We start from the raw sequence: 69,386 nt of genomic DNA, 5'->3' as shown, positions 1-69,386 counted from the left end.
GCAGAGTGCTTGGACTACAGTGTGAATGCCAAAGGGCCACTCCTATCGACTACCTGCATGTTTATACTGTGTATTTCCCCTTTACTCATATTCTTAAAGTGTTACTATTTTTTAACGTAACTGTTCTCAAAGCGCTTTCCAAACGCACTTTGTCCTTCTGAAATCTGCAGATGTGCAGCTCTGTGTGAGCACCTAGTGGGCTGTCAGGGTCATCAAAGGCAAGTGTCCCGCCGCCTCTGTCTGTAGCTACCATGAGGGATTTCCGAGAGGCCCTGCGGTCTCTCAGCGAATGGCATCATGGCAAACACTGGCTGGTCCCCCATGTTTTCTCTGCTGTGCTCTCAGTGACAGAACTCTGATTTGTCACTGGACATGAGGCCTTTTCTGCAGCCATGCACAACCGAGTAAGCTCTGGCCACGGACACCTGGATGAGGACACAGAGAAGCAGCAGGCTCTCCTTTGGCAGGGAAGACGTGGATGGCCTCAACCTGACCCCATGCTCAGTTAGGGCTGCAGGACCTGCCACGGGGAAAACAGAAGCCCAGAAACACAAATCCACACTAACCCACAACACAGAAACGCACTGCACAAGCTGAGAGTGGAGGAGTCTGCAGTGATTCATGCCTGCAACACAAACGTACAGTGGAGAAACCACCCTGAAGGTGGAAGACAGCACACCCCTCCCCACCTGGCCCTGCAGGCCACCAGCCGGTGGGCCTCCCCAGGTCAGCTGGAAGGCACCGCAACCTGCCTGTCCACGGAGCCAAAGTACCCACAGTTTGGGCTCAGACTGGGGTCCACAGGGAAGGCCCCGCCTAAGGCCCTGGGGACTACGCCTGGGCACTTCTCCCTCTACTGTGCATGCTAAGAAGGGCAACCACACAGTGCCAGGCACAGACAAGCAGTGCCGAGGGCAGGTTTCGCCAATGCCAGAGGCCTAACCATCTCCTGGGGTGTAGTTCCCTGAACCTCATGCAGAGGCCTCTGGTTCCAGCATCGATCAAAGGCCGAGTCCGCAATGCCCTTCTCAGCGTGGCCAAGCTACCTGACGGGACAAGGCCAGCCTGGGCTTCAGGGGGAGCGGAGAGAACTGGGAAGAGAGGTGATGAGGACTCTGATCTCCACGGCGAAGCCAATCTCTGAACTCAGTTCTGTCAGTTCACTTCCTGGATGTGCCGCTGCCAGGTGCTGTTCTGGGTACACAGCTCTGTCCACAGGGGGGCAGGGTTGGGGACACAGTGCCCAGAGGCCCCTTTCTGAAGGGGCCCCACTGGAAGGAAAAGGGAAACGGAAGCGGCCAGCCAGTGGTGCTGTCGTCAAGGGAACTCCTGGAGCAGTCACTCCTCAGGCTGCTCTGGGGTGGGACCCGTGGCCTCCCCGAGCCAGAGTAAAGAAAATCACTACCACGGTGGTGAGCGACTGGGCCAATCTCCAAAACTTGATTTTTGCCTTCAGGGAACTTTCATTTTGAAAATAAAATTTAAAAACTACACAGCCCCGCCTCTTTCTCTGAGCAGTGAAGACTCTTTTCCTGAGGAAACAGGAAAGCCAAGGGCAGCAGCAGAGGCAGAGCCAGCACCAGGCTCCCTCCAGCTCCTACCCGAACCCACTCCAGCGAGAGAGGCAGGCGGACAGGGACATCCCCCCAGGCCTTGGGAGGCCAGAGTCCTCCTTGGAGCCCCTAGTCTCTGGCAGGCAGCCCTGGGGCCAGAGAAGTCCCAGAAACACACATGCTGGTGCCACCCTAGCCTCCCCGCCTATGGTCAGGTGACAGACGCCCAGCCTCTGCTCTCCAGGTGATGTTTTTATTCACAGCCAGACCCCTCCTCCCAACTATCTCTCCAGTGTGACTCAGAGCAGCTCCCTGAGACACCTCCGCCTTGCTGTCCCCTGGCCCAGGCACCCCACCCCCAGTGTGTTCTCTGCACACCAGTAGGGCCACCTAACGCTCTGCTCAGAACTGTCCCACAGCTCCTGCCACCCGAGATGGTCCGCCGCAGCCCACGACATGCTGCCCACGACTCGCTTTAAATGGCCACCTCCAACATTCCAAAAGGCAGCTAAAGACAACAAGCCTGGCGTGTGTGTGCACGGGGACACACACACACATGAACGCAAAGAACCTCACTGCTCTGCCAACCCTGGCACAATGGGGAAGTAAGGGAGAGCAGCTTCAGACAGAACGCGTGCTCTCCCGCTGGGCACAACCACGCTAGAGGACCCAGGGAGGCAGCAGAGCCACCCCTGGGCTGCCAGAGCACATGTGCGGGCACCTCCAGCCTCAAGGGCACACTGTGCCCACGAAAGAACTATGGTAGCACTTTTCCTTCTGGAAACAGAGAACAGCTCTCAACAGGTCTGAGAAGAACAAAACACAATCACCCTTGATTTACAAGGTTGTTGCTTTCCTCGACAATTCAGACCATCTGTTAAAATTACGCAAAGGCAAGTTTTGCCTCTGTGGGTGCAACAGGCCAGGTTCAGGACGTCACAGCCCACCTCCCACCACGTGAAAGTCAGGCAGGATGCGTTCCCTCTGCTGCCATGGGGTGCCCGCGCTGCCTCTAAACCTGAGAGCCAAGAAAACAAAAAAAAGCTTCCACAAATTCCCAGTACCCCTGCCAGGCGACTGCCACACCAGCAGGCTGCCCACCCAGCGCACCCTCCTCAGGGACGCCGTCCCATCTCTGCGGGAGCACCAGCTGTCAGGCCCCCGCCGCACACGGCCTCCCACTCAGGAGTGGGGCTTCCTCCGCCCGGGACAGGCCTTCCTCCCCACCCTCCCACCACCTTCCGCTGGGCCCTCCACAGTGACTCACCAGCAAGGAGAGGAGGAAACGATGGCAAAAGCGCCCTTGTCAGGGCTCACACAGATCAACCACACGAGCTTTCCCGAAAAATTAGTCTGCCAGCAAAAACCTATGGAGCCAACAATGAATTTTATGCGGTTTAAAAACTGTGCTTAAGTGTGGCCCAGTTGGAATCTTTTGATTATAAAGATGTGGAAACCCTGGGGCACCGACACCGTTACTTACTGAAGGCTACAGTGTGGCATCTCAGTGCCATCAGCCACCACAGAAGGGAGGGGTGTGTGCACAAAATCTGCCTTCTAACCCTGCCCCCGGGTACCTCCGACTGGTAAGAATACATTTCATTTAATCTCCCCAGTAACTTTCAGAATCTTGGATCACTTCATTTGGACAGTTAAAAGCTATAAATATTTTAAGCAAAGTTTCACCACCCAAAGTGCCCAAAGCTGTAGAATTTTACATATAAATAAATTCTACCAGTTAGCAACTGCATTCCCATCTACAGAAGATAGGAAGCGCAGGCATATCTAATTGCCTTCGTGCCCACTGCCCAAGCTGAGTCTAGATAAAATGCAGAAATTGTTTCCTTGGTCACCTGCACCTAAATCAAACCAATAAGATACTTTAAAAACCTCCTGTTAAAAATCTTCAGTGGATGCTTACAGAACCAGAACCACTAGTTTCCTGTGCAGTGTATATGGTATTACAGAAATAAACTGACGTATGACACAAACGGGAAGATCTTAACTATCTTACATCTTGTCACGCTACCACTCAGAAGCCTTCTAGCTTGCTAGTATCCCTTTAAGGAATAAAACTTACTTTAACAGATTTTGATTAGAAGGTTTTCAAAATATAGTATTCTATCAATGTAGGAAAGACCAAACTCAGCTTCTCCCACTATACTTTTCACAACACAGATCACTTCTGACACCAGAAGTTGGGGGGCTTCTCCCACCCACCAAGAAAGCAGTCGGTTCTGCAGTGGACACCAGCTGGGTGTTCTCCGGTTTAACTCAGATGCTATCTACCTGAGATGTCAGATGCCACAGGGTGAGGGCTCAGTCCCCAGACTGCCCCCCATTTCCAATGCCAATCAAAAGCCCCAGGCTGTGCTTCTGGTGGGGTTCGCATGACCTCCTGCTTGGGTTCGATTAATTTGGTAGAGCAGCTCACAGAACTCAGGGAAACTCGTCCACCGGTTTGTTGTAAAGGATATCACAAAGCACGCGGACGAAGAGATGAAGAAGTGTGTAGGGTGCGGTATGGGCACGGGGCACACAGATCTTCCGCGCCCTTTCCAGCACACCACCCTCCGGGAACCCCCATGTTCAGCTATCCAGACGCTCTCCAAACCCTGTCCTTTGAGTTTTTATGGAGGCCTCATTACATAAGCACGATTAATTAAACCGCTGGTGATCAACTCAACCTTCAGCCCCTCTGCCATCCCTAGAAGGTGGGGTGGGGCTGAAAGTCCCAACCCTCTAATCCTGCTCTGGTCCTGACAGTGATTAGCCCCATCCAGAAGCGACCTTGGGGCTCATAGCCACCAGACAACTCACTGATGTACAAAAAGACATCGCTGTGGAAATTCCCAGTGTTTGAGGAGTTGTATGCCAGTTGTATGGGAGGAAGACCAGACACGTATTTCCCAGTCTCACTATATACTTCTAACTTCCCGAAACGCGCGTGGATTGCATCCAGTCCGCTGTTCTCTCCATGCTGTAGTGATCCCTGGGCCTCAGGTGTGGAGAATGTTTGCCTCCTGGTGAAACAGCAGCTAAAGATCAAGCCTACGAACTCTTTCTCTTTCTCCCTGCTCGCTCTCTGCTGACAGGCACCCGGACTCCTTCCGCTTTCACAACATCAAAAAGGAGCCCAGCAGAAAAAAAGAGAATGTAACTCTTTCTCTTGACATTCACCAGAAACTGCTTTTTAGAATTTGTTTTATACCCTCAAGGTGTTCCTGAGGAGCTCCTGGACAGACAGCAGGGGCGCAAACTCCAGGCCTCAGTTTCCTGCCCCAAACCCTATCTTGGGTGAGATCACGCCCCTTGCTATAAGCCTGACTACGTTTCAGAGATAACCAGGTCTCCAGGAGCAGATGATACCAGAGGACAACCTAACGTCTGGACATTCTGCAGCTGCCTCCTGCTAATTATCCTGCAGCGCTCTGCTACCCTTTTGCTGCTGAAGACAGAGAAGCAGGAGGCAGGCAGCAGTTTCACAGTTCCCTCTGCATTCAGCTACAGCCATAAATCATCTTCACCCCTTCACCCCCTTTACAATCCCTAAAGAAAAAGCCCGAATACCTGGGTCTCTCTTCCAACATTATCTCCCTTTCACCGTGTGCTGGTCCTTTTCTGCCTGGGAAAAGTAAAATAAACTTCTTCAAAAGAAATCTTTCTCAAACCGGAGTGCACTAGCTCTCCACCCTCACACCCACTGCAGCCCTCACACCATCCCCCACTTCCTAGCAGGAAGGGGCCAAGCCCTCTCCAAAGACTTCAGACACAGCGGGCAGGACACCGCAACAACCGTCCACACCAATGGGCGAATACGGCACAGAAGGGACAAGTTCTCATCTAACTTAAGATCCCAACTGAAAGGAATTTCACATCCCCCTCCCTGTCACCTCCGACAGAGGTGCACTTTCTGTCCTTCCACCTGCCTGCATTTGCGGAGGCGGTGGACTGTCGCGGGGAGAGAGCCTGTGAGAGGCAGGAAGCAAAGAGGCAGCTGCGCATGGGGCGGTTGGGGCCGACCGTGTGCCCAGTAGAACACCCAGCACCGGTCACCGCTCTCAGGAAGGTGTGTGCTGAAACGCTTGGAAAGCCTGGCCTGTGAGTAAGAGCTGACTTACATCCATACATCAAGGCCACATTTAATTTGAAGAATCTGAAAAAAATGGATTCAACTCTCTCAAACCAGTCATATACTGTTCAGCAAACTTGCACAACAGGTTTTTCCCTCTTGGTTAGGTCTACTTACTTCTAAGATCACCTCAGCAGCTGACAATCCATATTAAATTTTACTGAAGTAAAAAAGAAAGGCCAGATGTACCTTCCTAAAGTTTCAAGTCTGGTCTCGGGCAGAGGCAGATTAGCAGGTGAAGATGTCTGAAATGTCCTCTCCAGGTTGTGCAAGAGGCACAGCGTATGGCTAGACCACATGATCTAAAAAACCAGAACTGCAAGGAGCACACAACCAGTTTCTGCTTTCTACTAATTTTCTTTCAACGATGAGTAGACAGCCATTGTGTGAGTCAGCTGTTGTCCAAACCAACTGTTTTAAATCTTTTCAACTAGCAAATCTGAGTATCTGCCTCACTGGCAAAAGCATATTCCTACTGCTGCAGTGATATGGGTTTATTTTCACAAAACATACTTGAAGACAAGGGACATATTTTTCTGCCCACCAACACGTGAAAACCTGAGACAAAACACCTCTAACCGTATGGCCGACCAGATTTGTTTGTGACTGACATTTACACCACTCCATTCCTCTCGATTTTGGACCCAGCTAACACCACCACCGTCCATTTCAGGATCTTACAGCTCTGGATACTCGTGGCAGTGCTGCCGAAAATTCAAATTCAGTGAGGACACCATACGTGCAGTCACACGTGTTAGACACTGGCTAAAGCCACGCAGAGGGCCACGGGGGTGGGCACGCAACCGCACCGTGGCATCTCACACTCCTCCCAACACACTGCGGAAAACGCCAGAACCACCAGCCATGCGAACAGCCAGCAGGGAAAACTGCTGACCACTAGTTCTGAAACAAGAACTGCAACTACCCACTCCAATATCGGTAGTGGCACCAACTATGCGACGACTTAAGGGACCACCCAAAGCCTCCAACCCCCCTCCCTTTCTTGCCCGTGTTGTGCAATTCTGCTCGATTCCTGCAAAGCAGCACCTGCTGTCTGGACGGAAGGGGAGACAGTGCCACCTCGCCGGGGGCTGCCGTGGGATTCAGTTATCTAATTAACTCCAGGCACAGCACAACCGTCCAGCTACAGTCTCACATGCCATAACCACCCGGACTGTGCAACGAGAAAGCGTCGGGTCCGGCCTCTGCGGCCGAGGCTGCCCAGCGTCTGCGACAGGGTGGTTTCGCCGGCAGGTTAAACATTCACCAGCTCGGACGAGGCGTTCTTATCTACCCCCGGACGACGGTCAAAGAAACCACCCAGGGGTTGAAGCAAGGATCGACCGCCCCAGCGGAGGCCACCGGGGCCCTGAGTGCCAATTCCAAATCACGTCTCATGGCGAGGGTGGGGGAGGGAAGGGGGTTACTCTGGGTTCCCCCTGAGGTCCGCGGAGGTGCTCTCGTTGGAGCCGGTGCAGGAGCCGGTGCAGCAGCCCGGGCCGAGCGCGGGGTCCCGGCCCACCTGTCCGCTCGCCCCTCCCCCCAGCTCGCGAGCCCAGCGCAAACAGAAACTGGAGTCCGGAGGCCGAGGTGCCGGCCCTCACCACCTGCGTGACCTTGACTGCGTCTCAGGGGCGCCCCAGCCTCAGTTTCCCGGTCCCGGAGACCAGAGGCGCGCCCGGAAACTACTCGCTCGCCCACTCTCGGGGCAAGGGAGACTCGGCGCCACCCCGGGCCGCGGCGGCCCACTGCCCTGCCCCTTCCTCCCGGGGGTGGACTGGGGAGAGCGGGGCAGGGGCGAGGAAAGCAGGAAGCTGGGGCTTGCTGGGGTACAGCTGGCGTCCCGGGCGGACTTCCGGGCGGCGGCGGACGGGGGCAGAGGCGCGCGGAGGCGGGGAGGGAGGCCAGGGGCAACGCCGGGGGCCGCGAGGAGCCCCCCGGCCCTCCGCGCCGGGCTCGGCTCGCCCCCGCCGTCCAGACGCGATCCAGGCCCGGCCTCGCCCGCCCCGGGCCCGGCCCCGCCGCCGCGGCACTCAAAGGGCGCCCCGCCAGCCCCGGCCGCCCCTCGGCGCCCCGGCCTCGCCCGGGTCCCTGGCCCGCGCCCGCACCCTCACCTCAGCGGCGGCTGCTCCGAGCCAGGCGTTGGTTTCGCTCCCACAAGATGGCGGCTCTGACGGCGGCCACGTCAGCGCCAGCGGCCGCGGGGCGCGCCGGGAAGGGGCCGTGCTCGCTGGGGCCCCGCCCACCGCACGCCCGGGCGCACGCGCGCTGGTTGTCGGCCGGCTGCAGTGGGCGGGGCCTGGAAGCGCGACCTCCGTGCGCACGCGCCCAGGGGCAGAGCGCGCTCCCCCGTCCCCCCCACCGTCTGCGCCTGCGCGTCCTCCGCGAGGGCGCCTATTTTGCAGATGCGGAGACTGAGGCCGGGCGCTGCTCCTCCGCCTGCAGCCTCGATGGGGCCAGGATGCTGGCCCACCTCGACCCCGGCTAGGCAGTGTCCGCAAGTGCTTGGAGGCCCGTGTGAAGACCCGAGGGCGCCGTGGACACCTGTGCCACTGACAGGCACCACCCGCGGTGTCCCCGCGCTGGCCTCACTGTTCCGGCGGCCTCAGTGACCAGGGAGCTGACACCGAGGAGTAGGCCATTCGTGAAACAAAGGGCCCAAGGATGGCCCTGCTGGGATGGTGGTCAGTGAGGGCCTGCAGGGAACTGACCTGGCCTGGGGACTGGGCTGCCCGGAGGGTGGTCAGGGTGGACTCTGATAGGGTGGATTTTTAGCTGAGCTCCAGGTGAGGTGAGGGAGCTCGGTCTGCCAGGAAGCCCTCCTGGATTGGTCAGAAGGGAAGAGGGGACCGTTGCGGCCCCTCTCCACGTTCTGTAGGCACTAGGCGCGGCTCTGGCCACCACCCCAACCCTTGTCCTGCTGGGAGGGGTTGGTGAAATTGCTCCCCAGAGGAAGGGAAAATGTCTTTCTAGCCTAGTGCCCTAGGTGTTGGGAAGGGTGGGAATCATCCCATTTTGTCCAGGCCAAGGCCTCCTGTTCCCCTCTCTGTTATCCAACGAGACCCCTGGGCAAGGCATACTTCACCAGGCTCTGGTGTCTGGGACCTCCCGTGCTCCCCTGCTGGGGTCCCTGAATGCCATCTCTTCCTTTACCTGGGGCTCTGGCTGTTTGGGCTGGGGTGGGGGGCTTGTCTGTTTGGGTCGGAGGCAGGTCTCTGTCCCACCGTAAACACACGGCCAGTGCTCGTGCAAAGCCGCGCGGAGGGGCGCAGAGACCCCCTGTGGAACCCGGTAGTGCTGGCTCTGCCACCCAGACATCCACAGGGGCTGGGCCCCAGGGTCACCCAGTGGGAACAGAATGGACACCAGAGCCCACCTCCCCTTCCTTTAAAAAATTTTTTCTTAAATTGTGAAAAAATACAGACAGGATGAAGTGTATGTAAGATGCACAGTTTAAAAAAATAATAAAACAGATTCCTGTGTACCCACTCCTGGGGTTAAGAAACGTACCTTCCTCCTGATTCTGTGCTCCTGATTTGGCCGCGCGACCAGGACAAATGGGGTGTCCTCAGGCCAGACAGGAGCAGGGGGAGCCCCCCGTAGTCATGTCCAGGGATTAATTCCTGCCCCTGGAAAGAGACTCACTGTGAAGCTAGGAAGTGTTAGGCAGTTACCTGGGGAAACTGAGGCCCAGGTGCTCCCGGAGCTGCCTCTGAAGTCCCCCTGATCAGACCATTGAGAGGCAAGGTGAGCTGGCTTGGAGGGGCAGCCAGACCAGCTGGAGCAAAGGGGTAGGGGTGCCTGTGTGGCAAGACCCAGCGTGCAGCTGGTGCGGCCAAGTGATTGGAGAGTGAAAGCTGTTCACGCCCCCGAGCGCCCCAGCCTGCCCCCGGGCTGCGTCCTCTGTGTGCGAGGCCATGAGGTGTGCAGCATTCCAGCCAGGCTACAGGTGCTCAGAGAGCTTGGACGTGTACACAGCGCCACGCAGCTAGGATCCAGCCCTTCCGGATCCTGACAGGCCCCCATGCACCCCCAGTCTGCTTGCTCCCTGGCAACTTTGGTCTTTCCCTGGCCTCTGGGGAGACGGGCACTTTGGTGCCCTCTGCAGGCTGCAATGTTATCTTGGGTTCCACTAGTGACAGGGAGCTCACTAGCGCACTAGGCACCCCAGCCTGTTGGGTTGGGTGTCCACCAAATTGGACAGGCTGGAGTCCACCTCTCTGGGGGTTCCTGCCCCACTGTACCTCCACTGAAACCCCTCTGCTCACTCTCCCCAACAGGACAGGAGCCTCCGAGCCTCTGGTATTTCATCCTTTATTCAGTGCTCAGCCAACGCACTTGACATCCCAACACCCGGTCGCAGGGAGAACTTCACACCCTCAAGGACTTTCCAGGAGGGTGGGGTGTGGAGAGGACGGTGCCCTTCCCTCTGCCGGGCCTGTTCCCTTCTCCTCCCCCAGACCTATCCCCAAAGCCCCCCTCCAGCTGGTCACTCCTAGAGCCCGCCGCAGGAGTGACCACGGCTGTTCTGACTGCAGGGCAGCCCTGCCTCGAGCCCTAGGCCCGGCCGGGGTCCAGGGCCAGCCCGCCCTTGACGCGTGCTGCTCAGGGTGTTTGGGAAGCCTCGGCCAGCAGGGGGTGGGCTTGCCCGTACTACAAGCAGCCCTGAGTCTCAGGGTACAGCTCCAGGAACTCGAGGGTCCTCTCCCACCTCTGGTCCCTTTAGAACGTAACTTGTTTCCCCTTATGCTTGCTCCAGCCTCAGTTTCCCCATCTCACACCAGCCCCTCCTCTCTGATGAACGCCCAGAGCCGTGCCTGTCCCCTTCCCCGACCCGGCTCTCAGGGACTTCGTTTCTCTGGGCAGGCCGGCTCCTCGGTGCAAGGACTGCTTTCTGTCTGCCCCTGGGCTCACCTGACACCTGGGCGGGCGGGCGGGGCGCCTGCGAGGTGAGCCCGTGGCCAGGGTGCCCGGAGCATTCCTTCGGCTTCTGCCACCCTCTGACTAGCACTCAGCATTTCCTCCCTTCTGAACGCAGCAGTGTTGGCAGGGCCTGCGCTTTTTGTGGCCAATAGAAACCTCAGACCTTTTCGTCTCAGTCACAGCTGTCGCAGGAAATCTGGAAATGCCGCTCACGCGCCCCTGCTCACCTGAGATTACGAGGGGACCCGATCTTTTCACTTCAGGTGCTAAGAACAAAAGAAGTTCCAACGTCCATGTCCACGTACCGATCTGCTTCGCCAATAATAAAATACCCGTCTCCCCCAAAGTGATGTGCCTGCCACACGTCTTAAAGCGTTTGATAACGGTCTCTGTTTCTTCTGTCGCGTTGTGTCACTTATCATAGGCATTAGCGAAACCTCACCGGTTGGCTAAGGCGGTCCCCACCGAGCGCACATGAGCCTCCTCCTCAGCCGTGGGCCTGCCCGGTTCCAGACACCCCCTCCTGCCCAGGGAACCTTGGCAAGTTGTCCACCTGCCGGCTGCCCCTCTGGACCCCACGGTGGTGGTTAGTTGGGGTCTCTGGGGAGGGGACAACTGGCCCCAGCCCCTGCTCCAGCCCGCCACAGATGCAGCTGCTGGATTGATCCAGCCCTGCTGGTAGGAAGGGGCTGAATCTGCAGCCAGCAGGATTTAGATCTGCCAGATAAAAGAATGTTTCCCTGAGCCACCGGGAAACGGGGAGGCGGGGCAGAGGCTGGAGCTCTGATGGTGTGGGCCAGTGCGGTGGGAGGATTCTGACCTCCATGCTGTGTGTGGGCAAGTGGGTCCCAAACCGAGGTGTGGCTGAGCCACTGGAGGTTGCTGAACCTCTAGGCCCCTCTCCTGGAGTTTCCCATTTAGTGGGTCTGGGCGGGGCATGGAATCTGCATTTCTTTTTATGTTTTTTAGAGACAGGATCTTGCTCTGTCGCCCAGGCTGGATGGAGCACAGTGGTGCAATCACAGCTCACTGCAGTCTCCAGCTCCTGGGCTCAAGGGATCCTCCTGCCTCAGCCTCCCAAGTGGCTGGGACTACAGGTGTGTACCACCACACCTGGCTAATTTTTAAATTTTTGTAGAGATGGGGGTCTTACTATGTTGCCCAGGCTGGTCTGGAACTCCTGGCCTCAAGTGATCGTCCTACCTTGGCCTCCCAAAGCACTGGGATCACAGGCATGAGCCACTGTGTCCATCTGAAAGCTACATTTCTAACATGTTCTCATGACGATGTAGACGCCATCGGCCCAGGGTGGTGACTGACCAGCCCCTTCCAGCCTGGCGGCTCTAGGATTCTAGGGCCACACTGGCTGGCAAGAGGGGATGCAGGCGTGGGCACTGCCTCTGACAGGCCCACAGAGAGTGGGCTGGTCACTGCCCTCTGTCCCAGGCCTTGGGGACCCATCTGCTGGGCACCCAGCCGCACTGCTCTGAGAGCCCAGGTCCTAGGAGAGACCATCGTAACTCCCGTTCTGTTGGGGACATTCACCCTGTCCTAGAGTCCTAGGGCCATCCACTCCTCTCCAAGCCTTGGCAGAAGAGAAAACTGAGGCTGCCCAGGTGACCAGCAGGAGGCCCTGGGACCAGATGTGGTTCTTGAGCTGTCGCACAGGGGTTTTCCTTTTACGTATGGAAGCGTAATTTGCATACAATGGCATGCATCTGTACATGCACATATTATCATATATCAAGTGTAGGATCCAATGAGCTTTGGAAAGTGTATATATCTGTGTAACCCACACCCCAAAGATTCAGAACACCTCCATCACCTGCCACCCCTATTTTCAAGCTTCCATGTGGCGCGCACAGACCCTTGGCCCCGCCATCCGCAGGGGGACACTTCTTCCTGTCCTTAATTACTTCGTGAGGGGCGGACCGTTCCTGCCCTCTGCCCTCTGTCCTGCAGTAGAGCGCATTCCCATTCTGGGTGGACCAGGGTGGGCCAGCACAGAGGCCTGAGCCCTTGGGGTCCTGCGGGCAGAGGGGAGGGAGGCCTCCCAGTCTCTTTCTAGGCTGAGTGTCAGGACCCGGGTTTCTGCAAAGAAACCAACTGGAGCCGCAGCTCAGGGCCTGTCTGGGAGTACCTCAGCCATCTGCAGGGCCTGCATCTGAGGTCAGAGCCCCTGGGAACCAGCCATGCACTGCCCCAGGGCCTTTGAGAAGACACAGTTGAGGGTGGGAAGCTGCTTTGTCCTAGGGCCTGCTCAGGTGGTAGCTGGGGGCACAGCCAGGCCAGTGGCAGGGGCCAACATAGAACAGATCGTAGCTCCGTATGTGGAGACACCTACCATCACTGTGAGCATGCAAGAGGCTACGCAGACTTTCAACAGAAGGCTATGTTAGTCAGGGGATGTTGGCATCAGGTATGGCTTGCTCAAGGCATGTCTATCACTGAGAGTCCCTCATTTCTTGTGTGGCAGGGAGTCAGAAATAGAAGAGATATGTTGATGAGGACAGCTGGAGTTGGGGGGCTTTCTTTTGTCCTTAGAGAAGGCCTGGATGTGCCCTGTTTGGGGAGGGGGCCTTGTAGGCAAAGCGACAGGCGTCTCGTCTGGACGAAACCCACAGGAGTGGGGGAGAGGGCCAACTGCAAGGGGTGCTGTGCTGGGCTCCCCCTGAATGAAGCTGTTCTCTTTGGACCCCCCTGAAGGTTTGAGGGGAGGCTCGTGTCTGTGCCCCTCTCTCAGGCCCTTCTCCACCTTCCAAGCCCCCAATCAGAGGACAGTGGGAGGGAGGGGCCACACCTCTTGGGCTGGAGACCAGGTCCCTGAGTTGCCTATGGACTCACTCTGTGTGTGACCTCCCCAGACCCAGGGTCCTCCCCAAACCTGGGGGCGTCACGGACCAGTAACATCTCAATATAGCTTTTGACCACACCATAGAAGGACATTTAAAATAGAAAAAAAATTTTGTAAGCTTGGGTGTGGTGGCTCACATCTGTGATCCCAGTGCTCTGGGAGGCCAAGGCAGGAGGATCACTTGAGGTCAGGAGTTCCAGATCAGCCTGGGCAACATAGCAAGATCCCGTCTCTACAAAAAATAAAAAAATTAGCCAAGTGTCCTGGTGCACGCCTGTAGTCCCAGCTACTTGGGAGGCTGAGGCAGGAGGATCGCTTGAGCCCTGGAGTTAGAAGCTGCAATAAGCTATGATCATGCCACTGACTTCAGCTTGGGCAACAGAATGAGACCCCTGTCTCTAAAAAAAAATGTCGAGATCATTCTGGATTAGGGTGGGCCCTGAATCAATGACAAGCGTTCCTTTAGAGGGGAGATTGGAAGACGGAAGCAGAGGCCAGAGTGATGAGGCCACATGCCCTGAAATGCCTGGAGCCTCTTGAGCTGGAAGAGGTCGTGCAGGGTCCTCCTCCAGAGCCTTCGCCGGGGGGCACGGTCTTGGACACCTTGATTTTGAACTTCCGGCCTCCAGACGTGGGAGGGAACAGCTCCCTGTTGTTTTAAGCCCCTGGTTAGTGGGAACATGTTTCAGCTGCCAGTGCAGCCTTCTTCATTCCCATGTCTGGTGCCAGGGCCTGGGACCCCCCACCCCCGCCGTGTCTGGGAGACAAAAGGGTGGGAACCCCTTGGACGCTCTGCTCTGGGCCTCTCCACATGGTGTCTGCACCCCACAGCGGCCACAGGGTCACCAGATCTCCTGCAGGTGGCCGCCTGGCCTGCCCAGCTGGGCAGTTTGGGCAGCTGGTCCGGTGTGAGGCTCAGGACTGCTCCCCTCTGGAACATGCCTGTTGCCATGGTGACTCAGCTCTTGGGATCAGATTTGTCCCCTCCTGGGCACACCCTACCTGAAGCCCCCAACGGAACCAAGGGAGCCCCTGGCATGAGGCTTCTGGGGGTGGGGGAGTCCTTGGGCGCTCAGGTTTGGGGCAGAGTCAGGGCCGGGCAGGGAGACGGGCTCTCTTGGGCAGGCAGGGAGGGCGCGTGCTGGCCTGGAGGAGAGCCCCCCTCCTGCGATCATCTCGCCCCAAAGCCAGGCAGCGCGTGTCTGGAGGAAGCTGGGCAAGGAGAATGTTGGCCCTACAGTGGTGGTTCTCGCAAAGCTGCCCTGAGTAAAGCCAGTGGCCGTGGGCAGGACGCACGTGCCCGCGGTGGCCCCCCCCCCGCCACCCGCCACTGCCTTCGGTCGCAGGCATGGGTCAGGACGCTGGACTCTCTTGTTCAGGGACCCGTGAATGTCTGGCCCGAAGTCCTGGGACACATCCCACCACACAAGACCAGGAGGTCTCATGGGGGCCCGGGTCCCTGGCAGACGTCCCCGCTCAGATGCCCCATGCAGACCCCTGTTCGTCCAAGTGAGGCTGGAAATACCAGTGCCCACGGCCCTCTGCTGTCTGGGCTCTCCTCTAATTCTTTTTTTTTTTTTTCTTTTCTCATTTAAAAAAATCGTGGGAAAATACCCATAACATAAAATTTACCATTGTAACCATTTCTCAGTGTCCGGTTTCAGCGGCAACCTGAAACTCTGTCCCCGTTAAACACTAACTCCAGCTGGGCGCGGAGGCTCACGCCTGTAATCCTAGCACTCTGGGAGGCCACGGTGGGAGGATCACTTGAGGTCAGGAGTTTGAGGCCAGTGTGGACAACATAGCAAGACCCCGTCTCTACAAAAAATAGAAAAATTATCCAGGCATGGTGATGCACGCCTGTAGTCCCAGCTACTTGGGAGGCTGAGGTAGGAGGATCGCTTGAGCCCAGGACTTTGAGGCTGCAGTGAGCTATGATGATGCCACTGCACTCCAGCCCAGGTGACAGAGTGAGACCCTGTCTCAAAACAAACAAGGAAACAAACAGAAACACTAATTCCTCAATCCCTCCACCCCAGCCCCTGGAACCCACCCTTCTACGTTCTGTATGAATCTGACAACAGTAGGTACCTCCTGTACATGGAATCCTCCAGGATTTGTCCCTTTGTGACTGGCTTATTTCACTGAGCATAGTAATATCCTCGAGGTTCATCCGTGGTGCGGCATGTGGCAGAATTTCCTTCGTTTTTAGGACTGAATAGTGTTCCATCGCATGGATAGACCACATTGCGTCTGTTCATCCGGCAGCGGGCAGCTGGGTGGTCTGAGATCTTGGCTATTGTGAATACCGCTGTTGTGAACGTGTGTGTGCAAATATCTCTTCAATTTCCCCTTGGATATCTACACACAAGTGGAATTGCTAGATCACGTGGTAACTGTATTTTTAATTTTTGGAGGAACCTCTATGCTATTTTTCATGGTGGCTGCACCATTTTACATTCCCAATGTGCACGGGTTCCAATTTCTCCACATCCTCACGAGCACTTGTGATTTTCTGTTTTTTTTAAATGAATCTATTCACTAGTATTTTATTTCTTGATTTTTTTTTGATACAGGGTCTCACTATGTTGGCCAGGCTGGCCTCAAAACTCCTGGCCTTGAGTGATCCTCCTGCCTTGGCCTCCTGAGTAGTTGGGGCTACAGGTAGGTGCACCACTGCACCTAGCAACATTTTTTTTCTGTTTGTTTGTTTCCATAACATACATAATAATGGGTATGAGCTGGTATTTCTGTGGTCCCTAGTGACTGAAGACGTTGAGAACCTTTTCATGTGCTTGTTGGCCATGTATGTGTCTTCTTCGGAGAAATGTCTATCTTCCTTCTCATTTTTACTTGCTGGTTTCAGCCCCACTAGACCCGTCAGCTCCTCCGCTGGGCCCAGGCTCCTGCCCCAGGGCCTTTGCACTGGCCGTCCCCACTCCAGGTAAGCTCCCTCCCTCCCTCCTGCAATGGCTAGAGCAGCTGTCTCTGCTGCTTTCTTCCCCTCAGTCCACTTTCTTCCAACAAACATGCATGTTTGATGGATGTATTTGCTCCGTGGTTTTGTCTACCTTTGCAGTAGACATACCATAGACGCTCAGCACACGCTTGTTGATGTAGCAGGTAGACGGGATTATTCCAGGGCAGGGGCCGGAGGGGACAGAGGCTCAGAGAGGGGCTGCCTGGTCTAGGGCCACACAGACAGGGAGGACGAGAGAAGCCTCTGCCCCGCCGGGCCCAGCAGAGGGCCAGCAGGCCAGCAGGCCAGAGCTCGCTGTCACCCGCCCTGCTGAGGCACGTGACCGCCATGTGGCGCAAGCTCTAGGGAGGAGGCAGCCGGGTGGGGGCGCTCCTGCCCAGGCCACCGTGCTTTAATTAAAACCCGCCCCTCTGCTTGACCCCACTCTGCAATCGCATTCTTCACTTAATTGGGGCCCTTCGGAGCGGCCGCGGAGGTTAATTAAAAAGCCCAGCTGAAGGCCTCGCTGTCTCCCCTGCACCTGCCGCCAGCACCTGCCAGCCTTCTCCCCAGCCCCGCCTCTACGTCCAAGGTCTAGGCAGGGGACGTGGGCAAAACTGTGTCCCAGCGGCTGCCCCCAACTGCCCAGCCTGCCTGTCACTGCAGCCTGGAGCCAGCCTCGGCGGGGGGCCAGCTCTCTGCTGGGTGTCCCTAGGTGAGCTGCCGCCTCTGGTCTTAATAAGCCGGTGAACCTCCAGGTACCCTGAAATTCTGATGCACCTCAATGTCCCCACCATGGAAGGGCAGGACTGGCTCCCGGGACATCAGAAGGCTCTGGAAGGGGCCAGCCTGCCTGTGCCAGGTCCTGACTCCCACCCTGGGCGTCTGGGTGGTGCCTACAGCTCCCCAGCCCTCCACCCTCAGGGCCAGCGGGGCAGCCACACCGGAGCCCGTCTCAGGAGGGCGTCTTCAACCAGTTAGGGCTGTCAGGGAGGGAGTGGCCGGGGGTGCCCGGGCTGGGGAGCAGGCAGGCTGTGGAAGGCCCAGGTGGGAGGGTGGCGGCAAGAGGAGGGGAAGCCAGGGCTGTCAGGCTCTGCAAGCCTGGGGGCCTCACGTCTCCGGGCTTGGAGCAGTGAGGAAGACAGTGTTTGGAGGAGGAGGGGGCACAGGAGACACTCCAGAAGGAGGCTCAGGGGTCTTGTTCCGCGGCCAGCTGGAGGAGACCACACAGCACCACGTCTCGGCCCGAGGGACGGCCGCCCGCACAGAGCCTGGGCTCCCGTTTGGGCATCTCGGGCTGCAGGCCAGGCCCGGAGGAGAGCGCGGGCCAGGCTGCGGGAGGCCCAGCAAAGCGGGCGGTGGTCCCGGGAGCTTCTCATCCTGAAGAGACAGGAATGCCGGCCAACAGGTGACGAAAACCTAAAACACCCACTGCCAGCGGCTGAGAACAGAGACCCAGGGAGCAGAAAACCGCCTCCCTGAGCCTGCACCTGACAGTGCAGGCGTGAAGTCACGTGCGCAGGGGTCTGTCCTGCGTCTCGAGTCAGTGCTGGGTCAGGGAGGCCCAGGTCAGGCTTAGCCAGGGTTAGTGCAGCGTGGGGGCAGCCAGAGCTGTGCCATGAGAAAACGCCCCCGTTCCTGGAGTCCAGCCAGACATGCGACAGGCAAGGAAGATGACCAAGACCTGTGTCTGCAGTGTCCCCACAAGGGTAAGCCATGCGGAGAGGCTCACCTGTGCAGTGACAACCTCAAATGTCCCCACATGCAGAGTCCCCTGCACTGTCCCACATGCACTGTCCCCCACATGCACTGTCCCCCTGCACTGTCCCCACATGCACTGTCCCCCTGCACTGTCCCCCACATGCACTGTCCCCCATGCACTGTCCCCCACATGCACTGTCCCCCTGCACTGTCCCCCACATGCACTGTCCCCCACATGCACTGTCCCCCTGCACTGTCGCCCACATGCACTGTCCCCCCTGCACTGTCCCACATGCACTGTCCCCCCTGCACTGTCCCCCACATGCACTGTCCCCCTGCACTGTCCCCCCTGCACTGTCCCCCACATGCACTGTCCCCCTGCACTGTCCCCCACATGCACTGTCCCCCTGCACTGTCCCCACCTGGCTTGCTGTGGGGAGCATTGGCAGGTGCCCTCAGCTACACCTCCTTCCCCTGTCGGGGGCGCCCTGTGCCGGGCCCTGGGTGCTGACTGAGCTCGGGGAAGCCTGCCCGCGGCTGGGGGTGGGAAGCGAACCGCTGGCAGCTGGGAGTGGTGGCAGAGACCTCGGGGGGCCTGCCAGGCAGAGCTCCAAAGCTCACTCTGGCCAACAGCCCCTGGGGACGGCCAGGGTTGGGGGACGCATAGTCAGAGCCCCCTGTGGTGCCATGCACAGGTCCAGTCGGTGCGTGTGGGGGACGTGCCGGGCAGCAGTCAGTGGGCTGGGCCAGCTGTGGAGCTGGAGTCAGTCTTGGGGTCAGTGGGAGCCACTGACATTCCTAGAGCAGGTGCGGGAGAAACGGGGTCAGAGCATGCAGCCTGCTGTTGGCGGTGCTGAGAAGGCCAGTGCAGAGTGGTGGCGGGGTTCTGAGGCTGAGGGGCCAAGGCAAGGGTCCACTGCAGAGGGTCAGGTTTTTGCTCCAAGATCGGAGGTTCCCTGCAGACCAGAGTGACACCAGATTGTGGGCGACACCAGCTGTGACACTCAGACTCCATCCCACGAGCCCTGGGAACCATGGAAGGTTCTTGAGCAAAGGAGGGGCGGGCTCAGGGCTGTGCCACAGGCAAGGCTGCCTGGCCCACGTCCTCTGCAGAGCCCTGACCCAGGCCTGGGCGGCGAAGCTCACATCTGGGGAGGAAGCACATGTCACCTCCAGGGCTCATTCCCATCTCCAGACACCCGGTCGCTTCCTGAGTCCCGGCCTTGCCGCTGCGGGCTGGCGGGGCCACCCTGGCATCCAGGCGGGGCGGGCAAGGTGGTTGTCAGCCGGGGAAGCCCCCTTCTCCCAGCAAGACCTCCCCGCACTGTCTGCCCAGCCTGGAAGTCCGCCAGTCACGCTCCTGTCTGTAATACTGCGCTGGCCACCAGGCTGGGGGCGGTGCTGGTGCCGTCGTCGTTGGAGGGAAATCGAGGCCTGGAGAGGGCAGCCAGCTGAGCCCGGATCCCAGCTGGGGCTGGAACGCAGAGCACCCCCGGTCCACCTGGGGCGAGCCTTAGCAGCTTCTCTGCAGGGGTCTTCCCTGACACAGAAGCCTCACCTCTTCCTAGAAGCCCACCTGGATTAACCACAATCCCCGGCTGTCACACCAGGCTGGGCTCCTCTGCTAGACAGAAGGACAGACTCACCCGGAGCTGGGCCTTGACGGGGCACCCCATCCCTGCCTGCCCAGCCAGCACCTCCCTCCCTCCCAGCCAGCCTGTGTTTGGGTCGTCCTTGCACCATAAACACCAATTTGCAGGGCCCTGAGAGCCAAATGACTGTTTACTGTGTGCTCTAGAGGCTCAAATATAAAAAAGAGAAAGAGGGAGAGAGAGAGAGAAAGAGAGCAAGGAGCCGGCTTGAGCTAAACAGCAATTAGCACCTTCTGAGGAGCTCCGAGCTCCTGTCCTGGCAGGGCAGGGGGGTGGTCCCTCCCTGGGCTTCCCCTGCCCCCACGGGCACCCCACCTTATATCCCCCTGCCCCCACGCCCCTCGTTATGCCATTCAATCAGCAGGGATGGAATCTCAGCATTGCGGGAGCCCTCATGCTCACCTCCTCCTGGAAGCCCTCCCAGGGGATTCGGCAGACAGCTAAAGGGCCAACCTGACCCAGTCCCCCGAACCTTGGGTGCCGCCCCAGGAGGTCATGCCCCTTAGGACTTTGGACCCAGGATGGGGCCATACCCCCCAGACCCCAGCATGGGGCCGTGTCCCCCCAGACCAGTCCCAGCTGAGGCTCGGCCCTTGTCAGACACTGGCCCTTGTCCCAGGGCTCTCCGGGGCTTGCTGGCAGCTCCTCCTCTCCAACTGTGGACACATGGCCCAGGAAGGGCCGGCACCAGGGACAGAGCCTGGCAGAGGCAAGGGCGGAGGTCAAGGCCATCCTCCCCCTGGCTCTCTCTGGGCTGTCCCGGGTGCATCCACTCTCGTGGCGTCTCAGCTGCAGGCTTTGGCCCGGGGTGGACAGTCCACTGGCCAAGCCCCGCCCTGGCACTCTGGGAGCCCTGGGTCCCCCACCCCGTGCCTGGAGTCCCCCGCTCTGACAATGCCTGGCTGAGCCCTGGGACCGCCACTTGGGGAGACAAATGCTATTCCTGGCAAGATTCTATCTGCAGGGTCAGGGCCAGAGGGACCTGGCCAGAACTCGGGCGGCCTGGCCGGCTGGAGGATGGCTCCAGGCGCACTCTCTCGGTGGATCCTTGTGGGCAGGCCAGCCTTGCCAAGACTCGGGGGTGGGTCTGACAACTTTTCGGACACTGGACCCCACATGCAGAGGGGCAAACCGGAGCCCAGACGGCAAGCTGGGTCCAGCATCGTCTCTGCAACACCTTGTCCTTGGAGGGGGCGTCTGGGAGGGAGGGGGTCCCCCAAGTCCCAGCTTCTCTCTCTCCTCAGGGGCGCCCCCAGGCCTCCCACGCCCCCCAGCAATAACCTTCTAGAAGGTTACCTCCCCAGGAAGGAACAGCCCTGAGTTCCCTCCTGTCTGCTCCTTCCATCTCCGTGGGTCCCTGGAGGCTGTGACAGCGCCCCCAAGCCTTGGACCTTGCTCAGATTTTGGGCCAAGTCTTCTCACTGCAGCTGAGCCCCGGGAGCCAACGGGCCAGAGCCGGGTCAGGGGGCTCCGCCGGCCTCTCAGCCCCGCTCTGACCACTGCGTCCTCTCCCTGTCCCACGGCTGCGCAGGGGTGAGGGCCAGTGCTGGCGGGGCGTGCGGGCGCGCCCAGCCCAGGCTCCGCTGTGCGGGGACCTGAGCCGGCTCCGCACCTGCCGCCATTGGTCCCAGCACAGGAGGGCCCCAGGCATCCTGGGGGGGGGCCCGGATGACAGCAGCCTCGGAGGCTTCCTCCCTGGGGGGAGGACCCAGAAAGTGGGGGTCCAGGGGAGGGGGTGTCACAGAGAGGGAGGGCTGCTGGGGGGGCCCAAGGTGGGGCCGGTCACACCGCCTCCAGGACTTCAAAGCCAGAGGGTGAGATTTGCAGGGGCCGGGCCGTGGGGAGCCCTGGCGGGGTGGGGCCCCGCAGCCTCCGGGCCTTTCATATGGTTATTCCCTGTCCTGTCTCAACTACCTGCGAACAGGCCCCCAGGCCATTTCCTCCGCTGTAAACTCCGCTTCTGAGGGCCCCACCTGGGGGATGGGGGTGGGGCCGGGCTGGGGAGGTGCTGCTGCCCAAATCTCGGCAGGTGAGGGGGCAGCCTCCAGCGGGGGTGCCGGCTGAAGCAGCCCAGGTCGGAAAAGGCCCCGGGCGCCCCCATCCCGCTTCCTTCTGCGCAGAAGGGACGCTGAGGCCGGGAGGGGCCAGGCTCGCTCCTGACCCGCAGCGAGTCCAGGGTTTGACTCCCACCCCTTCTCGCCTATAACCTGGGGTCTGTCCTATGGCCCCGCGGGCTGCAGACACCCCCATTCCTCAGAGACACATCCACTGGGGCCCTCTTCTTGTGGGGTATCCCACAGGAATACAAGATAACTGCGGGTGTCTTGGAGGCCACGGCGGCGTGGATGGGGGCAGCTGAGACCACCTTCACGGTGCTCCCTCGCGCTGGGCCCGCAGGGGCCTCGGGGCCCTGCACCCGGGTGCCAGAGCTTCCCGGGCCCTGGCGCGCTGTGTGTCCTCAGCCCAGAGCAGCCCCCTCTCCAGGCCCAGCGGCACGGACAGAGCCTGGAGTCCTGCCGCTCAGAGGTGTCTGGACAGGACAGGCAGGCCCTGCCTCTGCCTCGACCCGGGGGTGGCCCGTCTTGTGTCTGGGTGCCTGACCAGGGGTGGCCCGTCTGTGTCTGGGTGCCTGACCGGGGATGGCCCGTCTGTGTCTGGGTGCCTGCGAGGGCTCTACCCGCCAGGCCCCTCCCTGAAGCCCAGCTCTGCCCGGCCGCCCTCTTCACTATCTCACCTCCACTGCACTCTCTGGCTTTCCAGGTCCCTGTGAGCTGGTGGCTGTGCCCACACCCCCTCCTGCCCGCCCGGCCGCCTGCTGGTCCGGTCCGTGTCTTTCATCTCTTGTGCCCCTGGCACCGGGGCCCCAACAGGTGCCAATTAGGGCGGCTCCTGCCCAGGGCCCTGACTCAGAGGCGCTGGTGCCCCTGCTCCATCGGACAGGGCTGAACAAGGGCTTCTGTGGGGCACCCGTCACTCCTCCAGGGACTGGCCCCTTTAGGGCTATTGCCCAGGATAGCCTGGTAGGTTGAGTGGGCTTGGGGTCCCCACCCACTGGGTGACTCACCCGCCCACAGGGAGAATGGGCATCTGTCCTTGGTCCTTGATGGGGCTCTGTGCCCTTAGTCACCTGCTCCCTCTGCGTAGATGGCAGCCTGTCTGGCCCCAGCCGAGCCCCAGGCCCTACCTGGGTGTTCCTCCGTCCTGCCTGCTGGTGGTGGGTCAGGGCCAGGCCCAGCAGACACCTGCTGCCCCAGAAGAGTGGGCAGTGCCCCTGGAACGGACCCTACCGGGGATGCAGCGGGCCCCAAGTCCCCAAGCCAAGAAGGCCATGGGCTGGAGAGTGAGACTGGGGTGTCCCCCAGACCTCGGGGTGCAAGGAGGCTGATGCACGGTTTTGGGAAGTGGCGGGGAGGGGCGCTGGAAGTCCAGAGCCCTGGACCTGGTTCCTTCTTCCCCCTGGGCCCTGACAGGCCCCAGCCAGCTCTGTCATTGAGCAGCTGGGGGGCTCCGGTGAGGCACCCGTTCCCCAGGACCAGCCCCTCACCCCACGGCCATGCCCCGGCCCTCATCCCGGCCTGGGACTTGCCTCCCTGGCTATCCCATGTGGGAGCCTCTGGTCAGTGAGGGGTCACATGGCTGCTGGGGACTGGATGGGTCAAGTGTGGGGGCCCAGGTGGGGGGCATGGGGGGCCAGGACCACCTGTGGATGTTTGAGGGGGAGGAGGGCGTAAGGGCTTCCCCTGCGGCCCCCGCCACAAAGGCAAGGAGCAAGAGGCCCAGAGCGCGTGTCCTGCCGGCTCTCGGGGCCCGGGGATTGTGTTCCCATCTGTTCCAGGCAGAGGATGGCAGTGTCCACTCCCCACTCTCCAGGGCTGCTGGACCCTCCCCCACCTGTCCCCACGCATGGCTGTGCTCCCTCCCTCCCTCCACCCTGTGTGGGGCCCAGTTCCGGGGTGAATTGGAGAATCATAGCAAGTGACACCCAGGAGTGCGGCTCAGCCCTCCCGCTCTCCTGCAGGGGCCTTGTGCGTACAGCTGTGCAGGGCCTGGGCCTTGCGAGGTGGGGCTGGGCGCAGGGCAGGGCCGAGGGGTGGGGACACGGAGCAGGAGCACAGAGCCCGGCTGGGGTTTGGATGGGGGTGGTGTGGCCTTGAGAGAAAGAGCCCTCTGGCTCCTGTTGCCTCAGTTTCCAGAGGTGCACCCCAAGTGACGGTGGCCTGCTCGTCCTAGGGGCTCTCTCTGCCTGGCCTGGGTGATGCCCTGGGCCACCCGGAAAGGTAGGTGGGGGCTCCCACAGGCAGAGCCACCCCCATGCCCTGTGGTCCACAGCCCCAGGAGGGCCCTGCCCACGGGTGGGGGTCTCAGAGGGGCTCCTGGTGGCTGGGCCCCATCCCCAGGTCCCGGAAGGATCCAGCTGAGCCTTCGCTTAGAGGCCACCAGCCACCAGGCTGCTGTCCCCAAACCCGGAGGGTTCAGGCACGTTGTAGCTGGTGCTGGGACGTCAGCTGAGTGATATGGGCTTTCCGGGAAGTGACTTAGACGACATCCCCGCCAGGGCCCGGGCTCACCGCGCCACTTCCTCAACCCCCTGCCAACCCAGCGCCAAAGATCCACACAGACCACAGGCTTGTTTTGTTTTTTGTTTGCTTCCTTTTTTTTTTTTTTATACTTTCCCCATTGTTTGAAATTCACAAGCTATGACTAAAATAATTTCTTTCATAGAAAGAAAAGAAAAAAATATCTGTTCATCTAACTCCAGTGTATGGTGGATATAGCAGCATCGGAAATAAAATTAAAACCAAAAAAATGCAGAATTCGAGGCAGAGGCCTGCAGTATCCCCTCTTCCAGGCTCTCGGGGTGCCCCGCGTGGCCAGGTCTCCATCCGCGGCCTCAAGGGTGGGAGGTGGCTCACAGTGGCAGGGGCTCGGGGGTGCGTGGGGGGCGGCCCGCGGGTATCAGCCCGATGGGTCCAGGGGCCTCTCGTTCCTACGCTGGGGGGACAAATCAGAGGGGAGGGCCCAGCGGCCAGCCAGAGGCTCCAGGACAGTGGCCACGGGACATAGGTCTGGTGACTGTCACCCCAGCAGCAGGACCTGGGGAGTCACTCCCGGCCACAGGGGCTGGGAAGGAGACCACCTTGCCTCCGGGCTGTGGGTCCTCCAGCTGCAGCACGGTGTGGGCTGGTGTGCCCCAGAGCTCCCAAACAGCCCCGAAACGAGGCTAGTGGCTCTGGGCAGCCTTGGGGGCTGGCCCCTCTTCCCGCCTTTCCCTTGCTGTGGGCTGGGGATGGCGGAGGCCGGGGAAGGACTGGACAGGAGGCTTCACTCTCTCCTGTAGCTGGGATGGGGTGCAGGTGGGGAGACCCCAGGACAGGAAGGAAGGGGGGCCGGGCAGCTGCAGAGAGCTGTCACCGGCTGGTTCCTGGGGAGCAGCAGGAGCACGCCGGGGGAAGAGGGCCTGGGTGTGGACGGCCGGGCAGAGGCAGGCCTCAGCAGCAGGGGCCCAGGATTCCTTCCCTCTGTGAAGCCCCCTCCCCTTCTCCCTGGACCCAGCTGTGTCCTTGGGGCTGGTTGGGGGCTGGAGGGAGCTGCAGGCTTTTCTCAGCAGGGTTCCTGGTCTGGAGGGTGGGCAAACCCCAGGCTGAGGGAGGGTGGCGCAGGCCTCCACCCCTTGGATCACCCCAGAGGCAGGGGCTTGAAGAGAGGGGGCCCAGGATCCCAGAGGCATGGGGAGGGGCGGGGGGACCTTATGATGCTCCATGGGCCCCCGCGCCTCTACGAAGCAAAGGGGGGTGGGTGGGACCTTGTTGGGGGGAAGAGAGGGACAGCAGCCACGCCCCACTCGGGAGGGCTGCCCCCTCAAGTCCCACCCCCAGAGAAGAGCCCCGCCCTTAGAAAAGGGCCGGCCCAGAGCCCCGCCCCCGTCCAGAACCCTACGCCGGTCGGCAGGAGCGCCCTCCTCAGGGGGAGCCCGCCCCGGAGTCCTGCCCCCCCAGAGCCCCACCCAAAGGGAGGAGACGCCGCCTGCGCGTGGGAGCCCGTCCAGGGAGGAGCCCCGCCGCCTACTTGCAGGTGTGCACGTCGTAGACGCGCGTGCACTCCTGGCAGCTCACGTAGCAGCACCAGTGGAACACGCAGCGGCACTTCTCGCGGCGCTGCTCGGCGCGCGCGTTGTGGCCGCGGCCGCAGCACAGCAGGTCGCAGCCGTCGATGCCGTGCGAGCTCACGTTGCAGGTGCGGCCGCGCGTGCCGAAGGAGCCGGTCTCGGCGTTGGGCTCGCAGAAGTTGGGCGAGGCCTCGTAGTAGACCAGGTCGCGCTCCGTGGGCACCTTGAAGTAGGTGTAGCGCGGCCGCAGCGTCTCCACCCAGCCGCGGGACTCGCGGTGCTTCTCCACCACCATCTCCGAGGCGCTGTCGTACTTGTCCTTGAGGAAGTCGCCGATGGCGCGGAAGTCGGGCTGCGACCACCAGCAGGTCTTCACCTCGCAGCTGCCCGACAGCCCGTGGCACTTGCATTTGAGGTGCATGTGGCTGGCGATGGCCTGCGGGGCGCGCGTCGGGGGCGAGGTCAGGGCGGCCCCTGGTGCGTCTCCCCAGAGGGGGCCCTGCTCATGGCCCGCAGCCCACCCGATCCAGAAAGCCCCCAGCAGAGCCCTCTCCGCCAGACCCCAGCGCCACCCACTTCCCTAGGGTGCAGAGTCTTGGGCTGTGCGTCTCCCTGGCCAGACCCAAGGCCGCCCTTATCCATCGACCCCGAGTGAGAGCTTCTGCAGTATCTAGGATAGACCAGGCACGGTGGCTCACGCCTGGAATACCAGCACTTTGAGAGGCTGAGGTGGCATGGCTTCAGGCCAGGAGTTGGAGACCAGCCTGGACAACATAGCAAGACCCCATCTCTACAAAAACATTAAAAACTTAACCAAGCCTGGCAATGCACAACTCTAATCCCAGCTACTCGGGAGGCTGAGGCAGGAGCATTACTTGAGCCCAGCAGTTTGAGGGTGCAGTGAGCTGTGATCATACCACTGCACTCCAGCCTGGGAGATAGAGTGATATATCCTGTCTCTAAAAAAAGGAAAGAAAAAATCTATGATGGAGTGAAGGGAGGAAGGAACTATAACATGGGATGATGTACACTAAAAGCGCCAAATAGCAGTGCCAATGTGTAAGTGTACAAGGATGCAGGAGGGACGACCTTGGTTCTGACCGGGAGAACCCAGGCAGGCTGCTCAGAGGAGGTGTCTATGGGCTGGGTGGAAAGGCTTGTCATGGGCAATGGAAGTGGCCCAGGGAGCTGGTCCCTTTATGGGGACTACAGGGGAAGAGGGAGGCAGTGCTGGGACATAAGCTGTGGGGTGCCTTGGGGGCCTGGCTGAGGAGCGTGTCGTTTCCCTGCGGGCAGTGGGGAAGCAGCTTCTCTTCCCTGTTTTCTTTAGCGGAAGGGGTGGAGTTTGGGCGAGGGGACCTACAGAACTACCTACGGCAGCACTGGCCACACGTGAGCCCGTGAGGCATGGCCGGTCCAAATTCAGAAAAGCCATAGGTGCAAACCACATGCTGGATTCCCAAGACTGAGTGTGAGGAAGGGATATTAAACATCTCATTCATGATTTTAATATTGCGCACATTATTAAAACGATAGTGTGTTGGCTACATTGGAGTAAAGGAGGTTGAGTATTAAGACTCATTTCACCTGTGTACTCTTGAAATGTGGCTACTAGAAAAGGTATAATGACCTGTGTGGGTCCCATTTGTGGCTCCCATTATATGTCTATTGGGCAGACCTGGTCTAAGGCTTTGACGGGGCTCTGAGTTCAGATCCTGCCTCTTTCCCGTCCCCTCTCCCGGCTGTCTCTTGAGCCCATCCCTCTCATATTGAGTCTTTCTGGTGGACATCTGTAGAGGAACACACCCCTCCACCCTGCCCAGCCCCGTTGTCTAATATCCATTTTCTTCTCTCTTTTGTGTTAATTTTACTTTTTTTTTTTTTGAGATGGGGTCTTGCTCTGTTGCCCAGGTTGATCTTGAACTCCTGGCCTCAAACAATCCTCCTGCCTCGGCCTCTCAAAGTGCTGGGATTACAGGTTTGCACCACCGCACCCAGCCCAGTTTTACTTTTGATCAACATTATATAGGTGCATACTTTTAAAAGTTCAATAGTTTCTAGGACCTGTTGAGTAGAACAGGAATCCTGGTCCCATATGCCGCCCCTTGTAATGCCTGTGGGTCTAATGACACTTGTCTTGCCACTTCTTGATTTTTCAGCATTAGGTATTATCTGTTGCCCTCTCACCATGAAGGATGGGAGTTTAGCTCTTCCTCACCACCCCACCGCTTGGATGAACGCTTCCCAGCTACTGTAAAAATGAGTGTAATTTCAGATCAATATTCACTGCTGATGGCATTGGCACTGCAGTAAATGTCATACTCCACTGAGCCAAGTATTATAATATATTATGATGACTTTTCCTTTCTTACACGACCTTTTGTTGTTGCTGTTGTTAATGTACCTGTCACTGATTCAGCCCCCAGTTCTCCCTTAATTGTCTAAATATCCTCTTCAAGATGTTCAAACATCAGGCTTTATATCAACTTCATCTTCTTGGAGACATGTTTTTATCAGAAAAGGTCTCATAAATTTTGCGAAATATGCACATTTGAAAACACATCTTTTCCACTAGCCCATTTGATTGATAGCTTAGCAGGGTATAAAATTCTTGGCTTGAAGTCATTTTTACCTCCTAGAATTCTGAAATTACTACTCCGTTTTCTTCTAGCTTTCATTGTGGTTCCTGAAAAGTCCGATGCTATTTCGATTCCTGCTCCTGAAGCCCAATATTCTCCTTTGAAGCATGGACGGCTCTTCTATGTCATAGCCTCTGAATTTCACAACAGTGTGTTTTGGTGTGGGTCTTTTCCCTCTGTCCAGGAATTAATTTATGTTCACAAAGTGACACCTATGTGTCACTTACTGGGCCTGTTTGGTCTAAAACCTGTGCTCAGTTCTGGGGAAACTTCCTGATTGTTCCTTATCTGACTTCCTCTTCTTTGCACCCATCATTGTCTTTTTTGGACAGATCTTCCAAATATTATGTTTTCTTCTATTTTCCATTTCTTTGTCCTTTTCTCTTCTTTGGGAGAGGGTGTCTCAGCTATCTTCCAGCCTTTCTGCTGAGATTTTTGCTTCTGTTATCATATTTTTAATTTCTAAGGGCTCTTTTTTCCTCTGAGTGTTCTTTAAAATTAACATCCTATTCTAATTTCATGGATAATTGTATCCATGTTTTATCTCTTTGGGGATATTAATGATAGTTTTTTGAAGTTATCATCTTTTTTTACAATGTGTTTTTCCATAAATATTGTCTTTTTGTTTGTTTTGGCCTTTAGCTCTGTATCTATTAGAAGCTTTCCTCAGAGGTCTGGTGATCCTTGGCTATCTGCTCATATTTAAAAGTGGGGCACTACGATTTTTTTTTTTTTTGAGACAGGGTCTCACTCTATTGTCCAGGCTAGAGTGCAGTGGCATCATCATAGCTCACTGCAACCTCCAGCTCCTGGGCTCAAATGATCCTCCTTCCTCAGCCTCCCGAGTAGCTGGGACTACAGCTGTGCGCCACCATGCCCGGCTGCACTAGACATCTCGCTGGAAGTTCCTGTGCCTGGGAGGGACTTGTCAACTTGGATCCTCACCACAGGGCGATCTGGCTGCATTGTTTTACTGGGACCCTCCACGTCAGTATCTTGAAGCCTCTTCATCTGAGCTGACCAGATTCCCCAGAGGAGAATCTTCCATTCTCCTGCTCGGAGGATATTAATAATTGGGGTTTGCTGCGAGGATTAGGAGATCAAGAGGGGAGACAATGGCATGAGCTGCCGTACGTAGAGAGACTATTTTCACACTGGCAGCCTCACCCTCAGGTGTGTTTGGCGTCCCTCAGACCAGAGACTCTGCTTTACCCTTTTCAGAGAACAGACCTCCAGACTGGAGCCGCGGCGAAGGGAGAGCTGCTGCCTGGCTACGAAGAGGCGGGCAGACGAGTGGATGGGTTGCCAAGTGCTCTTAAAATAAACTCTCAACCAATCTTTCTGTTTTCAACCCCATCTTTATCTCTACTTCTCAAGATGCCTGACATGATGAATTCCTGGACTGGTTCTCAGATTTCTCCTCTACTGGCTCAAGCCTTCGTTTTCTTGGGTCTGCTTGATTCATCTCTCTGCTTTTTAGCTTTCAGAGTTACCATCCTCTCCTTTCCTGTTTTCCATATTCTCATGTGTATCTGTCTATCCATCACCACTTCCTCCACCCGTCCCTCGTCTGTCTGCTAATATCATCCACCCCCCCATTGTCTATCTCTTCCATCTGTATCGAATCTATCCTGTATGTAGCCATCACCTGTCTCTACTGTCTATAGACCCATTCATCTCTCTCTCTGCTTATGTCTGCCTATCTCTATATATGTACTTATTTAAAAATTAATTCATTGTCATTCTAGTGGGTCTCCAGGAGGGTGCAGAGGGAGATGTCTATGTCCAGCCTGTCATCTCTAACGGGAAGTCCCCGCTCATCCTGCAGTTCTGCAATTTTTATAGTATTCTTTTCCAAATCTATTATATTCTTCTTTTAATAGTTTCCAGTTCCCTGTTGAAATGTTCACATTTGCATTTTAGCTTTGTGAACACAAGTAAGCCTTTCCCCCTGATAATCTGTGCCTAATAATTCTAGTATCTGGAATCCGTATGGGTTTGTTTCTGTTGTTTTGCTCATTAAAATTCCTTGTGTCGTCAGATCATGTGAGAGGTTATCTTTGACTGTGTGCTGGACATTGTGTTTGCAAAATTCCTGTAGAAAAGTGTTCAGGCCTAGGAAAAGGTTACATCCTCCCCCAAAGAGGATTGTGTCTGCGTGTTCCGGGCGCATGGGGACACCTGCAAGTTGGGATCACCTGAATCCAAGCTCAGGTCTTGAGACGTTTCTAGCCTGCAAGTGTGCACGAGGGCTGGCTGCTTCAGTTCTTTCACTCCCCAGGGTTCCAGCTCGCCCTGGGGAGAGATTTAGCGGAAGTCACGCCCATGGTGGGCCTCTTAGCTCTGTGACTCTGCCAGAATCGTAGGTCAACCTCTGCCATCTCTTCCAGACCAGCAAACGGCCCCTGGACAAAAGCTGCCCCAGGCACCGGGCTCAGCATCCTGTCTTCTGCTGGATTAGGGGCTGCTAATTCTTCACTAGACAGTGAGAGTTATTTCGCACTTAAAAATCATCCTACAGAGGTATAACATATGCACCAAACAATACATATGTCCAAAGTGCAAGCATGCGACATATCACAGATGATCTGCCCCAGAGCACCAGCTCCTCATCCCACCCTCCCCTCTCCCTCTGCAGGGCGTGGATTCTAACGGCATTTTCTTGATGACTCATAATATTGAGCCACAATATTATGCCCATTTCTATATTTTCTTTCATGAAGTGGCTTTCAATTTTTTAGCCAATTTTTCTATTGGGTTGTCTATCTTTTTCTTCTCAATTTGTGCGGTTCTTTTTATATTACAGCTTCTATGTATTCGTTGGATAGATGTGTGTGAACGTGCTCTCCCATACTGTTGCCTTTTCAGCGCCACGCTAGTGTCTTTTCATTAATTAGAGTTCTTAATTTGAATACAGTCCATATCCACCTGCTTTCCTTTCACTGCGAAGGCTTTTTTTTATTGTTTTGCCCGTTCAAGACATCTTTGCCTCCTCCAAAGTCAAAAAGATATTCTCCTACGTTTTCCTGTAAAAGTTTTATTATTTCGCGTTTCCCATTTGGAGTGGAATGGATTTTTACAGACGGTGCGAGGTAGGGAGGTCTAGGTGGGTTTTTTCCCGCGCTGCTATCTGTCGCAGTCTGTTCTGTGCTGCTGTAAAGAATACCTGCGACTGGGTAATTCGTAAATTTATTCTCTCACAGTTCAAGATCAACGTGGTGGCAGGTTAGGGCCTGGTTTCTCTGCTTCCAAGATGATGCCTTGCACAGTAAGTCCCAGAGGGAAGGAACGCCACATCCTCCCATGGTGGGGTGTGGCGGGGGGGAGAGACCCACTCCCCAAGCGTTTTATAGCAGCATCAACCCATTGACGGCAGCAAAGCCCTCCTGACCTAAATACCTCCCAACGCTGTTGCGCTGGGGATCAAGTTTCCAACACGGGAGTTTCTGGGGATCCGTTCAAGCCGTGGCACTATCTGACTGACTGCATGCCAACTACTGACGAGCCCGCTCCCCCGCTGCACCGCACGGTACCCCCGTCGTGAATCGGGCGACTGTGCACGCGTGGAGATTCTATTATACATTTTAGCAGGGTGCTTTTTATATTTCATCCTGCATTTGCAGTTATCTTCAGCAGGAAGACTAGTCCAAGCTCTCTAGTCCCTTGTTGTTGGAAGGTAAATGTGCCCTGGTCACGCTTCAGCACTCTGTAGTCTCGGGATTCCACTGGCCGAGGCCGGCCGCCATTGCTGTGATGACACATCCGCCGCACGCCACTGGGTCCTTACGCCCTCCCTGCCCGTCAGCACTCGTCTCCCTCTTGGTCCCCCACTGACCTTCCAACCAAGTCCTTTCTAACAGGCTGTTACGGTCTGAATGTTTGTGTCCCCCCAAAATTCATAGGGTGCAGTCCTCACCTTCAACATGATGGGATTAGGAGGTGGGGTCTTTGGGAGGTGATGAGGTCATGAGAGTGGAGACCTCATAAATAGGATTGTTGGCTTATAACAGGGACCCCAGGGAGAACCTCACCCCGTCCGCCATGCGAGGACACGGCAAGGAGGCGCCATGTGTGAACCAGGAGTCCAGGCGTCTGCCGTGCCTTGATCTTGGACTTCCAGCCCCCAGAACTGTGAGCAATCAGCTTCCATTGCTGATACATGGATTATCCGGTCTAAGGTAGTTTGTTATAGCAGCACAGACTGAGACACAAGGGTCACGATGTCCTTCACTGGTTGGTCCCTGCCCGTCTCGCCACATCAAAACCTTCTTTCTCCCTCTGCATCCATATTCTGCCCAGACTAAACCACTTTCAGCCTTTCCCCCCTGGGCTGCCTGGGGGGGCCTCTCCCGGCCTGTCCCCACCTAGATACCTGCCGGCCACCCTTGGCGTCTGGTCATGTGCATCTGGTCAAATGCACACGTGCATTTCCTCATTGCAGAACTTGTCGAGATTTCTGCAGTCATCCTGACGCCTCCCTCCCGGACCGCGCAACGGCCCCCGCAGGCCAGTCCTCTTCCCTCTCCTTCCTTCCCGGCTGCCGTCCCCCTAGCAAGGCACCGGCCGCGGACCTACCTGGCGTCCGGCCTCGTTGTTGTGGCGGTTCATGGCAGAGCGGGCATCTGGCCGGTTCTCCCGGGCATCTGCGAACTCCCGAGACACCATCCCGCCAAACTCGATGTCCTCGCTGCAGCCGCCCCACTTCCAGCCCTCGCCCGGTGAGCCCTGATGGCGGCTGCTGCAGCCGCAGATGGCGGCCGCGCCCTCGGCACACGAGCGTGTCACCGCGAAGGCCACACCAGCTGAGGCGATGGCATGGACGAAGGCTGACTCCCGGGTGGCTGTGGAGAGGGGAGAGACGCGGGGTTAGCACGGCTGGGCTCTGGCGGCTGCTGGGGGCAGGGCGGGTGTCCCTGAGCAGGCAGGTGAGGAGACGGAGAACTTCCCTGAAGAAAGTCGGCCGGACACGGTGGCTCAGGCCCATAGTCCTAGCACTTTGGGAGGCCGAGGCAGGGAGGATCGCTTGAGGCCAGGAGTGTGAGGCTGCAGTGAGCTACGATGATGCCACTGCGCTCCAGCCCGGGGTGACAGCAAGACCCCGTCTCAAAAAAGAACAAGTACACAGAGGGCCAATGTGCACCTGGAAAGATGCTTGACCTCAGTCTTCACGGGGCAATGCAAATCAAAACCCAAGGAGCTGTCGCGCACACCCACCAGGACGGCTGGAGTCCCGGTGTCAGAGAGCGGCAGCTGCTGGCAAGGACGCAGAGAAACCGGGCCCCTTGCCCGTGGCTGCGTGGGCAAAGGCGTGGTCCCCTTGGGAGGCAGCTTCCTCAAAAGTTAAACATACAGCAGCCGTCACCCCCTGGGTTTCCCCCGGAGGAAACCCACATCCACAGAAAGACTCGGAAACAAATGCTCATGAGAGCTCCAAACGGGAGGCACTCAGATGCCCATCGACAGGCGGATGTCTGTCAGGCAGCATGTCTTTCAGGCATTCGATTTAACAATAACAAGAAAAACAGCACATGGACCTCAAGTTGTCACACTGACTTAAAAAAAGGCAGCAAAAATCAGACAAAAGAGAGCCACCTCCTCCTGACACCCACACACTGCCACCTGTGCGGTGGCCCAGGCCGCTCCCCTCCTCCACCCCGAGCACCAGGCACAGCCCAGGGTCCTGATGTCTCCACGTCCTTGCCAACACTTGCTACTCCCCAGCTTCTCGATTCTGGCTGTCCCAGTGGGTGTGAGGTGGCACCTCCTTTGGTTCGGACTCCTCTGGGATCTTCCCAAGACAGGGACCTCCAGCACCCGCCTTCCTCAGTGCCAGTCCCACGTGCCCAGGAAGTGCCCCAGCCTGGAGCTTGGGCCTGCAGGGCAGTCTGGGCTTCTTGGGACAGGATGGATAATGCACCCCGCCTCTCCTGGGTGTGTGCAAACGCTGCTGCACCCATCGAGGGACGGTCTGCTGCGGGTGGGCGGGAGGATGAGGGGGAGGACTCGCCATCCATCTGACACAGGTGAGCAGAGCCCCCACTGTCTGCCAAGCAGCCGTCCCCCCACTTCTCTGACGCTTGAAGCCCCCTCCCCCGGCCCAGTTTCCTTTCCTAACACAACTGTTCGGTGTGCAAACAGGCCTGGAGGGGCCTTTTGCTGGACCGAACGCTCGCACGCACGCACGCACGCCTCCCCCTTCTCCCGCCCTTGTCTGCTCTTTGGGGATGGGCCCAGCTCCTGGCCCCCTCGGGCCCCACAGCCTGCCCGGGGCTGGGGGTGTCCTGAGCGCTCCGGAACCCGCGGCACTCGGCCCTCGGCCTTCCTTGCCTGCCTGCGCACCCTCTCCCAGCGGGCCGGGCCGTCCTCCGAGGCCCCTCTCAAGGCCGGGCACCCCGAACCCTGAACACCCTACCGCGGCTCACACTGCTCTCCCGCCAGAGCCACCTGGCTCCTACAGGAGTCTGCCCCCAGGGCCACCCTGAGAGATGAGGGGACAGCCAGAGCCTGGAGCCAGGGCTCTCCTGCCTGACGCCCTGCGCGGGACAAGGGCTTGGGATCTCCGCTCATCAGCACTCCGGCAACAGCCCGGGCTGCCGGACACTCGCGGGCAAGGGCGGTAGCGCTCCGGGCTTCCGCTGGAGAGAAAAGAGCTCTGTCACCAGCCAGCTGGGCCGTCCTCCCTCCCTGTTGGGCCTCAGTTTCCCCTTCTGCCAGATGGCAAGAAGTCTCCACGGAGAGGCTCAGATCGCCGGGCCGGAAAGCCGCCGCCACGGGCCGGAGACGCGGGCCGGGAACCGGGGGCTCGCGTGTCCGGCGGAGTCTGTTTCCAGGCGGCAGCCGCCAGGTCCCCAAGCAGGTCCCTGAGAAATCAGTCAGTTACCGAGGGAACCCGACTGCGCACCGGACAGACCTGGACGACAGCGCCTTAACCTAGGGATGGCGGCTCACCCCTGGCATGGCACAGCCATGGTGGCCTCTGGTTCCACAAAGGACACACGCTGCCTTCGAGATGTTCTTGCCAAAAACGCACGGCCTGCATCTAGCCGGGAGATGGCGGACCCACTCGGATTGAGGGCCATCTACACAATGCCTGCTCACGTTTCTCAGAGGTCTCAGGGGCACGAGGGACCAGACAAGGCCAGAAGTGCCCGAGGCAAACAGCGACCAAGAGCAAAGACGGACGGGGATGGGATTCTGGGACAGAAACGGGATACGGGTAGAAACACGAGTGGAGTCAAGTCTGGAGTTAGGTGATAGAATGCACGGTTAGTCTGGATCGACGTGGTGCGGCTAGGTACCGCGTCAGCAGGTGGGAGGCCGGGAGAAGGGCCCAGCAGCATCGTGGCAACGTTTCCGTAAGTCTAAAATTATTCCCGAATAAAAAGTTAAATAATGCCCTGAGACAAACTTGGGGAAAGACCCCCAGAGTGGCCAGGTGCCACCCCACGGCAGCAGGACGCTTTACTGCCAGTAGGATGGATTCTACCCAGGGCTCCACGGGCAGGTTTTAGGGGGTTCATTACCCCCCGAAATCATGAGCACAAACGATAGGGTATGACTGGGAGCCGTGTGCATCTTTCCAGAGAGAATCCATTGCTTTTGTCAGATTTCCGCAGGGGTTTGAAACAAGCAGGTTGTGACCTGCTGCCCAAGAGTCACTCATCTCTCTCGACGGAGGAGCCGGGGCTGGGGCTCCTCTGAGGTCCCAGTGGGGAAGGCACAGGCAGGACTCACACCCAGGGTCTGGCGTCCTGGCAGCCAGCCTCAATCACAGCCAAGTTCTCTGCCACAAACAACGCCTTTGTCAGAGGTTTCTGCTTTTGTTGACACAACAGAGGCAGCTAGGGACGGAGCTGGAAGGGAGGCGTCCTGCCCGTGGGAAGCACCAGCCACCCCAGAAGGCAAGGGAATCTTCTTGGTCAGCAGTAAGGTGGGATGCTTAGAGATAAATGCTGCCAATTTGGCCAAATTGCCTGGGGCGGACTGTGGATGCCCTGGTCAGGCCCAAGACTCTTATTCTAACACTGTGATCAGGTGTGGGGAAAGGAAGAAGAAAGGAAATCACATAACAAAATTGTTCTGTAGGGGAAGTATCTTCCACCTGGGAAAACTGTCTTCCCCAGAAACTTGCTGTGGTCTCATTTAGCAGTTGTTTACTGAGCTCTTGCAAAGTCTTAATTATCTACGTTTTCTTCCTTCCTTGTATTCATTCATCCACCTACCCATTCATCCATCCATCCACCATCTATCCATTCAACCAATATCTATCCATTCATCTACATCCATCCATCCATCATCTATCCACCCACCCATTCATCCATCCATCCACCATCTATCCATTCAACCAATATCTATCCATTCATCTACCATCCATCCACCCACCCATTCATCCATCCACCATCTATCCATTCAATCATTATCTATCCATTCATCTACCATCCATCCATCATCCATCCACCCACTCATTCATCCATCCATCCACCATCTATCCATTCAATCATTATCTATTCATTCATCTACCATCCATCCATCCATCATCCACCCACCCATTCATCCATCCATCCACCATCTATCCATTCAATCATTATCTATCCATTCACCATCCATCTATCCATCATCCATCCACCAACTCATTCATCCATCCGTGCATCTTTCATCTATCCATTCAGGGTCTGAGAGTCCATAATGAGCCAGGCACTAGGCTCAGACCTGGGATGAGTAAGATAAGTATGAGATAAGTATGAGATGAGTAAGAAGCAAGGTACCCACTCTCAAGAACCATGATAAGAAATGTTTAAGAAAGGGGATTGCTGCTCAATTTGATGCAATTTCTAGCAGCCCAGGCTTTCTAAAGTTGAAGCAGTTTCCTTTCCTGGTTGGAAATAAGGAGGGGCTGGATGACCCCCTGTCAGGAGGAGGCAATCCCTGTCCTGGGAAGGAGAATGAACCAGGAGAAGCCTTCCCTGTCTCCAGTGGGAGGCTCTGCATTGTAAGTCAGTTTCTTTGCCTTGGCTGTGCTGAACCACCTGGCTTTGGGAGCTTATAGGTCATGAAGGAAAGACTGGGGGGTACAAGGACACACAGCAAGCCTTGTCAACATGAGCTCTGGGGCAGGCCTGGGATGGATGGATGATGGATGGTGTCTGGCTAGATGACTGGGTGGATAGTTGGATGGATGGATGATGGGTTGATAGATGGCGGATGGATGAGTAGATGGTGGATGATGGGTTGATGGATGGATGGATGAGTGGGTGGATGGATGGATAATGGGTTCATGCATGGTGGATGGATGGGTAGGTGGGTGGACGGATGATGGGTTGCTGGATGGATGGGTGGATGGTGGATGGATGGAAGGAGTCTGGGCACTTGAGGGAGTTCTGTGTGGTGACAGGTGGGCATCTGGGGGAGGGCAGAAGAGCTGCCCAGAAGGGCTCCATAACTCCTGAGGGCAGTGCAGTTCTCAGATGCAAGGAACCATGAGATGGGCTTTGGTGGTTAGTTTGCCTCTCTGGGTCTCAGAACTTTTGGACTACTGGGATTTTAACAAATGTCTTGTTTCTAGATTTGAATTTCATGGGCTTGTCAAGTATCAGAGATCATTTGGGGACTGACAGAGGACAGCCAAATTTTTTTATTTTGTTGAGAGAGGCTAAGACATACAATAAATAACTATCATCATAATTTCAGAAAAGGAACCTTTTAACACCAAACAGGGAGGATGCATTTCCAAAACTCTTATGTGCTGAAGAACGTTTGCACAAATCCTTCCAAGGTCCTTGCCTTTTGTATTTCACCATGAGGCTGGTTTTTGGCCACTGTTTGCTGAGCACTGACTGTGCTCTAAGTGGACAAGAAGGCTGCAACCTCTGTCCCTGGGGAGCTGACATTCCCACTGGGAGGTAACCCAAGAGGCCATTTCAGCAGGGACGGATGTGTGCTCAGAGGGAAGGTGCTGCCCTGCCCGGGGACAGCAGTGGGAAGATTGGATCCAGGCAAATCTCTCATCTACCAATGAGAGGACAGGCCCCAAAGGAAGTAGGCTCAGAGAGGGTCAGCCGCAGGCACCAGGCTACACAACAGAGCCCCAACAGAGGGGTCCCAAGAGAGAATCCCACACCCACCATCCTGGGCTTCTGTAGCTCCACTGGGTGTTTCCATGGCTGCAGCCTCGAGGGGGTGGGGAGCCCACCTGCCTGGTTCAGCCCCACACGCCACGGCCAAGGCGGAGACGCTGTCTGCGCTCTCCTGGGAGGGGCTGGCTGTGAGGGCTGATACTGGGGAGAGGGGAGGGGCAGCTTGGGACTCCTGGGACTCCTGGGACATGGCTGTAGGCCTCCAAGGGGTTCCCTAAGAGAAGGTTCCTGGGAGGAGGATTGTTGTTCCAATGCGACCGCTAGACCAGGAAATCGGGCTGCCTGGGGAGGCAGGGAGCTTTGTCTGTAGGGCTCACCCAGGCTGGCTCCTGGGGGAAGCCCAACAGGGAACTGGGCCTGGGGCTGCCCAGTAATGGTCACCTGGGGGAAGTGAATCACGGCAGGGCCCCTGGGGGCTCAGTGGTTCTCAGTGGGTAGGGAAGCACACCTCTGCCTGGGAAAGGGTCCCTATGTGATTCCAATGCATTGCCCAGGCTGAGAGCCCCCAGGCTCAGATTCCATCCTGTTCTGACCTCCCTCCTCTGGACCGTGACCAGATGGGAGGCCACGGACAACATGGCCAGGAATTTGTGAGGGCTGGACAGGACCCTGCCAGGAGAGGAGAGGGGCTGACCATGGTGGGGGTCCGTGATATGCTGACGCCTGACTGCCACCTTAAGGTGGGTCCCTCGGTTGCAGGCTCTGGGGCTCGGGGGCCTGGCTGCTGGCAGCTGGCGGCTAGGCTGGGGCTCAGCCCTGGAAGGCGGAGCGTGGATTGGCCTTTCCAGCCCCGTCCTGGGGCAGCTGACCTCCTTCCCTTGGGGCTCAGGGCGCTGCTTGTGCACAGCGTTCTCCACTCTCCCAGCCCTTCCCCTCAGGCCCTGCAGCCCCTGAAGCTCTCCTCTGGGCAGCGCTGACACCCCTAGCTCCCCCAGGGGCACATGGGACAACCACGATGGCCAGCCCGTTGGGCCACACCCCCAGCATTGCCCCACCGCCCAACAGGGGATCTCTGCTCACTCCCCGCCTGGAACTCGCGCATCGCACCCCCCACACACAGAAAACGCCCTCTGCTCCTGCTGCCCCCGCCTCCGGGTTCTCTGGCCCAGGTCTGCAGGGCAAATCCCCTGCCCCACAGGCCCGGCCCCAGCCTGTCCGTGGGAGCCCTGTCGCAGCCCTCCCCGGATGTGTCTAGCAAGGAGCACCTCTCCCTGTCATAGCTGCTGGTGCCCAGAGACTGGCCTCGGGAGTCCGGGAGGTCTGGGACGACACAGGTCCCCTCACATGCTGCACCCCGGCTGACGTGCCCCACACCTGGGCCACGCAGGCCTCGGAGACAGACCATGGCGAGCGCGGGACCCTCCCTCCCTGGGCGTCCGGTCTCCTGCCCGCCCACCCCATACCTCGGGTGAGAGACCAGGGGAGGCTGCGGAGGGGACTGAGCCTCGGGGCCTGGCCACCCGCACCTGCTCTGACGGGTCAGCGGCCTGCGGGTCCCGGTGGGCGCCCCGACCTCACAGTCACCTGGGGGCCACCGCCAGCGCAAAAGGACAGACTCAGTCCTTCCTCAACCGGCTTCCAGCGGGTGGGTCCAACCCTGCGGCGGGGCGGGGGGGAGGGGACGAGAAGAAACCGCCTCCGGACAGACGGACGGACGCGAGGCCTCCGCCAGAGCCCCCCACCCGCCTGCACCGCGAACGCGCGTTTGGGGGCGCGCGACGCCCCGGCGCCTCCCCCGCGACGCCGCTGCCCGCGGCCCGTTCCCGCGGCCCCGAGCAGGCCGCGGAGGAGCCAGGCGGCCCGGAGGGGGTGTCGCGGTGGCATTTGGTAATCACGCGGCGGCGGCGTCCTGCACAAAAGGCCCCGGAGCCACCGGAGAGCGGAATGCGGCCCGCGCCCCTCGGCGGCCGCGGCCCCTGACACCGCCGGGCGGCCCGCGCGGTCGGGCGCCGGGCGCACCAGCTGGGGCGGAGGAATCCGGCTTTGTGCGCCACTGTCACGCCGAGTTAGGCCCACAATGGCCGGCGATATTTCATATGAATTTCCCCCTGGTCGGTGATTAGGCGCTCGCAGGCCAGTCATAGCAACCTGGAAGTATGCGCCGCCCGCCAGGCCATCGGGCGCGAGGGGAAATCCCTATTCAGACGCTTTAATTCAACACCCCGAAGGGCGTGTGAATCGCCAACAGCATTTTCGCTCTCCCCTGGCGCTTAATCTTGTCGTCGTCGCCGGGACATTGTGCTCCCAGCCGGACGCGGCGGGGCGTCGGCCGGGTCCCCGCTCCCGCCGCGGGGAGTTAATGATATACCGGAGAGGGGAGGCCGCCGGCGGGGGCGCCCCCACCAGCCCGCAGCGCGTCCGAAACGGCAACACTTTCCGCTGGGCGGGCGGTCAGGGGTCGCAACCTGGATTTGGGGACGCCGATCCCCTCAAGAGCTGCCCTCTCCGGCGATGTCCTGGCGCGCGCGCACCACCCCGGTGCCAGGCGGGAGGCGGTGGACCACCCCCCGAGGGCTCCGGGGGACTCTGCGGGGAGAAGATGAGGCTCCCCCGCCAAGGGTAACAGGGAGAGATCTGGGGGCTCGTCTTAGCACGTGGCACACGCTTTCTGAGAACCCGGTGCCCATAAGCGCCCCCCCCAACCTTGGTGTCCAAGGGGTCCTAGGGCACCGACCTGGGCTTTGGCCACCGTTAGCTTTGAGTGGGGTCTGCCCGGGGTTCACAGGAGAGGGAAGGCCGCCCAAGTCAGCCCAGGGCGGGGAAGGGGGCTGCAGCAGAGGCCACCCAGGTGAGTGAGGTCTGCACGGGGACCCCATGTCGGGAGAGAGCTGGACATCGCACAGCCGTGCGCCGGCAGGCCCCACCCGTCCTGGGTGCAGAGAGGGAAGCCCTGCTTCCCTGGGAGGCGTCGGTGGGGAGCTGCACTGGGAACACAAGAGGCTTGCATCCTCTTGCAACAGGAAGGTGCCTGGCCCTGGCACTGGAGCCCATGGGGGACAGAGGGCACTGAGTGTGTGGGCGCAGGTGGAGGCTCCAGCATCGGGGGGCCCTGGGCTCTGGCCCTCACCCCCTCAGGGCCACTGTCCACTTCTCTAAGGAGCACAGGCCCCACCTGGCCTCCAGCAAGCCTGGCTCCCTGCAAAGCCACAAGTGGCCTGGCCCTGGGCCACTGTGTCCACTGTGCTCACCTCCTGCTAGGTGTCCTCCTGGTATCACCGCCTCCCAGGTATGGCCGGCTGTCCCTGCCCAACCTCTGTGCCTGTGTCCTCCCACAGCTTCACCTTGCCCGAGGTCAAGAGGGGGCCTCTCCAGCTCTGCAGGGAAAGCAGGCCCTCCAGGTGCCTGGGGCCTGCCCCAGGGGACAGATAAGCTGCACGCATGCCCAGTCTCCACGCACTCAAAATTCCTCAAATGTTTCTGCCCCAGGCAGGTCGAATAGTCCTGCTACCTGTGCACCCAAGAGGAGAGAGCTCTTCAGAGCCTGGGCTCAGCTTCTGTGGCCAAATCCCACGGTCCAAGGGCTGGCGGCTTCTCCCAGGTTCAGCCTGGTGGACTTGGCCACCAGCCCCGGGCCAGGTGGATGATGATCGGCCTGGAAGCAGGAGGTGTGAGCATGCGCTCCTTCCTTCATGTCCTCACACGCCCCACATGCACATGTTCACACAGTGCACACACATGCACACACATATGCAGAGACATGTGCACACGCGCTCACACAGGGTGCACACACACATGTGCCCACACAACGCACAAACACTTTCATACACACATGCACCCTCGCATGCAGACGCATGTATGCACACACATGCACACACTTGCACACAGGCACACACATACACACATTTGCATGCACACATGCACACTCACATGCAGGTGCACTTGCAGACACATGCACGTGCACACACATGCACCCACGCAATGCATGCACTGAGAAGTACACTCACACGCACGCACACACAGCAGCCTGGGCCCCTCTGCTCCCGCCATGTTAAACTCTATGTTAAACTCTGTTCAACGAGGCCGACTCAGCAGGGGTGGCCAGGCACCCCATGGTCCCTGCCACAAAGCCTGGGATGACCTTTGACACGATTAGGGTCACCCTGACCCTAATCCAATCAGATTGATTACAGAGAGCATGGCCAGGGGGCAGGCTGGGGCAGAGCAGGCCTCTCTCTGGGGTGCCTGGCGGCCCCTTCCTCTTCCCCTGGCCACCAGGACTCCAACCATTTCTGAGTCCAGGGGCAGGCAGTGGGGAGGGGCTGGGGCTTCCCCCTTCCTATTTAAATCAGCCAGAGGAGGTGGTTCATCCAGTGGAAAGGAGCCAGGAGGCTGAGGAGGGTGGGAGCATTGGAACAGAAGGGGAAAAGGGGAGAGCAGGTGGAAGGGAGGGAGCCAGAGAGAGCCCAGGGGAGTCGGGGAAGAGGGGGTGCACACCAAACCTTTGCAGGGGGCCAGCGCAGGCAATGCCACGTGTCCAGAGAGCGTCCACCCAGGAACTGGGACACTGAGGTCCGACAGTCCAGGTTGCAGCCTGCAGGAGGCTTTCAGGAAGTGAGGGGCCCCCTGCAGAGGAGCAGGGACCTGCCGTCCCTGCAGGCTCCTGGCCATGTCACTGCTGGGCCCCACCTGGGGTCTCTGCTCACACCCCCATCCCTGGGACCTCCCCACCTCAACCCCACTCTTGGTCTGAGCTGCCCTCTGCCTAGGGACGTTGGAGCCAGGCTGCCAAGGCTCGAGTCACCATTTTGCCATGGTGCCTCAGTTTCCTCATTTGTGAAACAGGGTCAGTGTCAGCCTCGTTGGGTGGAATCAGGATTCCAGTGCCCGCTGCATGTTGAACACTTAGTGCCCGGAAAGCACTGGATACGCGTGTTTTAAAGAAAGAAGGAAAGAAGATCCTTCAGGATCCAGCCCAAGCGCCACCTCCCCTGGGAAATCCTCCCGGGGTTCCCCCAGGCGTGCACTCTTGTCCTCAGGCCACTCACATGACACGGCTTTACTAAGCACCTGCTGTGTGCCAGAGCACACCTCTGTGCTGTCCACACATGTGTCACACACGGCATGAGACAGAAGGATGCTGTCGCACACCAGACCCGTGGGAGACCCTCGAGGATCCCCGTCTCGTTCTAGGAGACTCCTAGAACTTCCTGGAGCATGCCCAGCCCTGGGGAGTTCGTCCCAAAAATCAAAAGAGGAAGCCGTCAATAATAACTGGGACTTGTGAAAATCAGGTGCGTGTAATCCCCTGTTTTCCACAAAATTTAAGGGGGACCTAATAGAGCCATGTGCTGACAGACTTTTAAAATGTTTTGGTGATAGGTCATGGTGTGAATTTTGGCACATATAACTCTGAAAAAAAAATCAAAGAATTGAGAGACACATAATAATACAGCTCTTCCATTTAACCTACTTGTTTATGCCAACCAGGTTTCTTACATCTAGATCTATAAAGTTCAAAAACAAGATGGGCCCACAGCTAACATCACACCCAATGGGGAAAGACTGACAGCTGTTTCTCTAAGATTTCGAAAGAAAACGTGGAAATCCACTTTCAACTCTACCATTCAACATGGTACTGGAAGCTCTGGCCAGGGCAATTAAGCAAGAAAAAGAAATAAAAGGCATCTGGATGGGAAGGAAAAAGTAGAACTATCTTACATATAGAAAGCCTTAACAAATCCGTAAAAAATCTCTCAGAACTGATAAATGACTTCGGCAAGGTGACAGAACACAAGAGCCATATTAAAAATCAGTTGTGCTTCTACACACTAGCAATGAACAATCCAGAAATGAGATTAATGAAACAATTCCATTTACAATAGCATCGGAAAGAATAAAATACTTGGAAATACATTTAACAAAAGAAGTGCACGATTTGTGCACTGAAAACTACAAAATGTCTTTGGAAGAAATTAAAATAAATGGATCCCATGGGATCCCTGATCCCACGTTCATGGATCAGAAGACATAATATTGTTAATAGAAAAATATTCCCAAATTGATCTGCAGAGTCAACACAATTCCTAAAAATCCAAGCGCCCCCCCATCCCACCTTTTTTCAGAAATAGATTAATCCTAAAATTCATACGGAACTCCAAATAGTCAAAATAACCTTGAAAAAGAAGAACAAACCTGGAGGACTCACATTTTCTGATTTTAAAACATACTGCTAAGCTACAGTAATCAAAACAGTATGGCATTGGCATGAAAACAGGCATATAGATCAATGGAATAGAACAGAGAGCCTGGAAAGAAACCCATACATTTAAGGCCAGTTGATTTTCAGCAAGGGTACCAAGACCATTCAATGGGGAAAGAATAGTTTTTGCAACAGATGGTACTAGAATAACTGGATTTCCACATGCAAAAGAACACGACTGGACCCCTGCCTCACATTATGTACAAACGTTAACTCAAAATAGATCAAAAGCCTAAATGTAACAGCTAAACTATAAAACTCTTACAAGAGAAATTAACAGGAGTAAATCCTTATGACCTTGGGTTAGGCAGTTGTTTCTTAGATATGGTATCAAAAGCCAAGTAACCAAAGAAAAAAAATAGATTGGACTTCCTCAAAATTAAAACCTTTTCTGCATCAAAGGACACCATAAAAAGAGTGAAAAGACAACCCACGGGATGGGAGACAGTATTTGCAAATCACATACCGGATAAGGGACTTGTATGCAGATTTTATAAAGAACACTTACAACTCAACAACACAAAGACAAATAACCCAATTGAAATGTGGACAGAAGAACTGAATAGACATTTCTCCTAAGAGGGTACGCAAATGGCCAATAAACACGTGAAATGATGCTCGACATCATTAGCCATCAGGGAAATGCACCTCACACCCCCTAGGATGGCTAGAACAAAACAAGCAAACAGAAAGTAACAAGTGCCGTGAGGATGCGGAGAGTCAGAGCCCTCGCACGCTGCTGGCGGCAACGGAAGATGTTGCAGCCACTTCGCAAATGTCTGAGGTTGCCGTGAGCTGTGATGACGCCACTACGCTCTGGCCCTGGCAACGACAACAACAAAAGAAGCAAAAACAACACAAATGTCCATCAACAAATGAATGGATGAACAAAATGTAGTTTATCCGTAATGGAATATTACTCAGCTTTAAAAAAGAAGGAAGTTCTGATACATGCCCATGTGGCAAGTACACCACACACACGCACACGCACCTGCATGCCATGTACATACACACACAGACGCCACACAGCACCCACATGCATGTGCACACACCAACCACACGCACGTGCACTACATGCACACAGATGCCACACACATGCATGCACATGCACACATACTACACCCCTCACCCCACGCACATCCCCGACACACTCCACGAGCCACACCACCCTGGGTCCTAACTCCTCGTGTGCACAGACGTGGCTGTCCCCGAGGGGAGCCACACCGTGTCATTACCCCAACCAGCAGCTCTGTGAGGTCAGCCAAACTGCAATTATTCTTCCGTTTTATGGATGGGGACGCCGATGTTCCAGGAGGTGGGCTGACTCTCATTCAAGGTCACAGCGAAGCCACCACTCAGCTTCCCTTGGCTCCAGCTTCTTCCCCTGCGAGGACCCCTGACTTGTCCCTTGCAGACTTCTCTTGGCCTCCCGCCCTCCTTCCTTCCTTCCTTCACATCCCAGCTGCTGGGTCTGAACAGGCCACCCCTTCCTTCCTCGGGTGTCACCAAGCTGGGTCGGTGGGGGGCTGTGAAGCCTGGCGAGGGCGTCTGGGGGTGTGCCACATTATGCGAGGTGTGAGAACAGAGGCCTAAGGGAACTGGGGGGGAGTCACACAGACAGCAGGGGAAAGGGTGTTCCTGGCAGAGGGAGCTGCAAGTGCAAAGGCCTCAGAGCTTGGACATGATCCATGTTTGAGAAGCAGCCAGGAGACGGGTGGGCAGCAGTGGGCTGGAGAGGGGGACAGGGAGTGTCTTGGTCTGTGCAGGCTGCTTTAACACAATACCATGGCCTGGGTGGCTCATAAACAGCAGAGGTTTATCGCTCACAGTTCCGGAGGCTGGAGGTCCAAGATGACAGCGTGGCAGAGTCTGTGTCTGGTGAGGCCTCGCATTCTGGTTCACAGATGGTGCCTTCTCACTGGGTCCTCACATGGCAGAAGGGGTGAGGGTCTCTCTGGAGTCCCTTTTATAAGGACACTAATCCCATCCATGAGGCTCCACCCTCACGATCTCATCACCTCCCAGAGGCCCCGCCTCCCAAGATCATCACGTTGGGGCTGAGGCCCGGCACCCCCAGGACCGCAGAGTCCTGGGCAGGACTTTCTCAACATGAGCTGCCCTGCCTCTGCCCAAGCAGCCTTCCCCAGCGCCGTGGTCTTCCCAGGCTTATTGTATAATAGCATCAAAAAGGAAAAAGTACTGAGGAATACATTAACCAAGGAGGTACGAGACTCATACCCTGAAAACCACAAAACATTGTTGAAAGACATTGAAGAAGGCCTAAATAAATGGAAAGACATCCTATGTTCCTACATTAGAAGACTTAATATTAAGGCGGCAATACTTTCTAAAGCAACCTACAGAAGGAATGCAATCCCGATCAAAATCCCAATAGCCTTTCTTTTTGGCAAAAATGGAAAAGCTGATCCTAAAATTTATATAAAGTTGTAAGGGACCCCAAATAGCAAAAACAATCTTGAAAGGAAAAAACGAAGTTGGAAGACCCAGTCTTCTCAAAACATACTACAAAATTGCAACACTCAAAATAGTGTGGTGTTGGCAAAAGGGTAGACATATAGACCAATGGAATGAAATTGAGAGTCCAGAAATGAACACACACATCTATGGCCAACTGATTTTCAACAAGGGTGCCGAGACCATTCAATGGGAAAAAGCATAGTCTTTTCAACAGATGGTACTGGAATAAGTGGATTTCCACATGCAAAAGAATGTGGTTTGATCCCTACCCCACACCATATACAAAGATGAACTCGAAACAGATCAAACACCTAAATGTAAGAGATGAACTATCAAACGCTTAGAAGAAAACATAGATGCAAATCTTTGCGACCTTAGATAGGGTGGTGTTTACTTCGATATGACATCTAAAAAGATTGGACTGCACCAAAATTTAAAATTTTTGTGTATCAAAGGACACTCTCACAAAAGTGAAAAGAGAACCTACACAATGGGAGAAAATATTTGCAAACCACGTGTGCGATAAGGATCTAGTATCCAGAATATCTAAGGAACCCTCACAACTCAACAACAACAAAAGACAAGTAATCCAACTTTTAAAAATGGGCGAAGGACTCGGGGACATTTCAAAGAAGATATACAAACGGCCAAAAAGCCCATGAAAAGATGTTTGCCATCATTAGCCATCAAGGAAATGCAATTTAAAACCACAAGGAGGTACCACGTCACACACCATGGGATGGCTAAAATTTAAAACAAAACAAAACAAAACAGAAAATGGTACGTGTCCGCAAAGATGTGGAGAAGTTGGAACCCTCGTGCACTGCTGTTGGGAAGGTAAAATGGTGCAGCCGCGGTGGGCGGCCGCGTGACCGCTCCTCAAAAAGCTGAGCACAGAGTTACCCTGCGGGCGACCCAGCAATTCCACTCCTAGTTATACACCCCGAAGACTTGAAACCAGGTAAACAGACGTCTAAACAAATGCTCGTCCAAGAACATTCATAGCAGCATCAGGCACAGTAGCCGGAAGGTGGGAAAACGTGCGTGTCCGTTGCCTGAAGCATGAATAAGCACGGGGGGTCCGTCCCCGCAGCGGAACGTTATTCAGCCATCGGAGGTGCTGGGACGCACGACAGCGTTGACGGCGTGGCCAGTGAGAGAAGCCGGACACCGAAGGACACACCGTGAGTGGCTCCATTCCCGCCGAATGTGCACCGGAGGCGAACCCGCAGGCACAGACAGCAGAGCGGCGCTGCCCGGGGCTGGGGTGGAGGAGGTGACTGCTTCGCGGGTAAGGCTTTTCTCAGGGGGTGAGAATATTTTGGAACCAGACAGTGGCGATGGTTGCGCCATTCTGTGAATGCACGGAATGCTGCGGGATCGTGTGCTTTCAAACGGCTACTTGTATGTTGTGTGAATTTCACCTTAATTTTTCTTTAACGAAGGCGCTAAGATTGCCATTTTATGCATGCACTCTCTGTCTCTGTCTCTGTGTCTCTCTATCTCTGCCTCTGTGTCTCTCTCAGTATCTCTGTCTCTCTTAGTCGCTCTGTCTCTCTGTCTCTTTCTGTCTCTGAGTCTCTCTTTGTACCTCTCTTCTTTTTCTCTGTCTCTCCATCTCTGTCTCTGTGTCCCTGCCTCTCCCTGAGGGGCCCCCAAACCTCTCCGTTCTTGTGGTATTTTTCAGGTTTTGCATTTTCTCTGCAAGACCCTCCTGAAGCCCCGGCTCCAGCAAGAAGCCGTCCCGACCAGCCCCGGTCTGAGCATCCTAGGACTGTCGTCCACTTTCCTTTCGGGGGAGGGGAAGGAGGCAGGATCCCCAGATGATCCCACGGGGCCAAGTCACCCCAAGCTCCAGACATCCCCCAGCTCGGGCGGGCTGGGGAAGGCCACTCGGCGACGCCCCCCTGCTTGGGGTGCCGCCTGCAGCTGCCCAGCAGACGGGCACACTGGGCAGAGCCAGAGGGAGACTCGTTTCCCCCACCCTCCCGTACCTTTGTCCAGCACGGGCCCGAAGATGGCCAGGCTGTCGTTGACGGTGGTGCAGTTCCAGCGGCGGCCGCGGAACTGGTGCTGGCACTCCTGGATGCCCATCTTGATGCCCTCGGCCACGCTGGGCATGATCTCCACGTAGTTCCGGCAGAAGCGCAGCTGCTTGGGTACCAGGCCCGGGATGCTGGCGCACAGGATGGGCTGCGTGCCCAGGGAGGAGTACTGGGGCCCGACGGCCAGGGACCTGCAGGGGAGGATGAGATGGTGACCGCCAGCCCTGGACGACGGACACCGGCGACGTCCCCACCCTGCCCGGGGTGAGTGGACAGACCCGTCGCTGTGGGGGCTCGAGTGCATTCGGAGGGGCAAGATGCGCTTGCACCGGAAGGAAATCCGATTTTAAGGGGAGGCCGGACTCTGCTCTCCCTTGCACCCGACGCTCAGCTCAAAACACAAAGTGTCAGGATTCGCAGCATGGAGTGGGGCAGCCCCAGGCCCCCCACTCCGCACGCTGCAGGGGACCTGCTCCCGGCGCTGGGCCTGACGCCGCTGTGAGCACCCGGGCCGCGGGGCTGGCTCAGGCGAGGGGGTCGACCAGAGGATGGACGCGCCGGATCTGGGGTCCCTGGCGTGGTGGGTACAGCCCCGGGGCCAAAATCACGGCCGGACTCTTACCCGCCACGAGAGCCCAAGAGCGTGCTTTTGGCTGTTTACCCCAGAGACAGCAACACACACGTCCACTGTAAGACGTGTTCCGGAATCTTCCCCGGGCTTCAGGCGTGAGAGCGAGAACTTGGAAACTACCCCAGTGTCCGTCAACAGGAGCGTGGGTTTGCCTCTGCCCTGCCACACTGCGCGGAGGTTAAAAAAGAAACGGGTCACAGCCGCGGGGCCAGGCGCACGGGACACAGCCGCGGGGCGCCGAGACGGGCCCTCCGCCCGCCTCCAGGAGAGACCCATCCCCGGGGAGAAGAATCGGGACAGCGGCCACCCCGCGTCCTCGTTTTCGCAGGCGGCGCGAGGGAACAGCTCCCAGACTGCGCTCTGCCTTTGCGACAGGCGTCGGCCACCTGCCTGTGCCTGCGAAATTAACGCAATCAAGTTTTAAAGTAATCGCAACCCACAAACCGGAAAAGTCAGTCTCTTGGCGGCACCAGCCACGCTTCGCACTTCAGGTGTGAACCCCGGCTACCCCGCACGGGACGGTTAGACAGGAAATGTTCCCGTCATCGGGGAAGCTCTGCAGGGCCACCCTGCTCTAGTGGGCCGGAGCGTTTTCGTGTTTAATTGGGCTGTTGGCCACACAGGCGTTTCACATCAAAATGAACTGAGCCACACGCTTAAGTTCTTCCAATTTTCTGTACAAAATTACACATCAATGCATTATTTAGAGACAGGGTCTCACTCTGTCACCTAGGCTAGAGTGCAGTGGTGTCATCACAGCTCACTGCAGCCTCGAGCTCCAGGGCTCAAGCGATCCTCCTGCCTCAGCCTCGGGAGTAGCTGGGACTATAGGCATGTGTCACCATGCCCAGCTGATTTTTTAATATATTTTTTGTATAGATGGGGTCTAGATCCCTTGCCCAGGCTGGTCCCCAACTCCTGGCCTCAAGCATTCCTCCCACCTCAGCCTCCCGAGTGGCTGGGACTACAGGTGCCTGCCACTGTGCCCTGCTGAGGCGTCTGTGTTTAAGCCAGGACAAGTTGGTCACCCCAGGTGTGCGTCGTGGGTCCACTTGGATTTGCTGTCCGAGTGCTGCATAATTTCTGTGTGTTCGAAAATTTTCCGGATGGAATGTCGTGGGGACAAAGATCTGAACGTCGTGGCTGAGGTCTGGGAGTGCATCTGAGAAGGGCTGATCTGAGGTCACGGCTGGGGAGGGGCAGGGGGTGTCTGTCCGTAGGAAGGAAAATCTCCACTTGCTGAATGTGTTTGTTGACTTGAGACTCAGAATGAGTGGAAAACAAAGGAATCCGTTTAGACAGAAAAAGAGGAGTCTCTGTCTGCAAATAGGAACTGCCTCAGGGGACAGTTCCAAGGGATTCATTCTGGGGGCTGTCTATGGTGGGGGGACAGGCAGAGGGCTCTCTGCCCACCCCCAGAACCCTACAACCTCTTCAGAGAGCTCAGAGCCGGGGGGACACCTCGGTTCCCTCCCTGCCTGTGGGGCACAGCGGGGTGGCCTTGTCCATGGCCTCCAGGGAAAGTGGAGAGGGGGTCTCAGGAGTGTGCGTCCTTCCCCAGCCTCCTTCCTGTGGCGATGCTGAGTCAGCGGGCTCTGTCCCCCGGCCCCGCCTTCCTCTGGGCAGGCCCCGGCTTGCTGCCCCGAGAGCATGGCCAGGGTGCAGGCGGCCGGCCTGGGTGCAGCTCCCCTTCTCCCGCAGCTCTGACTGGGCCCTCCTAGAACCGGGATGGGGGGTGGGCTTCTCCTGCATCCTCCAGACCCCAGCGCCTCTCGAGTTCCTTGAATTGCTTCCTGAAACGTTTCTCCGTCTGACAGAGAGCCTGGCCACCTAGAAGGCCCGGCCGTGCACCACGCAGGCCCTGCCCAGGGAGGGCAGGAAGCTGGGGTGGGCTGTTGGAGAGGGAGGGGGGCCTTGAAGAATCAATTGGGTTATTTAAAAAAATTCATATAAAAAGTCCAGGCTGGGTACGGTGGCTCACTCCTGTAAGCCCAGCATTTTGGGAGGCTGAGGCAGGAGTGTCGCTTAAGGCCAGGAGTCTGAGACCAGCCTGGGCAACACAGCAAGACCCTGTCTCTACAAAAAATTACAAAAAAATTAGCTGGGCATGGTGGCATGTGGTTGTAGTCCCACCTACTCGGGAAGCTGAGGCAGGAGGATCACTGGAGCCCAGGAGTTTGAGGCTGCAGTGAGCTGTGACGACATCACTGCACTGCAGCCTGGGTGACGGAATGAGACCCTGTCTCAAAAAAAAAAAAAAAAAAAGTCCAAACCGGGCATGCACTATCCTCCCCACATTGCGTCCCCAGAAAGCCTCCAAGATCCAAATTTCTCATCCAAGGAGAACTTAGATGCCCCAGAATGTATGAATGCTTGGAAGCCGTGATCCATAGCCTCTTCCGCCCACAGCCTTCTGGGGCAGCCTCCCCTGGGACAAGGGAAGAACAGAGAAATTGTTACAGGGGACAGAGCAGAGAGGAAAGCAGTGGTTACGAGGAACCGGGAGTCGCGACACACAGTTGCGCCGAGCTTCCAGCGTATGTGTGTGTGTGCGTTCCATGCTCTCTCCACGCCGCAGAGTTTTTGGTATCTTGAGAGCAGACACCGCATTCTGTCATCTCCACACCAGCCGTTACCGAGATGAGAGTATCTGTTTCTCCCAGTGACAACGCCCTGGAAATTGCGGCTGCTGCAGCCGTCCCCTCCACTCCTGGTCCAGGGCAAAGCCCAGCTGCTGGTGGGGGCTGGTGGACACAGGTGACGTTCCCGTCGCATTTCACGTGGGAGCTGTGATGGGAGGCGGCTCAGGAGCACCGTGCGACGCCAGGTGCGCTGACTGCACCTGGGCTTGCCGGCTGCGCGGCGGGCGGAGCGAGCCGCTGCAGCCCAGAGAAGGCGGCGGGGGCCCTCGCCCTGTGAGGAGACTGCTCCTTGCCTCACCCCCGTTCTGTCCCCTGAGCCTCTCCAAGCCCAGAATTCTGATGGGTCCCCAAGCCCCCTCCCTGAGGCCCAGGACGCTGAGTGTGACTGACGCCCCGCGTGTCCGAGGGCAGACGACCTGCGTTCATCCAATCACACACGTGCTTTCAGAAGCCGGGCAGATCCAAAGCTCGGGGATTCTGTGCAGGCTCTGAGGAGGACCAGAGCGGGGCCCCCAGGAGCTGAGAACCCCCCGGGCGACATCCAACTGGTTCTCGGGGACCCGGGCCTAAGCACAACCCCAAGGAACTGGCCTTGATAATCTGGGCGGGGCTGGCCGCAGGCTTTCCCTCAGGCCTCTTGGCCTCGCAAGACCCCAGGCAGAAAACACAGGGAGCCCACCCAGACTCCCCGCCTGCAGGACTCGGAGCTGCCGGGAGCCCCTCAGGGTGCGGCCGCCTGCCACACAGCGCCAGGAGTTGACGAGTCGCCGTCTCCCTTCCCCTCCGCTCACGACGGATCTCCTTGGCCTCCGAGTCCCAACACCTTCTAAGCTTCCCAGGCCCAGAGAGACAGAAAGGGATGTGAGGTGGATGCCACCACCTCAGACACCCTGTCCTGCAAGCTCCGAGGGTCCGAGCCACAGCCACCTGCCATCGGCTCATCATTGCGGCCTTTGGAGAGCCCGTCCCTCTTTCTCTCTCCTCCGCCTGCCTCCCAGCCTTCTGGTGCCTGTGCCCTTGCACGGGTGTCTTGCTGAAGCTGGTGTTTGCTCCACCAAGTCCCCGCATCACTGCTGTTATTAATGACCCCCAGCCCCTCACCCGGCCCCGCCTGCTGGGGTGGAGGGGTGTTCCTTAGGGCCAGGCACACGACGGACCAGGGTGTCCTGGCTCAGGCCCAGGCGAGCGTTGGGAACAGGAGGAGCTTCTAATCAGTTATGCCCCTGTCCCTGTTCACTCCCCGGATGCCATCTGTCCGGTTGCAGTGAGGTCTGGACCCCGCTTCAGGGTGGTGGGCGGGCCCTGCCCAGTCCCCAGGGAGGGGCTGAGGCTGCCCGCACCCCGCGCCTGTGATTCACCTGGTGAGGAATACATTCCATTTCCCCTGAGGCTGCCAATGCCATGGTGGGGGCTGGTGTCCCAGGAAGTGTCCACATTCCCATGTTCAGCCACCACCCGGCTGAGGAGCTATAATTTTAACTGCCTGGTGAACGTCACACCTGGTGTCCCCCTGGCTCTGCAAAATCAGTGTCTCAAGGGAATGCACCCCTGCACCCCGGAGCTATCCCGCCATCTCTCGCTTTGGGCCTTTCCCCAGGAATCCCAGCTCCGGAGGGAACTTCCGCACAGCAGAAAGAGGCCAACAGCAGAGTTCGGCTGGTGGATTATAGCGCTTCAGTGCCACAGAGCCTCACAGAACTGTCCAGAGGGTCCCAGAAATGCAGACGATGTTTAGCAAGTTTCAAAAAGCAGAACAGAAGCTGTTTTGATCCTTACAAAAAAACGAGAAAAGTGGCTAAGATCATGGGCTTGTCTTTGCTTCCATGTTTTCATTATTGCTATTCATTTTTTTCCCCCTGATAATAGTTTGATTTGAAGGGGAGGCCATTGTCTTTGATTCAGAACACGTGTGGATGCAGCTTTGGAAAGTGGCCCCAGTGGTCTCCAGACCCACGGAGCCAGCCGTGGCCAGAGCCCGTGGGAGCCACGCCCGCAGCCCGCAAGCGCTAATGGTTTTTCTTCCTCCCTCCCTTGCTCCTGTGGAAAGGCCGGGCGCCTCGCCAGGGATACACACAGCAGAGACGCTGGCTGTGGCATGCAGGCCAGGAAGGAGGCTGGCCCAGGACTCGGAGGCGGGTGGCAGGCCCTTCCAGCCTGGGCCACGCCGCCCTCCCATCACGATGGCCTCGGCCTCTGTTCGGTCCCACGTGCATTTCCTTGTCCTTGGGTGGTGGCACTGCAGAATATTAGCTCGGGGAAAAGGTAGGGGCCGTGCCGAGGCTGGCACAGAGCCCTCCCCCGTAGCTGTGGGGGTCCCGAGAGCCCACCAGATCTGTTCCCACCATTCCCTTGCAAGTCTTGCTGGGGCCGGCAGGCTCTGAGGTTTCTCGAGTCCTGGCTCCGTTTTGCAGTAGAGTCTGCAAACTCGGAGCATCACGCGTCGGGGCATAGCGCGCATGTTTTCTTGGGGGAAACGGGGACCCCGGCCGCGAGCAGGGGTGTAACAGCAGCTCTCCAGTGGGCGAACGTCCAGGCAGGGAGAGGGGCTCTGCAGGGAGGGGCCCTGCAGGGGTGCCGAAGCCCGTGGCATCCGGCTGGCCCTGGAATTCAGAACGTGGGCTCCAGCTCCAGCTCTGATATTCACTTGTTTGTTTCTTCCTTCTCTCTCTCCCCTCCTGGGCCTCAGTTTACCCCGTCTGTCAAATGAAGTGGTTGGAGCTTACTCTACCCAAAGCTCTGAGAGAGGAGGGGGGTAGTGGATGGAACGCAGAGGGGGCCGCCCCCAGGACTCCACGGCTCTTCTGGATTTCACGCGGCTGCCGCTGGCCCTAGAAGGGCTGGGCACGTCCCAGGGCTACCCCCTGCAGTGCGGGATCCGTGCCCCTCATCTTGCTCAGTAAGCCACCTTCCCGGGCCCCCTCCGGCATCTGCCCACTTGCTCCTGCACTGTCCTCTCGTGTCTGGGGCAGGCGGACCCCTCTCCTGAGGTCCAGGGCCCTGTCTTTTCCTTCTAGAGGGCAGAGGTGGGTGCCAGTGGGCGAGAAGGATGTGTGGGGCGGGGGTCTCTGCCGCACACGGAAGGTCTTGCTTGGGTTGGCGGGTCTCTCCTTCTCGAAGCCTCTGTCCTGAATCTTTGCCTTCTGAAATCAGGGCTTCGCCACGGCCAGGGACGAGCCTTCTGTCCTCAGAGCCAGCGCTTGGGGTGTTCGCCCGTCGGTGGTAGCACCCCCTCAGCTGGCCTCTCTGGAACGCCGCCCCAGGGTGCAGAACCGCCTGAGAGACCACCCCCCAGAGGTTCTGGTTTCCCTTCATGCCCTCTTAGGGGGGTCCCCCAGAACGGGAGCAGCCAGGAAGACCACTCCCAGGTGCCGGAGCCCCTCCTGAGCTGAGGCAGTGTCCCCACGACCTCGGGTCCCCAGGTCCTCCCCGGGTGTCGGCAGGGGAGAGGGCCGCCGATCCCCGTCCCGGGCTGCACGGCCCTGCCTGGAGCTCTCCCAGCGCGCGCCTCCTCCTGCCCTGCCGGCCGCGCTGGGATTACTGACACATACTTCGAGCGAGTCCTGGCAGGCGGCGGAGGCTCCCGTGCCCGCGGCCATGCCTTTGCCAGCTTTTCCTGGGCGGCGGCAGCACGTTCCGCTGGGGAAGGAATGTGGAAGCGCCAACGTGAGAGACACCTCCAGGGTGTCACCTGGAGAGGCCGGGAGGGAGACTGAGGCAGAGGCAGCGTCCCTGCCCTCCAGCCTCAGGGCTGTCGAGAGGTATTGAATCGGGTCCTCCTGTCCCCCAAGCTCAGGCTGTTTAGACCAAGGTCTGTTTTCCATCAAGATTATCTTTGTCCGTTTGTTCACTTGTTCGCTCGGCACGACCTTACCGAATGGCAACGGAGCACTCAGAGGAAGGTCAGGGAGGAGCCCGATGCACAGCTTGGACCCTCCGTCCCCTCATTGCGTGTCACAGCCCCGATTCACAAAGGGAGGGACAGGTGGCCGTTGGAGCAGATGGCTGGCCGAGGTTGGGCCCAGTTCTCCACAGCCCGACGGCCTCTCTGTGCCACGCTGGCTGGGCTGAGTGAGGCGGGAGGGGGCACGGCAGGATTCAGGGAGGCAGGTCCAGGTGGCCAGAGCCACGCCGGCCCCTCTGTGTACCAGGGACGGAGCCGTCCCTGCGAGACTGAGCCCGGGGCTCCCCGCACACAGCGAGTGCCCAGCCGCCGGGCGCCGTTTCCTCAGTCTGCACCCCGTGGGTGTGGGGCTTTGTGGGAGGTGCCGGAGGACTGTCAGCTGCCCCAGTGACCAGGCCGTGCAGCTGTCCCTCGTGAGCGGCGTCTAAGGGATACTTTCTCTCAGCCAGCCTCACTTTCTCCCAGGGCCCGCTAGGGGCACCGGCCCACATCCTTAGGAAGCCTTTTCTCACCCTGAGCCAGGCCCTGCCCCCTCGGCACCCGCAGCCCGCGCCCAGCCTGCCCCTGTGCAGCCCGCGGAGGTCCCCCTCCTTCCCTGCCGGCCACCACCGCTGCGCCAGGCGGGTCCCCTGACTGTCTCGCCGCTGCCGCTCCAATCCTTCAACTACCACAGGGGGCAAACACAGTCCTGGTTGGTTTGTTTTTTAATTTCCAACCCATTTTTATAAAATCCATGAAAAGTGTCACCCCACTGTCAAACTGCTGTGAGGTCGCCAAGCACTTTCAAACGTTTTTTCCAATTTCCATTCTTATTTCTTCGTGGACAGGGGACCAAGCGTCACGGACGGGCTCTGGACGGTAGGCCCCGTGTTGAGAAGCACCGACCGGGTTTTCCGGACCGAGACAGCAAGTCCGAGTCGGGAGAATGGAGCTTTCCGAACCCGCCGGCCGGAGGTTTGCATGAGGGACTCAGCGGAAGAAGCGGTCACCAAGTGGTCACCGCCCCTGAGATCCCATTCATGAGGCTGTATCTACCCATCCTGTTTTTCCTGCTACAGAGGACTCTAGGAGGTTTATGCAGAGAAAACCAAATTATTAAAAAAAGGAAAAAGGCAACCAGCCCAATGCCCTGGCCGGAGACCCCGAGCCTCGGGCGGACAGCGCCCCCAGGCACAAGCGCTGGGCCTGGCGCCCCGGAAGGGCGAGCGGCGGATCAATATCCGGTATGGATCGTGGTCATCGTGTGGGGCAGGCCGTCTGGCTGCAGATGCTGGGCGTGTGGCCGTTTCTGATAGGGCGCCCCGGGAAAGGCTGTGTGTTGGGGGTGCTGAGGATGCAGTGCTGCCCCCAGCACCCCGAGATTCCACCGCACCAGAAGGAGTCGGCCTGGGGTCTCGACTTCTCTCGTTTTATGAGGTCGCTACTGCTGTCCCCAGTCCCAGGGGTACAGAGACCGAGAGACAGACTGAGAGACAGGAACTCAAGAGACAGAGAAACAGAGAGAGAGAGAGACAGAGACAGAGAGGGACAGAGACTGAGAGAGACAGAGATGGAGAGATAGAGACAGAGACACAGAGACAGAGAGGGACAGAGGAGAGACAGAGAGACAGAGGCAGAAACAGAAACAGACTGAGACTGAGAGAGACAGAACATGGAGACAGAGACCCAGAGAAAGTGAAAGACAGACAGATTCGGGGAGAAGGGAGGAGGAGGAAGAGGAGGGAGTGAGGGCCATGTCACTCTCATGCCCTCTCCGCCCCCGCTCAGCCATGCCACAGCCCACTCCCTGCCTGGTACTCCAGTGCCCCAGGCTGACCCCTTCCCTTGCCTGGCACCCCCTCTGTGGGCTCTCGCGCACCTTCCCCACCCTGAACCCCACTCCCTACCGCACTGAGGCCGACCAGGACCAGCAAGGCACGAGTGGGAGGGGCCGGCGGGGCACAGCGGTGCCCTGTGCCCCACACTGGGGAGGCAAGGAGGACGCAGACGGTGGGGGGCAGGTGATGTCTGAGCAGGACCTTTGGGGGTGAGGGCCTCCCTCCAGACCAAGCAGGGAGGGAAGAAAGGTCAGCACTAGCTCCCGGAGGTTGGTTGTGCCCAAGAGGCTGGGGGGCAGGCTGGTGAGAGGCCATGAAGGGTCCCATGTGTCCAGCAGAGGAATGTGCGGCTGGCCCTATAGAAATGGGGTCACTGATGTGTTTCCATTCCAGGGACTCGGGCACACGGCTCAGAGGGACACCGGGGGACCCTGGGAGGAAGCATGTCCGAGGCCATGGAGTTGAGCCGGTGGCAGGCAGAAGGCCACATAGAGCCCCACGCGGCACTACCCTGGCCTAGCCTCCGTGCCTGGGGAGCCCATGGGTACAGCAGGGACAGGCCGGCGCTGGAGCTCGCCCTGGGCTGCGAGGCAGTGGTGGCCTCCCTCACGCCAGGCCCCGCAGTTGGCTTGGACCATGGGGAGGAGGGGGACCCAGGCCGACCTCTAGGGCCTGGCTGGGGCACTGGGGAGATTGCAAGATGCCATCAACCCGACTCCAGGAAGAGGGAGGAGGGAGCGTCGGTGGTGGCCGGGGGGAGTGCTGTCTCACGCAGACGGGGGGGCTCCTTTCAGGCAGCCGGGTCCTCTGTTCTAGCGGCTCTTCCATGAATTCCAGCCCTACCAGAACTCAGCCTGGACAAGGGGACTGCGGGGGGGTGGGGGCCGTGGCCCATGGGTGGTCAGGTACCCAGGCCTTGGTCTGGCTGCCCCTCCCAGCCCCATGCTCTGCTCCCGCTGTCACAGGAGGAGCCCAGGACAGACTCTCCCAGAGGTCTGTGTGGCTGCGGACCTTTCTGATCTGATCGCAGGCCGGCCCTCTCCCTGCAGCTCTGAGCATTGGCACGGGGGGTTACAGACTCCTCCGGGCCGGCGCCGGGGAGGCCGTGGGCCGCGTTCCCACAGGGTGCTCCTGCTGGGGCAGGGCCGCCAGCTGCGCGGGCAACACCTTCCACCCTCCCACCGAGGCCCGCTTGAAAAGCCTAACGACTGACTCCTCATCTGGGCTGTTTCCTGGTTTTGTTTCTCCAGGTGAGGAGGTTGCCTGTCGCCACTTTCACTTTCTTATGCAAGGGATGTGTTTGGGGACGGGGCAATCGGCTTTGCTTTACAGAGGAGGAGGGTGGAACAAAACGGCCAATTAGGGAGGCTGAGGCTGAGGGTGAGAAGTTATAAAGAGACCCCCTCCCGCAGGCCTGCTGTGCGCCCAGGAGGGAGGGGTGCCCACCCCGCAGGGGCCAAGGTCCTTCTCTTCCCCCCACAGGGCGATGCTTAATCTGGGGGGCCCAGGCGAGGAGATGCAGGAGGAAGGGGGAGACGCCTGGAGCTCTGCGGGGCAGAAGCGGAGCAGGGGGAGAGAGAAAGCCTTCCCCGCCCCCAGCTGTGTGACAGGCCGGGGGCCCTGTGACGGTTTCCTTCCCCTTTAACCTGCCTGTGCCATGGGGACCGCACATCCCTCCTCCGGTCCAGCCTGCCCAGGGCAGAAAGGGCAGCAAGAAGGAGGCAAGACGGAAGCCCCGGGTCTGCAGGGCGCCGGCTCCCCAGCTAGCAGAGCAAAGAATCCCTAAGCGTGAGACTCCCACAGAGCAAAGTGCGGAGCGGATGGGGGAGGGTGGTCCTTGCCACGCACACCCCTGCCATCACTAGGTGGGGGTCCCCTTCCCCCCAGGCCGCAGGGCTGCGGGGACTCTCGATGGGAAGGGGTCGGGGAAGACGGGACTCTTCTCCCCCGCACCGGGAGAGTGCGGGGCGGTGCCAGAGGCCGTCCCAGGGTCCGTCCAGGATGGACCACCCGCGGTCCAGGTGAAAGGGCGGTATGCACGCCTCGCGGGTGGACCCTCGGGGACCACAGGACAAAGATCCTGGGGCTCGGGGCAGCCAGGAGGCTGGTGACCTTAAAGGCAGGAGCGCGGGGGCGAAGGCGCTTCCTATCGCGCCCAGGAATGCGGCGGCGGCGGGTTCTAATTAGAAGGCTGGCGCGGAGCCGGCAGCCCGCGGTGCCCTCTCGGACGCGCTGCCCCCGGCCCCTGCGGCCCGCGGGACGCGCGTCGGGGTCCCCCGCTGGCGCTCAGGGAGGCCACCCTGCGCCTTGCGGGTGCCGCCAGGGAACCGGAGCGCGCGGTCCCCGCCGCTTCCCCGCCCCTCCCAGGCCCCGCGACCCGCCCCGACCCGCCCGGCTGAGCCCCTACCCCGGCAGCCCCCGCTCCCGAACCATCTCGAAGAGAAAAATTATTATCGGATTAGATGTACTTCGGCTCGCTCCGTCTCCCCCCTTCCCCTCGGCGTAATTATTATAATTCCAGGCAAGCCGTCGGAGAAGGTTCCTGGGGCGGGGGGAGTGTGCATGTTTGTGGGGAGGCTTCTCTCCAGCTCCGGGTCTCCACCAGAGGCGGCGCGCCCCGGCCTCTCGGCGCCCACTTTCTCCCACTTGCGTCCATCTATTCTTGGGCACTCAGCGCGCCCTCGGGTCGGGGCTGGGGAGACTGTTTTCTGTGGGGCTCCGCGGAGTCACGCACCCCCGAGCAAGGGTCACCCTGACTCTCCCTTCCCCAGGCTCTGTGCGGCGGAGGCTGGAGCCCTTGGGAACTCTTCCTCCGGTTTATGGGAACTTGCTTGCCAGACTGGGGAGGGTCTCACCGCGGCGCGCCGCGCCTCTCGGACGCGGGTCCCGGAGCCGCTCGCCCAGGAGCCGCCGAACCCTTGCTGAGCTCTCACCTTACCTCTCCCCAGAGCAGCCCCTGCTTGCCAGGCCGATCCAGGCAGGGGCCTTGCAGAGAGGGCCCCTAGGCGCCTCTGCGCCCGCGCTGCGGAGGGGAGGCGTGCAGGGCCGGGAGCTGGCCCCGGTGCGCGCTGCCGCCGGCTCTCCGCCACTCCCCGCCGGTCCCAGCTGTCTTTACGTAACTGCGCTGCTCCGAGCTGTTCGGTCTTGTCTCACCGACTTTGTTTTAAAGCGTGTGTGTGCGTGTGTGTGTGTGTGTGTGTGTGTGTAAGATACGGTCCTTAGGGAAAGTCTCCGGCGAATCTTCCTCCAGCTTGTCCTCCTCTCTCGCCTGTCCCTCGGCCTCGAGCTGCCTGTGTCCTTGGCGTTAGTGCGGGCCGACCCCCTTCGCGCCTGTCCACAGCCCACTGCTCGCCCCGTCCGACGCCGGGGGCACCTGGGACCTTCACCGCCGCCCCCACCCCCGCTCCCCCCCAGGCCCGGGAATCAATTTCCCCGGAAGCTCCGCCACCCGCGCCCCAGCCCAGGCCCGAGCAGGTCGCAAGTGGCCGTCCAGGAAAAGCAGCCGCCCGCGGCACGCCGAGCGGGAGGCGCCGGGCGCCAGGTCCGGGCCAGCGCGGGGTCCGTGCCCGAGGGGACGTCTGTCGGCTGGGCAGTGGCGGTGGGGCGGCGCACAGGGGCAGGGCGACGGCGAGAAGGCTCACTCACCACCAGATCGGGTAGCTGCCCAGCGCCTGCTTCAGGCTGCAGAGGAATAAGAAGTATCCGAGCGGGGCCATCGCCGGGCGGGAGAGCGCAGCGCCGGGGCGGGCGGGGCCCTGGGAGCTGGAGCGGCGGCGGCTTTGGCCCCTCCCGCGGCGGAGGGTGCGCTGGGGCGTGCGGGTGTGCGCGAGCGCTGGGGTGCTGCCCGTCGTACGCAGGGTGCCGGTGCGCTGGAGGGTGAGCGGGTGCACGGGGCTGTCGGGGGCGCGGGTGTCCAGGTGTGCGCCGCGCGGCCCCAGACCTGCAGGCAGCTGGGCGGCGGTGGCGCACCCGGGACTGCGCGGTCTGAAGGCGCCTCTCGGAGCTCCCCGGCTGCGCCCCTCCGGACTCCTGGGCTTGGAGCTCCCGCGCACCCTGCGCTCCTGGTGGCATCGAAGTCCCCCCCTCTCTCCAGGTCCTGCTCTGTCGCGCGCTCTGACTCTGGGCTGGGCGACGGCTCCCGCGCATCCATCACCCGGCCCATGGCGTGGGGACTTTTGTCTGAGGCGCGTCCCTCGGGCCAACCCTCTCCTCTGGGTCCAGGGCTGCCCGAGCGACTGGCGGACAGAGAGGGGCCGGGATGGGCGCGGCCTGCCCTGGGGACAGAGGCTGCAGGTCACCGCCGGGAATGAGTGGGGCTCTGTCCGCGACGCAGGGATTAACCCTCTGCTTTCTCCCCCACGCCGCCCTGGGGAAGAGGACGCCGGACGCCCCTGAAGCCGCGGGGCGGTGCGGGGACCGGGGTCTCCGGGTCTGCCCAGGGCTGCCTAGCCTGCCCAGCCGGAGGAAATTCTGACATTTTAGGTAAGGCATGTGATTTTCCTGCTGGGAAGGGAAGACCAGAGAGGGAAAGTGACTTATCCAAGGTCACACACGGTGACGGACCAATTCCCTAGCTCTCAGCCATTTGCATATTCCCTTGTAGCCCAAGGAGACGCCTGGGGAATTTTGTCATTTGGGGAGGAGCCGTGTCCCCAGCTTCCCCCTGGGGCACCTGATAACAGGAACTTTTACAGGCACTCTCCCCACCGGCAGCCGCCCCGTCTGCAGCAGAACCGTGAGGTAAGCTTAGCAGGAATTCTTGTCACCTGTGTGGAATTCAGGAGAGAGGCTCTAGGGAGCTTCCGAGAGCTGGCAATGACAGCTTCAGACCGGTAAATGATGTCTCTTCCGTGGACCGCCCACTCCCCATCGTGTTCCCTGCAGAATGTGGGGGGCCCACGGGAGAGGCCACGGGGCAGGGCCTGTGGCCACTTATGTGCAGCCTCTCCGGGGAGGGGATGGCTAAGACGTCCCCTTGGGTTTAGTGCTGGCTGGAGAACGGGAGGCAGCCCGCTCCCACTGCCATGCCTTGGTTTCCCCATCTGCAAAGGGAGCCCGTGGGGGCCGGGGTCGCCGTCCCCAGGGGTCACCTGGGGAGCCCCTGCCTGGATGAGTAGTGACAGCCATTCTCTTAGAAGGAAAGCTCCCTTTCCTTGGGATCCAGTTCTGTCTACGCATGCCCAGCCTGGCCACCCCTGCTGCGAGCCCCTCCACGCCCCCCACCCTCCCAGAGAAGGAGGGAAGCGCTCTGGAATGAAGCGGGGGTGGGGAGGGAGGGAGGGAGGGAGCTGGCTGGTCCTCTGGACTTTCCCTCTCTCAGCGAAAATCCCACCCAATTATCGCATTACTGGGGGGAACCTGGGCTCTCCCAGCCTCCGCCTCCCCAGCTCTGGGGCCCCGGGATTAGACCCCCCAAGGCTGCTGGCTGCACACACACAAAGGAGGGCGTCGGTGCCCACCCGCGGGACGGGCTTCGGCGGTGCCACGACCGGGCATGTGGGCGCCGTCTCCCGGGTCCCGCCCCTGCCCCCGCCGGGCGCGGGCTCCGAGCGAGGGCCCCCTTTTCCGGAGGGCTCTTTCCCCGAAGACGGGGTGGTGGCGGCGTGCCTTCGGGACGGGGGTGCAGGGGCCGCGCAGGCCGAGTGGCGCGGCCGGGCTTGGGGCGTCCGGACCGGCTCTTCCCGCGCTCGCGTGCCGTGCGGGGGTCTCGCAGGCCCCCTGCGATCGGTGCGACATCCTTAGGCCCCGAACGGCCCGCGCGGGCTGGGGGACAAAACGCGGAGCAGAGGAGGCAGGGCGAGGACGGCGCCCAGGCGGGTAAGGAGGCGGGGGCTGCCGCCGTCCGCGCCGGGCAGGCCCACACCGAGGCCGCGGACGGCCGCCGCGCCGTGCGGAGGACAGTCCTGCGCCATCTCCTGAGTCGCGTCTCAGCCCCTGGGGTCTGATGGCGCAGGGCGAGGGCGGCGCCCCTCCCGGCCTGGGGGGGGCGCTGGAGCCACCCCCGCGCAGGACAGGGAGGTTTCTCTCGCACCCGAGCGCCGGGGGCTCCCTCCTGCTCCTTAACTTGACGCCGGGAGTTCCGCGACCTGCCTTCGCGACAGAGCCCGACCGCCCCGAGCGTGTCTTCACCTGCAGTGCGGCGGGTCCCTCGCTGTCCCGCGCGGCTGCCGCGGGCGAGCGGCTCCCCGCGAGCGCCCTCTGCCGTTACGCGGCGGGGCTGCCCCAGACCGACCTGCCGCGGTCAGTGTCCCAGCAGCCTACAGCAGTGGGCGGCGGGGAGTTGGGACCTCGGAACAGGGACACGCACGGGGCACGTGCTTGGTGTGCTCGGGGTGGGTGCTGCAAGGTGGCTGAGCCCTGGCTCTGTCCCCAGGGATCTTGCCATTGGCAGGGACACAGACTCACATTCCGACCCCGCGGGACAGGCAGGTGGGTGGGACCTCAGAAGCCAGCATCAGGGAAGGGGCTTGTGGTGTTCTTGGAGGGGGCGTATGAGACGTTGACACAGGGGTGGCTTTGGGGTTGAGCCTTGAGGGATCAGCCTCGGGTCTGATGGAACAAAACTCCCCATTTGGGGATGGTCCTGGCAAAGGAGCATTTTTGGCTGCTGGAGGGCCTCGGTGCCCCGTCCCTTCCAGGATAGGCCCCCAAGGGAGAGAAGGCACCTCCCGCCCCAGGAGCTTTAGAAAACCCCTGCTTGGGGTGAGGACATGACCTGGCAGGAGGGCAGTGGGATGGGAGGGTGCGTCTCTGATGGGCAGTTTGCCTTGTGAGGTAGTGAGCTCCCTGTCTATGGCGGATCCAAGTCCCTATTATGGGTGGCGTGAGCCAGGATTTCAGACGCTAACAGATTCATCTTGTGTTTCTTTCTCTTCCCTCCTTTGAGCAAAAAAGAAGTTGGAGGAATTCAGGGAAGGGAGTTGGGCAGGCAGAGAGCTTGGGGCCCCGGGATCTTCGTGGCTGAGGGACCCCAGAGGGGAGAGCCAGCAGGACAGGGTGGGAGTCCAGAGTCAGAGGAGGAAGAGCTCCCTCCACCCTCACCCCTGGGCCCATTGAGTTCTTAGTGCCTTCTAGAAGCTTCCCTGACCCTCCATGTGGGAGGTCAGTCTGCAGACACTGTCTCCACACCAGATGGGATCCTTTAAGCTCAAAACTTTCTGTAATTTTTTTCCCCAGCTCCTCAGGCTAAAAGAAATACCTAAGGGCTTTGTTTATTAGGTAATTAGTTCCAAAGAACTTAATAATTAGTAGCTATTTGGAAAAAAATTCACATCATTTCAAAGAAATAAATAATATTTTTATTTCCTTCTCAAATGACTGCAGTTACCTGCCCTCGGGAACACCCCCACTTGTTCCATGCTGAGGTCACGCAGTACAGGTGACCTGCAGATGACATGGCTTTGAGCTGCGCGGGTCCACTTACGTGGGGATTTTCTCCCGCTTCTGCCACGCCTGAGACCACAAGACCAAGCCCTCCTCTTCCTCCTCCTCCTCTGACTACTCAGTGTGAGGACGAGGAGGATGAAGACCTTTATGATGAGCCACTTCTGCTTAATGAATAATAAATACATTTTCTCTTCCTAATGATTTTCTTAATAACATTTTCTTTTCTCTAGCTTCCTTTATTATAAGAAGACAGCGTATAGTACACATAACATACCAAAATGTGTTAACCAGCTGTGTATGTTACCAGCAAGGCTTCCAGGCAGCAGTAGGCTATTAGTAGTTAAGTTCTGGGGGAGTCAAAAGTTCTGCTTGGATTTTTGACTGTGGGGAGGTTGGCAGTCAAAATCCCTGAGTTGTTCAAGTGTCACCTGTACTTGCTTTTGGTCCCAGTAGCAACGGCCCCCAAACCCAGCTTCATAAAGGTATGATACCTTTGAAAGAATATAGCACCATCCAGGCTGAAACTCAGCTACCTTTACCCAGCTAGGGGTCTGGCCTGCAAATTCCTTGGGCACCCCAGGGTGCTTTGGAACACAGTTTGGGAACTTCAGCTCCAAGTCGACCAGCCGGGGCTGGGCAGCAGCACTGACCCAAGCAAAATGACGTGGCCACCTTTGTTGGTGTTGGTCAGCTCAGGGACTGTGTGAAGTATTACTTCCATGCTGCCATGACCATGTCTGTCTCCACGGGCGCCGGTGACATGGGCGTGTCCTGGCAGGGCCTTCGCAAGCACAGTCCCCAGCTCCAGGCTGCGGTCTTCCTGTGGGAGGCGGCTCGTGTGGTTTGCGTCTCTGCGGCTCTATTTCCGGCGCGCTGCGTGGCTGTTCCTAGTTCCTACCGTGCATTTGGTCAGACCCGGCTCTTTCACTTGCGGCCTGGCCCCTGTGCAGGGCAGGTACCGGCCGGAGGTTGCTGCTCTGCCCGCCCCGCCACGCACCAGCCACGCGGGCTCTCTGCCTCGCCAGTCACTCCCCTGGAGGCTGCACATCACCCGCTGGCGGAGCCGTGTCTCTCCCAGTCCTCCGATCTGGTTACGTGTTCATCTGCTTCTTGCTGTTGGTCCGTATCTTTCTTTCTCAGTTTGTAGTTATACTGATACTTTAAGAGTCTCTCTGCCTCTCCCATCTAGATCCCTTGTCAAATTTCTACCTTCTTTTGGTCCTCTGGAAGGTTCTTACGATAAAGGTGGGCTGTCGGATGAGATGGCTTCTTCAGGGCCCTTGGAGCGGAGTGACAGCAGCAGCCACCACTGGAGTTTGGGTGCCCGCTGTGTGCCAGGGGGAAGCAGGTCTCACCGCATTCTGGTGAAACGCCGGAGTGAGGCCGAGTGAGGCGATGCCACCATGCCCGGCTTCCCAGAGGCAGAGGAGCAGGGTTGGGTTCTCGTCTCTCTGAGGCGCGTGCTCTTTGTGGACTGTGTTTCCCGCAAGAGAAGTCCCTCCAGGCCCCAAAGGCCCGTTGCAGGATTTCGGATTCAGAAGGCCAGCCCTGCTGCGGGCCCTGGTGGGAGACGGTACCCGGCTGCAGATGGTGGGCTCAGGAGTCTCTGAGGGCGGAGGAGGGTGGGTGAGCTGACGAGTGCCCACCCTTGGCGGGTGCTTGGCTTTCTGAGCTGTCGCCTGTGAGATGCCCAGGGAGGCATGAGAGGTCCAACCAGCTGGGTTCCCTCAGGCTCTGAGGACCCCACCATGTCCCCAGAGTCCAGGATCTTCAAAGGCGAGGCCAGGAGTGAACCAGAGTGGAAGGGAGTCTCTGGTGATGAGCGAGCCCAAGACCCATGAGCCTGGGCCGTGACGGGTGATGGAAAGGACAATGGCCTTCAAGCCACCCAGACCCAGACCTGGACAGAGTATTTGCAGAGGTTTGGGGGCTTGTGAATGAATTGTTTGCCTTAAGATGTCCCCGCTCCCTGTGCGCAGGCTGTCTCTTCTAGTGGTCACCTCTGCAAACTACCTACTCCCTCAGAATTCCATTTAGACCTTTTGTCAGATTTGACCTGGTGGAAGCAATCAGAAACCTAGGTCAGCTCCCTCCTGTATGGGGAAACTAGACTCAGGGCAAAGTGGAAAGAGTGAGGGGCTGGTGAGGTAGACCCTGGTTTCTGGAACCCAGCCTCCAAGAGTCCTTCCCTGCCCCTGACACTGTCTCCCTTTCGAGAATATCTATCTGCTCAAAGGGTTGTCCTATGCCCAGTCTGTGCCTCTGGTGTCACCTGAGAAGGTGCCAGCGAAGGCTTGTTGAGGGAGCACCCGTTCACAAACGGAAACTATGCACGTGTTCTCAGGTGGGCAAGTCTTGAGCTCACGTGGCAACTCTTGGTGGCTCTGGAAGTCAAGTCTGGAGTCCAGCAGGTGTGTCTTTCTTAGCTGGCCACTCCCACCTTCCAACCCCCCAGCTCCAAGCCCTCACCTCTTCCTTTAGGGCGCGGCCACTTAGGAGGCAGGTACAATCTCATTCTCATCTTCAGTTGCTCTATTTCTGAACCTGCTCTCCTTGGAGGTGACCTGGTGATGTGCAGGAGAATTTTGGATCTCCGCATTAAAAAAAAAAAAAAAAAATAGAATCCAAGAGTCACAGAAGCAGAGCCACTGGCTTCTGACTCACTCCCTACATGGTAAATCGTGGTCAATCACGTGAAATGTTCATGAGATGCTGTGATCACCTAATCACGGAAATCGCAGGACCCAGATCAAATGAATAACAGAACCCTCTGAGCTTGGAATCTTGTGATTCTCCAGGTAAGGGAGCCATAGACGGAGAGTCTTGGAACTGTAAGAAAATAGAATTTGAGGATTAAAAAAAAAATCACAGCTTGATGGAATTCTAGAATCCTAGACTCCACTCGTAGAGCATTAGGATCTGGAGACTAGCTGTCCGGAATCCTGGCTGCCCTGTGAAGGGAGGGTGTTCGACTCCCCAGGCTTTACCCTCAAAAGAGTTAAATTTTGTTGCAACAGCGGCTGATAGGGGCCGTTTGTGTTCAAGTGGCCACCTGCCAGAGTTCCGCTTCTGGGCCAATACTGCCACCATGTGGAAATGTTGGAGCAAAGTGGCGTTGGAGGGACACATGGGGTCCCCATTCACCTGGAGACTGTGTCCCTTCTGGGCAAGGTTGTGGGTGGAGTAAGTAAGTGACGTCTCCTCCCCAGCCCTGGGCATCCCTGCAGCCTGAATGGACTTTTACATCATGGGGATTACCCATCTCATGAAAATGGTGATGACCACAACCCCCACTTGATACGTATGTACAGGAATCTGCGTGAATCAGCTTGATCTCTGAGACCATGAGCGCGTGGATGTCACCACCCTGGGAGCATGAAGCTGAAGCTCAGAGAGGTCAAGGGTGAGATTTATAGGGCTGGCATTCAAACATGGGTCTGGGTCTGGGTGGCTTGAAGGCCATGTCCTTTCCATCACCCGTCATGGCCCAGGCTCATGGGTCTTGGGCTCGCTCATCACCAGAGACTCCCTTCCACTCTGGTTCACTCCTGGTCTCGCCTTTGAAGATCCTGGACTCTGGGTACAAGGTGGGGCCCTCAGAGCCTGAGACAAAGGCTCATGTGCAGGTGGTTTAT

General features: G+C 58.5%; 2 protein-coding genes across 4 annotated transcripts in view; both read right to left on the bottom strand.

The window, feature by feature from the left end:
- The window catches only part of ARF1 (ADP-ribosylation factor 1), a 14,938-nt gene extending 6,983 nt beyond the window's left edge, over positions 1-7,955 (bottom strand). The window contains exons 1-3 of one of the 3 annotated variants that reach the window (XM_012641707.1): positions 7,800-7,878; positions 5,124-5,178; positions 2,821-2,920 (exon numbers count right to left, since the gene is read on the bottom strand). The gene's annotated coding sequence lies outside the window, so the exon portion shown is untranslated. Of the gene's footprint in view, positions 1-2,820; positions 2,921-5,123; positions 5,179-7,799 lie in introns of all 3 variants that reach the window. The other 2 variants (XM_012641706.1, XM_012641705.1) reach the window with 2 other exon arrangements.
- Positions 7,956-25,735: 17,780 nt separating this feature from the next.
- On the bottom strand, positions 25,736-62,102 carry WNT3A (wingless-type MMTV integration site family, member 3A). Its single transcript, XM_012641704.1, has 4 exons — positions 62,011-62,102; positions 49,324-49,565; positions 33,095-33,360; positions 25,736-26,316 (listed from the first exon to the last, which is right to left on the bottom strand). Exons 1-4 carry the CDS (start codon positions 62,079-62,081, stop codon positions 25,837-25,839), a joined length of 1,059 nt encoding a protein of 352 aa, XP_012497158.1. The 5' UTR covers positions 62,082-62,102; the 3' UTR covers positions 25,736-25,836.
- Between the last annotated feature and the right edge of the window lie 7,284 nt (positions 62,103-69,386).

The sequence above is a fragment of the Propithecus coquereli genome, unplaced genomic scaffold (genome assembly GCF_000956105.1).
Source record: "Propithecus coquereli isolate 6110/MARCELLA unplaced genomic scaffold, Pcoq_1.0 Scaffold168, whole genome shotgun sequence".
In the NCBI taxonomy this organism is placed as follows: Eukaryota; Metazoa; Chordata; class Mammalia; order Primates; family Indriidae; genus Propithecus; species Propithecus coquereli.
The sequence above is the reverse complement of the archived record's forward strand: the minus strand, read 5'-3'. Positions and strand labels throughout refer to the sequence as shown.

Excerpts from the sequence above, each read along its gene's own strand:
- WNT3A (XM_012641704.1), bottom strand. The coding sequence starts at position 62,081 with ATGGCCCCGCTCGGATACTTCTTATTCCTCTGCAGCCTGAAGCAGGCG. Across the intron at positions 33,361-49,323 it reads CGGGCCCGTGCTGGACAAAG|CCACCCGGGAGTCAGCCTTC; the intron begins GTACGGGAGGGT and ends CCCTCTCCACAG. Across the intron at positions 26,317-33,094 it reads ACAACGAGGCCGGACGCCAG|GCCATCGCCAGCCACATGCA; the intron begins GTAGGTCCGCGG and ends CGCGCCCCGCAG.